At 28.3% G+C, this 72089-nt stretch overlaps 2 protein-coding genes across 3 annotated transcripts; both read right to left on the reverse strand.

The window, feature by feature from the left end:
* Positions 1–919: 919 nt before the first annotated feature.
* Positions 920–41911, reverse strand: LOC100206716 (kinesin-associated protein 3). Of its 2 annotated transcripts, none has more exons than XM_065791846.1 (13): positions 41662–41911; positions 40476–40515; positions 34288–34419; positions 34015–34208; positions 33670–33852; positions 31077–31864; positions 22478–22699; positions 21644–21809; positions 18030–18155; positions 17825–17923; positions 17481–17566; positions 9322–9636; positions 920–1232 (listed from the first exon to the last, which is right to left on the reverse strand). In XM_065791846.1, exons 2-13 carry the CDS (start codon positions 40505–40507, stop codon positions 960–962), a joined length of 2616 nt encoding a protein of 871 aa, XP_065647918.1. In that variant the 5' UTR covers positions 40508–40515; positions 41662–41911; the 3' UTR covers positions 920–959. The 2 variants fall into 2 exon arrangements, with proteins under 2 accessions (XP_065647918.1, XP_065647919.1); XM_065791847.1 differs by having other exon boundaries at positions 31521–31864; positions 41662–41897.
* A 17200-nt stretch (positions 41912–59111) lies between these two features.
* On the reverse strand, positions 59112–69193 carry LOC100211597 (prostaglandin E synthase 2). The gene is made up of 5 exons (XM_065791848.1): positions 68695–69193; positions 68092–68285; positions 64971–65171; positions 59841–59955; positions 59112–59363 (listed from the first exon to the last, which is right to left on the reverse strand). The coding sequence occupies exons 1-5, from the start codon at positions 69046–69048 to the stop codon at positions 59211–59213; spliced, it is 1017 nt and encodes a 338-aa protein (XP_065647920.1). The 5' UTR covers positions 69049–69193; the 3' UTR covers positions 59112–59210.
* Positions 69194–72089: the final 2896 nt, after the last annotated feature.

Consider the following 72089-nt stretch of genomic DNA (forward strand, 5'->3'; position numbering starts at 1 on the left):
GATCGCTTAAAAGTAAATTTTAGCGTTAAAAATTATTTCGCATTTATATAATTTATATTTCCGAATATTAATACTAAATCAACCAAGACATCTTTAGTCTTATTTATTTTTACGCCTCGTTTTTGTTTCGCTACTCTTTTCTGAATTTTTTGCACCCAAATTGCACTGCTTGCAGTTATATGTAAAGTACGTTTTGTCTAAAATATTTTCATTTGTAGTTATTTTGGATTATTTTTTATTATCCTATTCCTTGGCACAGCGCAGGCAGACATTAAATTGCAGTTTGGTGCTGGGAATCTTTCAAATGGGGGCCCTAGACTTCAGCCTACTTATCCTAATAGGAGATCCGCTACTGTTTGGAACTGTCACAATTCACAGATCATAGCTCACGCGTCACAGTAACATGTCCCAGTTTTTTAAATTAATCAGTTATAAAATTTTCAGAAATTTCTTGTTATTGCATGATTTATTCAATTTTCTAAAAGTAATTACAAAATTTAACTTACACACTTGAAATATCAAAACACAAAAAAAAATAAACTTTTTATAAAATAAGGATTTTTACTGTTTGTAAATTCATAAACTGAATATTTTTCAATGCTTAATTAATTATTAATGAAAATGTGAGAAGATAGAAATTAAGAGATATTTTGATATTATTATATTACTACTATATACAATATATATATATTTTTACTATACACGATAAATATATATATATATATATATATATATATACATATACATATATACATATATATATATATATATATATATATATATATATATATATATATATATATATATATATATACATATATATATACATATATATATATATATATATATATATATATATATATATATATATATATATATATATATATATATATATATATATATATATATATATATGTGCAATATTATATTTTATCATCTTCAATTCTATAACAATAAATTTATAAAGATCCTTGTGAATATCCTAGTGAAGAAGCTGGCCTTTTCAAAATTTCTTTATTATCTCGAAAGAGATCATTGCGCCCATTATTCGGAATCGGATAGTCTATATCAACCTCGTCGTACCCGTCATCACTAATATAGTCTTCGAACTGTTGTCCATATTGAGAGTCGTATAATTGCTGAATGTTGTACTGAGGTATGCCACCATACATAGATTGAGCATTACTTCCCAGTTGCCGATTTCCAGATGTAATTGAACGAGTATCAAAATTCTATAAGCAATAAATCTGAAATATATACTTATTTTACAAATATTACGGGAAAATAATAAATCAGAATGCTAACTCAATTTATTAATCTATTAATAATTATTGGAACGTATAACCTTTATACAAATTGTTAAGGCCCTCAATTCTCAATTTGTTTCTGATCCAAGTCAGCGCTCAGTTTCTCCACAATCACCCTTATGTGCTTCTGATAACAATTTGATCTCTCTAAAACTATTATCTCATTCTTCTTCATCATCAGAATCCCCCTTTCATTCTAAATCCTACAACTACCTGAAAGCTGACTGAGAACTTTTCCGTGATTTACTTACTGATGGCCCTCGGGTAGAAATCTTTCTTTGTCCTGCTGAAAAACTTGTCTCGTATTTAACTTCTTGGAGTTAGGCTTGCATAGAATTTTTTTAAATTCCACTCGCCTATTATAAGTCAAATCTCACTCTTTTCCGTGGTTTTTCTCTCATTGTGTTACTGCAAATTCCAATCGTAACTATTACTTTTATATGTAAGGCCAATACAATTCTTCAGAAAACAGACGTCTGTTTACTCTTGCTTGCAACCATTGTAAAAAGATTTTGTTTAATGCCGAAGCCAACTATTTTTAGGTCACAAAATATCGTATTTTATCTCAAAAATTAGGCTCTTGAGACGTCTGAAGAACCTTGAACAGTGTTTATAGTAAGAACAAATATGTTATTCCACCTCTTTTGCATGGTTCAGATTTTGTTACCTCACATAAAGACAAAGCTGAATTATTTGCTAAGAACTAATTACATCCTACCTGAAATAGTTGACAGACAGGTTGATCCAGTATCAATCCAGCTTTTGTATTTAATGTTATATTCTCTTGAGACTTCTCTACAACTTGAGGTCCGGACAACAAACTTGTTATAGTCTTGCAAAAGTCCGGAGCCGTCGTCTATGCTTTTAAATTTTAACAAGTACTTATCAGAGCCTTGTTATCTAGCCTGCTGGAGTGTGGCATCTGCTATCCCAATTCTAAAAAATTTTTAAGAGCGCTCTGACTCATTTAACTACTTTCCCATTAGTCTTCTTACTATCATAAGCAAGGTCGAGTCTTCAATTAACAAATAATTTATCTCTCATTTTGAATCTAATTACTAATATGGGCATTTGAAAAAGATCTTACTTCTGTTACAGCATAAGGTTCTCAGTGGATAGTGAACTTTAACTCAGATAAAACTCAAAAACTTTAACTAAAAGATAAATTTTTTTTAAGACATAAGATAAATTTTGTTTAGCTAATCGTCATCACAAAATCTAGATCTTTCTAAGTTTATGAACAGTAATTTACTCATTGAGTATCATTTCTTTTAGATCCTTTGTATTTAGAATTTACTTTTACTACTGATCTTTCTTGGAAACCATATATCAAATCGTATGCAAAATCAGCATATGCTAAAGTTACATCTCTTTATCGTGCTTACCACTTTTTAACTCAGGATTCTATTCTTACCTCTATAAATCTCAAATCTGTCCTTCTATGGAATACTGTTGCCTGGGGCAGATCTTCGAATAATGCCCTTTCTCTATCAGAAAAGGTACAAAAACGCATACTCTTGTAGCCAACTTCAACCATTGCCACATCATTGTAATGTTGCTTTTCTATTTTCTAATTTACTCTGATGGGCGCTGCATTAAAGAGCTAGCATCTCTTGTGCCATCTACTAAAATAATTCTTGTGTTACTTGTCATTCAATTAAGTCTCATCCCTTTTCTGTTACTGTTCCTATGTGAAAAAAATTATCTTTTGTCTATTTTTCTTTTTGTTTTTTGGAGCTTGCTACCTGCATCTTGTTTTCCTGATTCATATAATTTGTAATTTTAAAGTCATCTTTTAACAGTTATCTTGTTTTATAAACATAATCTTTTTTCTTCCAGTAACTTCCAACTCTAATAGTGGTTACTTTCAGCCTTATTTTAAAATTCCAGTTTGCGAGAGAAAAGATGACTTAAAAGATTTAAAAAGTTGCAAATTATATGAATCAGGAAAACAAGAAAGTAGAGAATTCCAAAAAACTGATTTTTCTGAAAATAATTTAGACACATAAAATTTTTTGGAGCACTTAGGAGCAGTCACAGTAACTTTATTTTTGTGAGTGTTTTATATAGTTAGAGATGCCTTAGATACTGTTTTAGCTAACATGTAATTTACTTCATATGTATGTTTGTGTTCTGTCTAAACATCCAGTGGGGTGTTGACTTACCAATATATTGCTATCTGCATGTTTGTGTTCTTGTCTGAACCTCTTTTGTGTTCTTGTCCAAACCTCTGGCACGTTGTTCATTTACCTGTAAGTTACTTTATGTATGCTTGTGTTCTATTTAAATCTTTGATGCAGTGTGAGCCCATTAACTAACTAGTTAATCAATCTATAAAACCTATGCTCACCTTAATCTCTTGTATTTTGTTAGACGTAGTGTTTTCCAAATACATTTCCAAAATATCATGCCTGATGTTTTAAGGTACTGTTTGCAGAAAGTAACTTCTTTTAACTACTCCAGGTCAAGTCAAGCTTAGAATCATCACAATCACCATGTTACTGGAATCATGTATATTAACCAAGTAATACCTGCACCATGCTCTACTGTCCTGTAGAGTGTGCTTTTTTATGCAAAGACTAGGAGAAACAAACTCTAACTTTAAAATCCCATGCCTTGAGGCTCTTGGTTTAGTAAAGTTTAGAGATAGTGTCTCAATAATAATACAAATCTTGGGAAGATCTTAACTGCATCCAGCTAAAATTCTTCAATCAAAGACTCCAATAGCCACATGCTTGGCTTGGGGTATACATAAGCATCAATTCACCTATTTGTTGTGAAATCAAGTTCGCATCCTTTGACCATTTTTTTATGTGCTTCCGCTTAACACCTATTCACTCTATCACCTTTCTCTTTTACTTCTCTGCCAATATTGTTGTTATTGGTGACTTTAATGCTTATCTCACTGAATAATTTGGCTCTAACGCCACTGATCCTGCTGGCACTAAAATCATTAACTTCAGCATTTCTTAATCTCTTACTAAGATTAACATGAGTTAACTTTGTGATTTGTTTTCCTGACAACCCTTATCATTTACCTTCACTTCTTGATTTATGTCTAGTCTCTAATCCTAGCTTGTTTTTAGTTTCTCCTTTTTCTCCCTTAGGTTCCGATCATGAAATGATCTCTTTAAATCTTTTATCTCATACTTCCTTTTCAGACTCTCATCGCACTACTTACTAATACCCTAAAACTAACTGGGCTAATGCCTTTTCTCTCTCAGCTACTAAACGGGTACCCTATGAAACTTTTATTCCTTCTAATCAAACCAAAAAAGTCTCATTCTACCCCATGGTTACCACCTTTTTATGCAGATGCTGTTTATAATCATAATCATTTTTACACAAGAACTAACTCTCTCAAACAGCTATTTATTATTGCAAGAAATTGATGTAAAAAGGTGCTGTCTGATGTTAAGCTTCATTTTTCTTAGTTCACTAAATCTTTTATCTTACCTTATAAGTTAGGCTCTAGAGATTTTTGCAAAATCTTTAACAGCGTCATCAACAAGAGTAGGTTTAACATTCCATCTCTTATTTATGGGACTGATTTTATTACCTCTTCAAAAGATAAGGCAGAGCTATTTGCAAGAACTATTTTCTGATTCGACTTTTGAATCGTAGCCATTTATTCATATTCATTCATAACCATTCTTTTCTTTCTTTTGCAATTAAACAAGTTAACTCATTGTTAAACAAATCACTCCAGCTTCCAATGCTAAAGACATACCTCAATTAAACTCTTCTACAGCTTGTGGTCAAGACAACATTCCTGTTGGTCTGAAAACATCTCCTCTTTTCAATACTCTCTAAACTATTTAATAAGTGCTTGACTGAGCCATGTTTTTCTGCCTGCTGGAAAATGACATTTGTTGTTCTAATTTTTAAAAACTTCGGCGAACATTCTGACTCCTTCAATTATTGTCCGATCAGTTTCTTTCTGTTATTAGCAAGGTCTTTGAGTATTTGATCAACAAATTTCTCACATCCCATCTTGAGTCAAACAACTTACTGTCAGACAATCAACACATTTCTCCACCTAATGCACAATCAAAGTTTTATTGTGCATTAGATGGAGACGGAGAAACTGGAGCTATTGCTCTTGACATATCTAAAGCTTTTGAAAAAGTTTGGCATGCTAACCTTCTTCAAAGGCTTGCTTCATATGATGTATCTAGGAATGTATTCGAATATGAAAGTTTCTTTCATGACCTTTGATGAAAACCATATAAACAATTGATTAGTTACTTCTCTTTAGCGTGCTTGCCAATTTCTTACTCCTGATTCAATTCTCAACCTCTGCAAATCTCTTGTTTGTCCCTTTATGGAATACTGTTGTAATATTTGGGCTGATTCTTCTAATGATATTTTTTCTCTTCTAGACAGTCAAAAACCGTATTGTAAACTCAGCTGGGTCTGCTCTGCTAAGCTTGAGCCTCTTTCCCATCATCAGAAAGTTGCATTTTTTTCCCTCCATGTTTTCTTGACTCATACAACATATGGCTTTTCCTTTTGTCACCTATTTCCTTGCTCCAAAACTCTAATCTTTTTTTTCTAGTAACTCCCAACTTAATAGTGGTTGTTTGCAGTTTTGTTGGAGTGAATCAGAATGAAAAAAAAAAGTATAGGACCTAATCGAATGACGTAAGAATGAATTTTAGTAGATGGCACAAAAGACAGTAGCTCTTTAGAGCAGAACCAATTATAGTATTTATAGAAATTAAAAGAGAAGCAACATTATGAAAATGTGACAATGGTTGAAGGTTGGCTGCAAGTACAGGTCCAACAATGTTTATAATGCATTTTTGCACCTTGTCTAAAAGAGAAAGGGAGTCATTCAAAGACCTGCTATAGATATAGCAACCCTATTCCATAAAAAGGCAGATTCGAGATTCATAGAGATAAACAATAGAATTTAGAGTAAGAAAGTGGTGCGCAAAATAAAGAGATGCAACCGTAGGAGAAGCTAACTTTGAAATGGATTTGATAAATGATTTCCAAGAAAGATTGGAAGAGTTATTCCTAGAGGTTTTATCTGAGTTAAAGTCCACCAGCCACTAAGAGATCCATGTTGTTGCAGAAGTGAAATACTTTCAATGTCAATGCCTCCAAGCAACCAGAGAATGTTGGTTTCTTATTAAGACAAGAATAAATGGTAAAATCGTTAGCAAACAATGCCGTTTTAAATGTGGGAACATCTGGGAGATTATTAATGTAAATTGAAAAAAGTATAGGGCCAAAGATAGAACCTTAAGGAACCTCTGAAGTTACAGGAAATGAAGAAGAGTGCTGTCCATTGAGGACAACTTTAATACAACAATTGATAAGGAAAAATTCAATAATCTTAAAGATGTTACATGATACACCATTAGAGGAGAGCATATGGAGAAGACCAGCATGTCAAACCTTATCAAAGGCAATAGAAATGTCGAAAATAACAGCCTTATTATCTCCACATCTATCGAATACACAATTAAACCTATCTGTTATTACCATTAAGAAATCAGCAGTAGAATGAAAAGATTGGAATCCATAATAATGATCAGAAAGTAAGTTATTAAATTCAAGATAAAAGATTGTTAATTAAAGACTCAAAAGCCTTGCTTATGATAGTAAAAAGACTAATGAATGAGAAAAATAAAAAATGAGATGGTAGATGGTAGTACAAGGTGCAAAAACGCATTGTAAACATAGTTGGACTTACTCTTGCAGCCAACCTCCAACCATTATTACATCTTCGTAATGTTGCTTCTCTTTCTCTTTTCTAAAAATACTATAATGGGCACTGCTCTAAAGAGCTAGCATCTCTTGTGCTATCTACTAAAATTCATTCTCATGTTACTCGTCATTCAATTAAGTCTCACTTTTTTTTTATAACTGTTCCTAAGTGCTCCAAAATCTCTTATTCCTCGAGTTTTTTTCCTCAAACATCAGTTCATTGGAATTCGCTTCCTTCATCTTGCTTTCCTGATTCATATAATTTGCAATCTTTTAAGTCATCTGTAAATCGTTATCTTGCTCTACAATCTTCATCTTTTCTCTTCCAGTAAATTCCAACTCTAAATAGTGGTTGCTTGCAGCCTTGTTGGAAGTGGTTGCTTGCAGCCTTGTTGGAAGTGGTTGCTTGCAGCTTTGTTGGAAGTGGTTGCTTGCAGCCTTGTTGGAAGTGGTTGCTTGCAGCCTTGTTGGAAGAGAAGAGTTAAGAAAAAAAAAAAAGTAAAAATAAAGATGTTTAAAAAAATTTTTTTTTTGAAAGTGGGGATGTAGGAAACTGATGCAGGCCGGAAAACAAGACTTTGATAAGCACTTGTTAAATAGTTTAGAAAGTTTAGATGACAGCTCCTGAGAAAAATTCTTTAAGACTTTAACAGGTATGTTTTCTGGACCACAAGCTCAAGAAGAGTCTAAGCATCCTTAAGATACAGAAGCTGGAATGATATAAATGTCAAGCAAACCTGTTTGTTGGGTATATCAGGTAGGATGTGATTAGTAGAATCAAGAGATTCCACTAATCACATCCTACCTGATATACCCAACAAACAGGTTTGCTTGACATTTTAAGAACTTTTCATCAAATAAGATTGATGAAAAGTTCTTAGCAAACAATTCAGCTTTGTCTTTAGGTGAGGTAACAAAATCTAAACCATGCAAAAGAGGTTGAATAACATATTTGCGCTCATTATAGACACTGTTTAAGATTATCCAGAAGTCTCTGGAGCCTAATTTCTGAGATGAAATACAAGATTGGGTGACCTGAGAATAGTGGGCTTCGGTGTTAGATAGTACCTTTTCACAATGGTCTCTAGCAATAGTAAATAAAAGTCTGTTTTCTAAAAAATTGTTTTGGTAATAGATAAATAATGGAAGTAATGGTTGTGATTGGAAATCGCAGCAGAGCAATTAGAGGAAAACCACCGAGAAGAAGACTTTACTTGAAATTGTTGAAAGGGAATAAAAGATTAAATTCCAGCCTAATTCCCAGAAGTTATATAAGAAGCACTTATGTAAGCAGGAAGACAAAATATTAGCAAAATGTAAGCAGGAAGCCATCACAAAGAAAATCATGGAAAGAGCTCCAGTCAGTGTAAGGTAGTTGTATAGGGTACAATAATAGAGGGATTTTGATGATGAAGAAGAACAAGATAACAGAGAGAGCATACCTTGATCAGAACCTTGGAAAAATGTGCATAAAATGATCAGAGCTTGGATCAGAAACAAGATATAAGTCAAGTAGTAAAGGTAAATGACTTGGATTGTCTGAAAAGCAAGTTTGAAAATAGACTATTTTTATTAGAGATTGAGAAGGGCAAATGTTGCGGGCCTTAAAATCTGCAGTTACAAGCACTATTACCAAGCCATTCAGAGTGATGAGCATTGAAGTCACCAACAACAACAATATTGGGAGAAAAATAAAGAGAAAAGACTTGATCAATTTAGTCAGAAATAACGCCAAAAAGGGTGCTTTTAGGATTAAGGAGAGCGATATAGAACAAAGGTGATAGAGTAAAGTGGTGCTAACCAAAATCATATATAAAAAAAGAGATAAAAAATATAAATACTTAAATAAATATATTAATAATGAGCTTTAACATGTTTTTAAACCGGTAATGCTTATACAATGCTTCCTTGTGGAACAGCTTGAACATTAGAAAATATGATGCCATTAATACAGCTATAACCAATGAGCAGTGATGTTTTTTGGATATGAAAAGTATTGCAGTTTAACTCGAATGTTTTAAGAACTAAGGCTTCCAACCTTTGACACTATTATATAACTGCAGGATCAGTTTAAAGAAAAAGCTTGTCATTTCAAAAGAAATTCTGAAAGGATTAACAGAATACTAAGATTATATGAATAATAATCTGTTATAAATGGTTATTTTTTTAGTTGCTTTTTTTAAATTTAATTGTATCAAATTGCTTCTTTTTTTAGTGTTTTTTTATTGCACATGTTGTTTCAAATAAATACATTAACAACAACAATAATAATAATATATAGACACTATTTATATACCATTTGTTGATATTGTTCTTTATCATAACCATTAGATGACATCTTGTATGCATCTTGAACCATTTTATATGAGTTTTTACCTCCTAAAACATCACTAGAAATGTTGTCAGAATTTCTTTTGTAATCTTCACTATTTCGATAATTAAAATCTGAATCATCTATCACAACTTGGTGATAATCATCATCAATTTCATAGTAGGGATTCTGATTATATCGTCCTTCACTATTTTGTGATTCAATCATTTGTAACCATTGAGAATTGTGCCAACGAAACTTTTCAACTTGAATTCGTACTTTCCACTCTGGATCACACTCCTATGTAAAAAAAAACACTCAAAACTTCTATATACAACATAAAAGGACAAAAACTTTGATAAAAAAAAATATTTTAACTTGATCTTTTTAATTTTTAATTTATAATTTATGTTTATCTGTATCACCATTTTATCATTAAAAAATATCAAAAAAATTTTAAAAAGAATTTCAAAATTTTTATTGATACAACAAACATTGAAAATCTATAAATTTTAAAAGAATCTGACTAATGCAAAATCTAATAAGATTTAAAATCCTAGATATCAACATAGTTTTTCATTTAATTTACAATCCTCTACATTTCTCGCAAAAAATATGGGTAGGCAGTATCTAATGATCGAAAAAAGAAAAGAAAGTTTTATGAAATGTGAAAAAAGCCTAAAAAGAAAAAAAGCAGACATTTTTTTACTCTGGGTTCAAACTTTTAGTACTCTACAAAAGAAACTAAAAAAGAAAAAACTTTGTAACTGGCAATTTAAATATGGATTGTTTAAGATATAGTAAAATTACAAAATCTACGATTAAAAAAGTAAGATGCTTTTAATAATATTTTTACTATACAAATTTGCGATTAAAAAAGTAAGATGTTTCTAATAATATTTTTACAACTTTACGATAAGTAAACCAGATTTTAATCAAAACAAAGCAAGTTATTCAGTGCTTATAGTTATAAGACTCATGGACTCACTGATAATTCATGAAAACCAGATTCTCTTCTCTTTTCAATAAATACTATCATGGTCGTTGCTCAAAGGAGAATCATCTCTAGTTCCTTTAACTAAAACTCATTCTTGCTTGAATTTTCATTCAGCAAAGTCTCATTCTTTTACTGTATCTGCCCCTGCATGATCTATAAAACTTTTATTTGTCTAACTTTTTTCTCTGCACTTCAACCCTATGGAACTCTCTCCCATCTTCATGTTTACCTGATTCATACAACCTTCAACTTTTTAACTCTTCTGTCAACCATTTCCTTGCTCTATAACTTTTTTTTTTTTTCCAACTTGATGCAGCAGATTTGTACTTCAATACAGCAGATTTGTACTTCGATGCAACAGATTTGTACTTCAAGCGTTTCGGAGTTGAGGGTTGAGAGAGTAAAAAAGATTTAAAAAATAAAAAGTAAAAAATAAAATAAGTAGCTCACTTTAGTGACCATTGTGGTCTTAAGGATGTACTTAAAAATAACAATAATAATCGAATTGATTACAAAGCATTTCACATTTAGTAAGCTGTACTAAAGTTAAGTAAGCAAATGAGTTACCATTTGTTAAGTTGCCTCTTTTTATCATTTTTGTCATTTTCTTACTCTATTCTCTAGCCATGTAAATTTTTTATTTGTCCTTAAATGGAATAATGTTTCATACTTGAGCTAGTTCTTTTAATGATGTCTTTTCATTTTTAGATAAGATATTTTTTTTGTATATATAAGATTTTTTAACCTTATTTTTCACCGAACAAAATAATATCTCATCATTTTACCTCATCATTTAGCAACAGTGCATCTATTTACTCAACCACTACTTCATTCTCAAAAAAAACTTTATTTATCTAGGGTTTTTTTTTCAAACATCAATGCTTTGAAGGGTAGGAAGGGTAGAACCACTTTTTTAATCCTCTTTTTTTACTTTCTAGTAATGCTCAACTTAAATGGTGGTTGCTTGCAGCTTTTTTCAAAAAAAATTTGTCATATGGAATGTGACACATTATATACTAGATTTGATATACAGAGTGTGACGAGGCAAATTTAGCGAATTTTGCAATGGATTTGATTTAAGGTTCACAGAAGGAGATCAATAGTAAACAATAAAGTAGAAGATTCAGTTTTCATAAGTTGAAAATTCAGTTTTTATTAACAAGACTATTGTGATTTGACTCAAATAATTTGACTACAAGATAATGTATGAAAAAATACTTAACAATTTTTTTATTTTTTAAGACCTTATAAAATATTATGACTTTTTTTTTCAGGAAGTAGCATATTAAATTCTAAAAACAAAATTTGCTCTTCTGCAAAGATATTACTACAAAAACTTTTAAATTAATTTTACATTAATTTAGTCAACTAAAGCATAACTAAGTCAAATTTAGCAGGTAAGCCAGCATGGAAAATAACGGGTGGTCAACGGTCACTGACCGCCCAAAATGACTGAAATTGTTATTTTGACCTCTCAAAACGAATACTTCCTGGTCAAGGTTGACCGGTTGAAAAAAAAAAGAGTTATATAACGTTTGACAAATTATCAGGATGTCTTTGAAAATGCATCACCAAAATTTCATAAAATGTAAATCTTTGAAAAAAGTTTCTAAAATAATTTTATAGTTTGTACAATACTTTAAAATCGCTTTGTTAGTGAGTATTATAAATGATGTAAACTATTAATTTTTTTTGCTTCACTTATCATGACTAATTTCATTTTACTGGTGGTGAAATCCATAACTGCTTTTTTCATAAATGATTGAAGTTCTTATTTTATTATTGTTTTAATAATATTAACTAAGAACATTTTTTTTATTCCTACATTTTATTTATATTTTCTTTGTATCATTTTATTTATTTTTCTAATAACCTTTGGCTTCCAATTGCAATGAAAAAATGCCTTTATTTTTTATTTTTAGTTTAATTTATCCGTAGTCAATAAAACTTACAAATTATCAACTAAGAACCACACACCAAGCCCCTCTGTGATGAAAATAATTTTTTTAGATTTCAATTAGTTAAGACTCTGGAAAAAAGTAAGTTCGTATTTGATATTGTCGAGGTTCTTTGCGTTCATGTCATTTTGGGTCAAAACATTCTGTGGGTTGACAACACGGTCGGTGAGGAAATTGTTTCTTTATGAGGAGTTTTGAACAAGTTGTCTACTTTAAAGACTCTTTGTTCGGTTGATGCTGAGTGACTGAGAAGTTAACTTTAATATTTAGATAAATTAAAAATTACCAAATGCGCAATTGCTTTCTTTTTCTACTATTGAAATCTTAAAAATATATATATTGTAATATAAAGTTTCGTTTTAAGTAACATAAATAATTTCGATAGTATTTCATAAAACGATTTTCATGATTTTATTAAATATTAGTTCCGCATCTGCTGGCGAGAGGCATTAACATTATTATCAATTAATTAACATTAGCAGTTTATAAAATGATTTTAAATGAAAATGAATAAAAGATATAAAATGATACAAACGAGATATAAAATGCGCAATCATTTTTCTTTTTCAACGTCGGTAACAATTGAAGTTCTTATTTAATTACCATTTAAAATTAATTTTTCTCGTAACCTTTTCCTGCAATTTCTAAAGTCATAGCAACGAATGAGTTATTTTTAAATAAATTTCAAATTAACAATTGAGAATTAGCACATTTTTTATATTATTAAATTGTAAGAGAATCGTCAAACATCAACACTTCAAAATGGAGGCAACTAATAAGAGACAAACAACACTTTCATTTTTAACACAAGCAGGATCGGAATTAAAACCACCTGTTAAAAAGAAGAAAAAACTCAATAGTAGAAAATTACAGCTTACAACAGCTCAAAAATGGACAAACACTACTCTTGCAAAATATAATGCTAATGATTAGCTAGAGATATTAAATAATGGAAATTATGTTACACCATTAAAATTTACTGTATGTTGTCAGTATGCTAAACAAATTGATATTTATAAAGGGTATACGCTGGAATGGGGAAGCGATGAAGGTAGTTGTAGGATACAGCACAGTGCTGCAGTTGATCGTGCAAATGGTTTGCAACATCAAAGAGCCTACGAATTAGCAATGAAAAGTAAAGGAATGGATCTAAGCGAACGAAATGATAAATTAAGCAACCTGCAGAAAGAAATGCGGCAAACTGATTTTTTATCGGGCCTGAAAACCGTGACCACGAAAGATCTAAATTTAACAAGAAAAAAATTTGAGGTAGCATACTTTATTGCCAAAGAAGAGCTTCCGCTTAGCGTATACCCTAAAATATTATGTTTGGAAGGAAATCATGGTGTAGAGTTTGGCCAAACGTATAGAAATAAAATAACTTGTGAAACTTTTATTGATTACCTTGGATTGAGTTTGTCAAATATTCTCAGAAATAAATTAAATTCACGAAACTACTTCAGTATTTTAATTGATGCATCAACAGATGTATCTGTAATTGAAAAAAAAAGCTATATTTATTATCAGTTTCGATCCTACTCAATAGGAAAGACCGAGATGAGTGTTGAGTGTTCTTTATTATCTATTTCTGATCTTTAATATGGAATATCTGAAGGAGTTTTCAATATAATCAGTCATTTCCTTGAATCAGAAGGTATCAAAAATTTTTGAAACTAAATTAGTTGGTTTTGGTGATGATGGCGCAGCTGTAAATAGAGAAAGTAGGACAAGTGTAAATGTATTACTTCAGAAAGAAATTCCATGGATAACTTTTGATTGGTGTGTTGCACATTGCCTTAAGTTAGCGATAAAAGATAAATTTGCAGAAATAAAAGCGTTTAATGATGTCAATAACATCATTTTGAAAATGTATAACGTTTATAAAAAATCCCCCAAAAAGTTACGACAATTAGAAAAGCTTGTTGCTACCCTTGAAGAGGGTAATTCAATTGAAATTGCAGGTATTCGCCCCAAAAATCAATTATATTGGGACTTTTTTTTCAATTTTGTCTATAAAAAATACTTTATAAAATAATATACTTTATTACATGCTCGTTTTTTTATACAACAAAAGTTCTTTATAAAACAGTGTTTTATACAACAAAAGTTCTTTATAAAACAGTGTTTTATACAACAAAAGTTCTTTATAAAACAGTGTTTTATACAACAAAAGTTCTTTATAAAACAGTGTTTTATAAAGAACTTTTGTTGTATAGCAATAAAAACTTTTTACAAAAGAAAATACTTGTGCAATAATAAATAACACGATGGATTGCACATAAAACTCAAGCACTTGATATGATCTTAGACAAATATGGAGTATATATGAAATATCTCAAAAACATGACTGCAGATTTCAGTTTTACTCAAGCAGAAAAAGCAAAGTTGAAAGGGTATCATCAGAAGTGGAATCATGGACGAATACCTCTTTATTTAGCATTACTCATAGAAGTTTTATCGCCAGCAAAGTTGTTATCTTTATCTTTTCAAAACAACGAAATTGATTCCGTAGCATCATCTGGATTTATTGAACAAACTAAAAAACAGTTAAGTTGCTTGAAGAAAAAAGAATTTAATGATTTACCAACAGTCAAAAGTAACAAACAACACTGGAAAGTATTTATTCCAGGATGTTGAGCTACATGACTTTACAAACGCACTAACTTTAGTTAAGAATTCAAAATCAATGATTGTAGCGTTAATTGCCGAATCCACAAAAGAGCGTTTGGAAGCACAAAATACAGTTCATGATATGTATGGAATGTTAATCCTAAACACTGGTGGCTGGTTTCAAAATAACACCAATAATTCATTTGCTGATAACATCAAAAAATTGTATGACTTTTATAATATGCCGTTACGTTATGCTGGCTTCACTGGGAGTGTAAATAATATGTTAGATGCTTGGCATAACTTAGTTGATTACACTGTCAAATATTTGGCACCAGATAAAACTGAGTACCGTTAAGTATGGTAACAAATTTTTTCGAATTCTATGAAAAAAGATTTTTTGTCCAGTTCTACTTCTTGTTGAACTGTTGTTCGTATTGCCTGTTTGGAATGGAAAGGTTGAGCGTCTTTTTTCTCTTATGGATAGAATTAAAACTGACACAGGTAATTGCTTAACTGAAAATGGCTAAATAATTTAATTCGGGTGTGCACTGATGAAACAAAAAGTGAAGAATTTAATGTGAATCCTGCCATTGAATTATAGGTCGAAGATACATTGCAAAGGCCTACACAAGAAAGTCTAAAAATTTATTCAAAAAAAGCAACAAAAAAAACTATAAAAACATTAATTGATTAATTGATTAATTGAATCGTCATCAAACGAGTCTTTAGATTTAAAATCGTCTTTCGATGAAACTTTGGATAATGAATTAGATGAAACGTATCTTTAAAAAAACATTTTTAAGTTACATAAAACTTTGTTTTTTGTAACTTGCGCAATTATTTTTGTAACTTGCGCAATTATTAGTATTCAGTTTAAATTATTTAGATATAATATAAAAACGTAAATTTTTTATTTTTACAAAAAATAGAATACAAATAAGGAATACGAGTTCGTTCAATTTAAAGTATCAAGTTATTTTTTTATTTACAAATTTTCGTCATGCAGAATAATTACAATGATGAAAATTTAAACCAAAAAAAAAAGTTAAAACTTTGATTGCCTAAAAAAAACAATTGACCGTCAATTTTATGTATTAGCCGGTCAGTTTGACCGCTCGACTTTGATTTCTTATTTTCCATGCTGGGTAAGCACTCACAAGTGGGCCATTGTTTGAAATGCTTAGGTTCCATTCATCTGGATAGAGATCTTGTGTTTGCAAACAAGATAGAACTTGTGTTTGCAAAATCATCTGAACCACTTAGCCACCAATCTTTTGCAGAGGTTTTTTTGATTAAAAAAAAAAATGTATGGCTTAGTCTATTACTAGTAGCATTAATGCAATTTCTATTTGTATAATTTCTATTTAATAATTGATTTTTTGATTGTTGCCAACCAATTTTAATGGTTATTTAGCAGCAAGTCAGCAAGTCAGCAAGTCAGTAAGTCAGCAAGTCAAGTCTTAAATATTTTGTTGCTTACTTTGATCACCAAAGCAAATGATCATCAAAATTTATCATCAAAATTATCATCAAAATTTTACAAATGACATGAAGCATTTTGTTGATACCTGCTTCCTTTGCAGCATGTTGAAATGCTTTTTTACTACTTCTTCTATGCAAGAAGCAGCTCTGAGTGATAAAATATTGCCTATGGCTTTGATACTCATCTTGATTCAATGGGATTAATGCTCAAATTATGACTCCACCTGTTGATAAAAAGCATGTAGTAATTTTCTTGGTTATTTACCATTTGGAAAGAGATAAAATTGCTCTTGATAATGCAAATATTTGGTAACTGTGATGATATCATTTGTTCTACCAATGTCCCATTCAAATAACTTGATGAGTGTATCTAACAGACTAACTCAAGAGCTGATTCAAGTTATTGTTGTCTTATGTAAGCCACTGCTAATTGTTTCACTTGTGTCATTTACAGACCTGTAAAGTCTTGCTACTGGTATGCTAAATGGTTGAGCAGCTTTGTTGAGTAAAAATTTGCCACCTCATACTTTTGCCACTTGCAAGTACTACTTGCTCTTCATTGCAAAGTTTTTTTTTTTCAAATTTAAAATTTATACAAAAAATTTGTAGAAATTCATTGATAAAAGCCATATTTAACAAGTAAGCAAGCCTATTTCATTTAAACTCATCATTAACCATTTCTGTTTTTAACTCATAACTTTTTTTTTTAACTGTTTTCAGCTCATAAACTTTTGCTGTCAACAAGTTAACAACTTATCAGAAAAACTAGTTTTTATTCACTAATACAACAACATTATAAAAAAATATTTGAAAAATATTTATTCAATAAATAGTTTTTTTTTTTTTTTTTTTTTTTTATAAGTTAAGAAAAAAAAAAAAAAAAAAAAAAAAATTGTAACTATTTTGCTACAAGCCTTATTTGATTAATTCTTGTTTTACTCTCAGAAAAATATTTGGGCTATAAAACTACGCATAGTAAACAATGATTTAGATAATGACAAGTTTTTTTTAAATTTCCCTAAATGCTAAATAAAAAATGGTTAAAAACAGAACTTTACTTTGATTTTAATTATATAAATAAAAAAAACACTTACTGCGATGATGTCAAGTGTGTTATCACATACTTTTCGAACTTCTTCATTTTTGTCATGCATCAGGTCTATCAAATAAGCAGGAGCTTCTTTTAAAAAAATCAAGTTAAAAAAAATCATGTTAAAATAGAAAAACATTAAAACGAAAACATAAAACAAAAAGAAATGAAATATTGGTTATGTTATCAAACTTAAAATTTGTAAAAACTGTTCTCAAGATCAATAAAGAAACCATCATTCAAATTATTGTTATTATATATTATTTAATCAGTGTTATTAAATTTCAATTTTAAGAAAAGAAAAGCAAATTGTAACAAATCTAAAGATTGAAATTCATGAAAAGATACGAGTTTCTTTGATAATGACATTTCTAGTTGCTTGGTGGAATGCCAGCTGATAAAACACATATACAATTTGCAAGACTACCTCATCATCTTCTTGCTTGGCTAAAAAAAAATTGTTTTGAAAAAAAAAAAAAAAAACTAAATGTATAAGCCTATATGTGCAGAAACAAAAAGCAAATTTTATTTCAAATATAAAAGGCTTTCCTACCTCTGAGTAGTTCAATGAGGCTATGAATTATTCCAGAAGTGGCAAGCATCGTTGCACACCCTTCATCACTTGCAATAGTTCCAGTCAATATAATTACTTCTAATACTAAATCATCCTCTGCATTTCCTATTAACAATGCATTTTTATTAAACAATGGTAAACAATTATTTTTTATAAAAACAATGGAAAATATTATCTTTTATAAAAAATTTATTGTGATCAGTGTTGTTGAGATAAAAAATTTAAAACATAGTTTTAAATTTTTCATCTCAACAACACTGATAAAACATTAGTAAACATATATTATTATTATAACCTATATTAATTATATTAACAGTTGTCTATAAACACTTGATACTGATTGCAATAGATCAACAAACTATTGAAAACATATAAAATCGCCCTAGTATATTTGGACAGATATTTGTATTAAAAAATTATTAGTTTTAGTTAACAAGCATTAGTGATATCAATTTTTTCTTAATTAAATTTATTTAGAACCGCTTATAATAATGTTGAACAGTTCCCAAAAAAGAAGAAAGAAACAGGTAAATATTATTTAAATTTTTTTTTTTTTTTAAATATCTTTGCTTCCAACAAGGCTGCAAGCAACCACTTGGAAAGAGTTGGAAGTTACTGGAAGTAGAAGAAGATTGTAGGGCAAGATAACGATTGACAGGCGACTCAAAAGATTGCAAGTTATATAAATCAGGAAAGCAAGATAAAGGAAACGAATTCCAAAGAATTGATGTTCGAGGAAAAAAACTTGAGGAATAAGAGTTTTTGGAGCATTTAGGAACAGTAACAGAAAAATGATGAGACTTAATTAAATGACGAGTAACACAAGAATGAATATTATTAGATGGCACAAGAGATGCTAGCTCTTTAGAGCAGTGCCCATTATAGTATTTAAAGAAAAGAGAAAGAGAAGCAACATTACAACGATGTGATAATGGTTAGTCTACTGTACTGTCTGTAAGTTAGTCTACTATCTGTAGGTTAGTCTACTACTGTCTTTTGGTGCGTATTAAATGTACTATTTCCTTTATCTTAATTTTCATAGCCTCATACTAGACATGCACTTAAACCCACCAACATTTTGTTAAGTATTTAAACTAAACTAGTATTACTCTTACCTTTTATATTTATATATATTTCAACCCTCGGAATTAGAGTCGGCATTCGGCAATGCCGACCTAACTGCCGACCTGAAAGTATTTGAGATCGGCAAAAAATTGCCGACCTCGTTTCTATGTTTTATGGTTAGACCTTTGTATCAAATAATTTTTGCCGACCTAATGTCGACCTCAAAAAGATTGAGGTCGGCAAATTATTGCCGAACTCATTTTTCCTAATTCCGAGGGTTGATATTTTATTGAATAATATTTTTATAAAAATTTTTATTTTTATCCAATTTATTTGATTAAGGTCTTCATAACTTGACGAGGTAATCATAACTTGATTGGTATGTTTTAAAAAAAACGTATTGGTTTATTTTAACAAACAAGTTGGTATATTTTAACAAATTTTTAAGCTTCAATAAAATTATTTCATAAATTAAAAACTTTTTAATAAGAAAAATTATCATAATCAGCTGTTGATTATGGTTTTTCAACTGTTATTAAAAACTTATTTTTAACATAAAGTGGTGGCCAAATTATTAGACTAAATGCAATTTTTGATGCATTTGTGAAATTTGTTCATAAATAATGCAACATTTTTACTTCAAAACATTACAAAAAATTAGAAAAGTTAAGAAGCACAATATTATATTGTAAAAAAGCACAAAATTGAACCGTTTAAGTATAAAAACATTTAAATACAATGCAAAATTAGGACTTGATATTCAAATGCCAAGAAGACTTAAAATTTGCATTAATAAGACTAAGTTAAAATTACAATAAAAATGCAAAAAGTAACGATAGAAAATGAAATAAATTACAATGGCAATGAAAGTTCGAATAGTTGAAACATGTCAGTTAATATTTTGTATGGTTTCCCTTATTTTTAAGCAGTGTCTGGACCCTTGAAGGCATCCCATGAATAAGTTTCGGGCAAAGCTTATGGATTTCATTGTCATGATGCCAGACATTGACCAAAGCCCCGGTCAGTTCCACCATTTTTTTTTTTTTTGGTTTCATCCCTCCTACTCTTCTTTTGACAATCTCCCACAGGTTCTCAATGGGGTTCATGTCAGGTGAATTACCTGGACACTGCAGAAGCTTAATGTGGTTGTCTGCTAAGTATTTCTTGACTGTCTTCGCAGTGTGACAAGGTGCTCCATCTTGCATAAAAGTGAACAGTCTCCGTCGACACCATTCGCCAAGTCAAGGCAGCAGTTGTGTCTCAAGCACCTTCTTGTATTGAACTTGATTCATGGTGCCTTCAACAATATACAGTCTTCCAGACCCATGAATAGAGATAACTGACCAGACCATGACATGTTTTGGGTGCTTTACTGTCTCTGCAAAACAGTCAGGATGAAATTCTTCACCGGGTCTCCTACGTACATAGGCTGCTTTCTCATCCATGATGTAAAAGGATGATTCATCACTGAAACACACCTGACTCCAATCATTTTCAGTGAAATTCTTGTGTTGCTTTTGCCATGCCAAACGTTTCTTGATCATTGCCGGAGTCAGCTTTGGTTTTCTGCGTGGCTGTCAAGCTCGAAAACCATTCATAGCTAATTGTCTTCTGACTGTTCTGGTACTCACATGTACATTACTTTTTTGTAATTCTTTCTGCAACATCTTGCTTTTTGCTTTACGGTTTCTTATACAGCATTTCATGAGGTACCTGTTGTCTAACACAGATATTGATTTTTTACTGCCACAATTGCCAACACGGTTGCCTTGTAATTTTTCACCATTCTGCATCTTCTTCTTCATTCTCGATACCGATTTCTGACTTATTCCCATATTTTTAGCAATCTCCTTATGCGTGAGTGATGTCTCTTGTAGATAAACCTCAACTCTGGCCAATTTTGTGGGTGACAAGTCAGCAGCTTTTCCCATCTATTAAAATGCTTTATTAATTAAACATGTTTCTTCATTTTTAATGTAGAAAATAAAAATAAATAAAAGATTGATCTTAATGTGATGTCAACCAACTCTTATTAATGTACATTTTCCTATAATTTCTGCTCATAAACATCAAACAAATAAGAAAATACTGACCTCTAACAGATAGCAGGTGACCAAATTTTAATATTCAATTAACAGTTAAAATTTTCAAAAAAATGGATCTTGAGCGAAAATAAAAATAAATTGCACTTATTACCACTTAAGCAACATTGGGCTATACATGCATTAACTATATATACATTTATTTAATAACTAATTTGTGCCGAGGTAGGTACATTTGAAAATAATCTCGATTTTGTAGCCTAGTCTAATAATTTGACCACCACTGTAAACTGAAAAAGTTTTACATGCAAATCAGCCATTTTATTGTTGTAAATACAAACATGTGTCTAAAAATACTGAGTGGCAACTGTAATATAAAACCAAAAGTTTCCCTATTTATTATATTTGATTAAATATTAATTTTAAAGAATTTAAATAAAATTTTTTAACTTTTAAGAATGTACTATAAGTTATTGATGTAAATACCAGGAGAGAGTTTAGAAAGAATGTAATTTAGCAGGTCATATTCTTTAAGCATCATAGAATACTGCATCTCAGGCATATTTAAATTTCCAAGAATCCCAACACACTCTACAACAAAAGCTTCATTGTTGACATTTTTTATCATATTAGCAAGGTCTGAAATGTAATTCTAAATGACAAAATAAAAAAAAATTAAAGTTGAAGTTATCTTTAATAATCTAATCAGTTATCTGTATAATAAAATCTGTAATTCTAATTGTAATTTTAACGTTTAATTTTTAATTTTGTAATATATGGCTGATGATTGCCGCTAGGCATGAAACTTAAAGTTCCATAATAAAAGTTTTTTCTTTATTGTTTTTAATTATAATTATATATATATATATATATATATATATATATATATATATATATATATATATATATATATATATATATATATATATATATATATATATATGTGAGGTAGAGCTGTATAGATGTCAGTGTTATATAAAGTATACAGATTTTATTATACAGATAACTGATTACATATGTCACACATTTATATATAAATATAAGTATATACACACACACACACACACACACATATATATATATATACATATATATATATATATATATATATATATATATATATATATATATATATATATATATATATATATATATATATATATATATATATATATATATATATATATATATATATATATATATATATATATATACATATACATATAAATCTTGATTTCACCACTGATTAGCTTACTTTGTGTACTTTATAAAAAGCATAAAATAAACAAATAAAACTTAAATATACAAATTAAAACTTGCTATAAACTCCTTCTTTGTGACACCATCATGCTGAGATATATTCCTTATCATTTTCATTAAAAGGGTATCCTTAAATTTCATTGCCCGTCTTAACAACAAACGAAGCCCATTTCCATCACATATTAATTGTGCATTTCTTTTGTTTGCAGCAAGGTTAATAGCAAGTGCAACAAGTTCTGGTTCAATTTGATCTTTTTGTGCTTCAAGAATCATTTTCATCATCTAAAGTAAAAGAAGTCTTTTACTGATAGTTTAGATTGAGAAAAAATGCCAATCATGACATCATACTGAGTAGGGTTAAGCTTTATAAATGGATAACTTGATTTATTTTACTTAATAAGTAAAAAGGTAAATGGGTAACTTGATATATTTTACTTGATGTAATTAACCAGTAAATTATTGCTGTAACAACCAATCAATGATCAAGCTTGCAGATATGGTCAATAATATGGGTGATTGCAATAATAATTTACCAAAAAATTCAAAGGTATGTAATTACCTTTAAGTTATACTATTAATCAATTTTACCAATTTTACTGAGCTCAACCTACTGAGATACATACTGAGATGGGTTTAAATGAAAATAATTGTACATAAATCAAACATAGAATTTAAAAGAAAACTAAATAGTATATGGTGAAATTTATTTACATATTAGTAGAATGTGTCAAACCTGGGTTTATGCTAAGTCCCAAGTCTAAATTAATCATGAGTATTTAAAGAACACTAGGCAGTTCTGTCATAAACCTTTGCAATTTCTAAATATAGTTTCAAAGTTGATTTTAAAATATATTTTCAAAGTTAATTTTAAGTTATAGTTTATAAATTAATATTGAAATATAGTTTTAAAGTTAATACTGAAATATAGTTTCAAAGTTAATTTTGAAACTATATTTTAAAATTATTTTTGAAATATAGTTTCAAAGTTAATTTTGAAATACAGTTCTGTAGTTAAATTTGATATTTTTGGAGAAATAAAAGCAATGTTTATGATGTTAATGCAAAACTTAAAAAGTTTTGGCTAATCTTAGTAGCTTATATTAATAATGACCATTTTGCTTTTTTTAAGAATGCAATAAGGTAACTACTGCTAATGACAGTTTTATATAACTCATTATGGTAGCTGGTGTTTGAGAAAGATAACTTTAATAATTAACATACAACACAGCAAGCACAAGACATCTTTAAGATTGCCTTATTCAGTTCTTTAACTGGTCTTATATTCAAATGATGTCTTTAAGACATTTAATAGACAATAAAACAACCTTTTTTTTCTGCTTATCTAAGACCTCTTGAATGCATCTAAAAGATGTTTTCAAATAGACTGTATAATCATGAAAACTATTTACACCTTTGTAAGATGTCACAATAATGTATATTTTTTCTTGATATTAACTTTTGTAATACCCTCTTAAAGATGTATTTAAAAAGATGGCATGAAAAAAAAATTGCATTTTCATAAGCTGCGAATTTTTTTCATTATAAGTCAAGGATATTCAAAGTGGTGGGGATCAAACTTAAAGCTTCTTGCTTACAAAGAAAGCACTATACCACACACAACTACAGCAATTGGTCTTTAAGCACTTGAGGCACTCTGTTCAAGTGCTTAAAGATATTTCTAAGATGTCTTGAATGCGTCTTTCTGACAGATAATAGCAACCATTATAAGACATTTTATTTGTTGTAAAGATGTTAGTAGTTTTATAGATACAATATGGTGGCAAGGTTAGTTAGTTCAACTGTTTTGCAAAATATAAAGTTTTTTTCTTTTACCAGTAAACCACTAATTAGGACATTATCAGCTCTCATTCACTTTAACCATACAGCTTTGTTGACTTGATAATTGTATTAACTTTCACCTATTAGCCAACTTTTCTAGACAAAAAGTGTCAAAGATTTTATCTTTATTCATTTTCCAAGTTAAAAGTGAATTTGGTGGAATATCAAGAAATTTCATAACCAGTTTGTTTGTTCTTTTTCTCCACTTTGTATTGTTTTCTTTATGCAGTCTGATACCATGATTTTTTTAAACATAGGAAATTAAATGCCCCATATATATATATATATATATATATATATATATATATATATATATATATATATATATATATATATATATATATATATATATATATACATATATATATATATATATATATATATATATATATATATATACATATGTATATATATATACATATATATATACATATATATATATATACATATATATATATATACATATATATATATATATACACGCATATATATATATATATACATAAGTATATATATATATATATATATATATATATATATATATATATATATATATATATATATATATATATATATATATATATATATATATATATATATATATAAATATATTAGGGCCTTGCGAATCAGAATTTTTAGAATGTATATATTTACATATATATGTGTATATATATGTATATATATATAACTATGAATGCAAGTTTAGATAATAACTCTGATGCTACACTGAAATAGCCTGCTGCTTGGATCTTCAGTACATACATTGACGATCTTTTAGCCTAATGCCTTGAAGGAGTGCCACTAACTGAGGATTTAGCATGGGTTATACCTTTATTTATTCTTTGTTTTTCTCTCCTTTTTCTATAAACACTGTATGCTATAAATGTAGGAAAAACTGGTAACAATTTTTTATCTATCAGGGTGGCCACACTTTTTTTGTATGAAAAAATTAGGATAATTAAGTATAATTTAGGAGATTTTTAAAGGTTTTTAAGGAGATTTATCGGGAAATTTGAAAAAAAAGGATAAAAATCTTAGGAGATTTTAGGAGGATTTCAAAAATAAAGTGGCACTAAAAATTTTTTATCTTATTTAAAAACTGTAAGAATGCCTAGCTAAGATAATTAAGATAAAATTAGGGGCACTAACACTGTTATTTAAAATAATCTAACATCTCTACACGTACAAAAATATTAACTTGAAACAAACTGATTTCATACTTGCATTATAAACTTATCAAACTTAACATTGTACTAAATAGATTACTTAATGACTAAGTAACAAAAAATAAATAATCAAAAATCATTAAAATACACAGCCAATTTCAAAAACTAAACTTTATATTTTATGTTATACTTTATATTTATATTATATTTTATATATATAAAGAAATAATCAAATCAGGAAAACAAAACAATTGAAAAAGTTAAACATCCAAATCTAAATCTCAGCCTTCTTGTCAATAAGTACTTTTATTGCTGCTGTAATTTTTTCAAGTAATTCCTGCTTTTCAGAGGCAACTCTCTTTAGCGCATTAGATTTTAAAATTGTTGACTTAATTTCTATCAATGACTTCTGCTTTTCCGCTTGCAATGCATACTTATCTGCATCATTTCTGAACTGAAGTATGGTACCTTCAAGGGTGTGAATTTGTTCATTATAACTAGCAATCTTTTTATTAAAACTTTTCAGTTTAGTATTATGGTCAGTTTTTAGGGCCTTCAGGGACTTCTCTTTTTGACTGCTAAAGTATAGTTTTTGTGCATCCTTAACATGTCCTATAAGTTTAGTTGTCATAGCTAATTGGGACGATTTTATACTTTCACTGCACATGTGGTCATGTACAATTCTCTGCGCAACAAGAGTATCAGTTAGCATATTATTATCTAGTAGTTGGTCATTTATACTGAATCCATGCTCTACTTGTGCTTGGCCATAAGACAATATTAGTAACAATTGGTTAATTTTCATTAAGTCCTTGAATCTTGAAGCATCTGTATATTGAACCAAAAAAGAATCCAATCTATCACTTTCTTTTTTGAACCCAAGAAATTTCTCCTTGTTCACTTTCACAACAGTAGCTAAAAATTGTGAATACTGCAATTTGGCTTGATCAGAAGCTGAAGGTGATACCTTTTTATAAGCAACTAATTTCAGCAACAACTTGTCAAAATAAAGTTCACACATCTCATGAGATTCCACCATGTACAAAGGTGATAAACATAATAAGTATCTGGCAAAACATGAGTTTAATGCACTTTTTCCAACCATATGTTTGCAAATTGTAACTAAAAACTGTTGAACTTCTGTTTTAAAATTATAGATTTGTGCATCAGTAACTTTTTTTTTAAATTTTAGTTGCTGCAACTCATATTTTATTCCAAACCCAAGATCAATATTTGCGACCAATACTTGATTTTTGACATCACTGATATCAACTTTTAACAATTTATAAGCTGTAGATGCTTTAGACAAAACTTCTTTTTTGATAAATTTTGATAAAAATAGCCTCAGTAAATTCTCAAGTTTTTCACAAGAAAAGGTGTCATAGGATTGTCGGTTTGGAAAACTAACAAGAAAGAATTTAACAATTTTGCAGTTTCCTTAAAAAATTGTAACTTTATTGGGACTAACACATCTTTATAGCATGAAGAAAGGTATTCATAACAAGTGTTTTGCCCAGGCTTACATTGACCAGGCTGCTTGCTTTTCGGTAAATTTTTCCAAGATTATTGACTTTCGGTAAAGTCAATAATCACAATAATCTTGGGCCATATTTCCATTGCTCTCTTTGCTACCTTCTCATTTTCAATCCAACGATGGCTACAGAACTGTAGTTCAAGCATAGTCTGAAGACTAAGCTTGAGTAAGATTTTCGAAATCAGCACAACGGGAAGGGTTCTCATGGAATATATTATACAATGAAGACAGTAATTTGTTCAATTTCCATCCTGAAGCATTTGCACCATTCTTGAATGAACAGTGCATTGTGTGAAGGCCCCATGATCCAATTGATACTAACTGACTGAGTTCACATTCACTTCTCTTAACATTTAAATTAGAGAGGAAAGACATGTTAACATTTGGACCATCCATGGAAACTTGGAGCATTTTATCTTCTTCTAAACCACTCATACATTTACGGAAATTTATCATAATATCAACAGAAGCAGCTTTTCCCAAGAACTCAGAGTTAAAATACCTTGTTTTTACCATCTCTAATGAGGAGTCCCAATATCTAACATGCAAATCCATCTGACTCTTCTTGAAAACTTGGTTGTAAGATTCATCAAATTGGCAAACAAACTGATCAAGCTCTGATAATGCCTTACACAAAATTTTCTTAAAATATGGTGCAATTCCAAAGCACACCAGATAAGTGCACTTTGTTTTCCCACAAGAAAATTGTTTAGCTATTTGACTATCACTAAACATTGCAGTAAATAATTCAGATTTGTTTGCACTTGATCGAAAAGAATGTTTTGAAAGCACATTATCAACTGACCACATTATCTCTGCTTTCTTTGCTAATTGTGACTCTGCAACAAATACAATAGAAGTTTGCTGTGGACATAGTGCCACTTTTGGGCTAGCTGGGGGTTCTATAACAGTTTTTAATGCATATTTATCACAGACAGGCATACGTTGTTTATGTTTGTTACCATTAGCATGTTTTTCCAATGCCTTTGTACCCAGACCTGCAACAGATATAACTTTCAAACATTTTACATTTTACAGAATACAAATTGTTGGGACATTTTTGTACCCATTGTTTATAATTATTGTCATTTAACCAATGATCTTGGAATTTAGTTTTATATTTGAATAATAATAATTTATAAAAAATATAATTTTCTGTTCTAAAAATACAAAAATATAAAGGTTAACTTAATAAAATAAAAATATGAATAAAAATAACTTTAATTCCCAGAACTGCCACTGACAGAAATAAGAAAAAAGTAGAGCTAGAAACTAGAATAAAAAAAGAATCCTTTGAAAATATAAAAACTTATGTACCCTGTATTAAACACTTGCATTTTTGGCACATTATGGCAGTGTAAAGTTAGAAAAAATAACAGAACACAATATTTTATAATAAACAGATAAAAAAATTTAATAACATTTTTTCATAGTATATTAAATTTATTCATACATAGATAAATAAATAAAATGAATGTGTGAAAAAACTAAATTCTGTGAATAGCAAAAGCATGTTATAGAAATTTTTCAAACAAATGCTGTTAAATATTACCCATGTTACCATGTTAAATTTATACCATTAAACAAATATAACTTAAGTGTACACAGTGTACACCTTTGGTGCAACTGGTGGCTCAATGACCGCTTGTATTTCTTTTATCAATCACAGGTATACATCGTTTATATTTTCATTCATTAACATGTATTTTCAATGTTTTTGTATCTAGATCTGCAACAGACATAAACTTCAAGCATATATAACATTCAAAAATACATATTTTTTTCATTAACATGTATTTTCAATGTGTTTGTATCCAGATCTGCAACAGTTAAAACCTTTAAACATACAGCAATCATCTAGGTCATATTTAAAAAATTCAGAATATAATTTGCAAAAAATATTGTTAAACAATGCAGAATAATTTATTTTATAAATTTAGAATTCATCTGGTGGCTTTCTCAATTTTATGATTTACAATTTTATGTATTACAAAATTATATTTTAGAAAAAAACTTTCGGCAAAAAGGATAGTTAAAAGAAAGATATCCGGAAATAAAAATCAACAAACATACCTATAAAACAACATAATACTTAATTAAATAATTTTTTTTTATAATTAAAGTCTTTTAAACACTCTTAAAATTTAGCTTTATATTTGACTGACATTTTCTATTCTAAAAGGAAAAATTATTTTAGGTCAACTTAATTAAAATAAAATTTTAATAAAAATAATTTTGATGTTCAGAACTTAGACAGAAATAAGAATATAAAACTTAAATTTTAATAGAATAAAATTTTTATAAAATTTTATTCTATTAAAATTAAATTATAACAACAATATTGAATATACATTTGAGTAACTTAATTTCTCTCAGTATACAATAGTACTAACTCCAAGTCTGAACCATTTCATTAACTTTATTATTGATTGGTTGATAATAGTTTATGCATTATACTCAGGAAAAATAAATTAGGAGAATTTAGGAGTATTTGAGAAAATCATCTATACATTAGGAGAAATTAGGTCTTTTTAGGATGTTTTTCAAATATTAGGACATTTTAGGATTTTTTAGGAAGCGTGGCCACCCTGTCTATATACACTGTAGAAGATATAGAATACATATATATATATATATATATATATATATATATATATATATATATATATATATATACATATATATATATATATATATAAATATGTATATATGCATATATGTATATATATATGTATATATAATATATATATGTATACATATATGTTAATATATTATATATATATATGTAAATATACATATATGTATATATATATATGTAAATATACATATATGTATATATATATATATGTATATATAATATATATATGTATACAAATATATTATTATATATATACATATATATATATATATATATATATATATATATATATATGTAAATATACATATATGTATATATATATATGTATATATAATATATATATATGTATACAAATATATTATTATATCATATATATATATATATATATATACATATATATATATATATATATATATATTATATATATATATATGTATATATATATATAGGTATATATATACATAAATATGTATATATGTATGTATATATATATATATATATATATATATATATATATATATATGTATACATATATATATATACATATATATATATATATATATTAATATATATATATATACATATATATATATATATATATATATATATATATATATATATATATATATATATATATATATATATATATATATATATTAATATACAGTGCTCGAAGTGAGGTGGGATGTGGTGGGATGTGGTGGGATGTGGTGGGATGCCATCCTGCCACATTTTTGCAAATCTCTATATAGAACAATGATAAGGCGGGATGGTATTTTTAATTTACCGAATACTATCCCGTTACTTTTTTTCTCCACTTCAAGCACTATTAATATATATATATATAAAAAAATATATATATATATTTATATATATATATATATATATATATATATATATATATATGTATATATATATATATATATACATATATATCTGTATAAATATCTGTATAAATATATATATATATATATATATATATATATATATATATATATATATATATATATATATATATATATATGTATATATATATATTAGGGCCTTGTGAATCAGCATTTTTAATTTCGAATCAAAGCAGATCTTGATTTACGAACCGAATCAGCAATATGAGGATATAAAAAAACTTAAACATTTTTTTTCAAAAAAAAAATTCTTAAAAATTTTTTTTTGCGAAGAATACATTTTTAGCAGTTGTTTGGAAGCAGTGTTACAATTACTTTTGATTACAATTACTTTACTTTGGCAAAGATAAATAATAATATTTTTATAGCACCAAATAGTTTTGTTTTGAATTGAATATTGAATCAAAGCAGCACTTAAATCGCGAATCGAATTGAATCAAATCGATTCACACACACAAACATATATATATTAAATCAAATTAATGCAATATATATTACATATATACATAAAACTTAATTTCATACATAAAACTATGTTGCTTGTTTAAAGAAAAAAAATTGGAAAATACAAACATACAATCGGGATGCAGTCAGTGTAACTGAAGTATGATTTGTAACGATCATCAATGCTTATATGATACATCAAACAAATAACTACCAATGTGTGTTTTGTATTCTTTAAAAGATCAACTAACTTAGGTACCAATCCACTCTTAACAGCTTTTTCACGAAGCTCTGTATCAAAACTTAAATTGAGAAGTAGTCGTAGTAAAAGATTTAAAAGATCATCGTTTTTGTTTGGAATAAGTGAGGCAATTTTATCTGTAATATCTGTTTTTGACATTTCATTAATGTTCTCCTTATAGATACTTAATTTTTTTAAAAAAGATACAACAAGTACAAGCAGTTCATCATTATTTCTTGATAACAACTTCACAAGAATTCCTATAAAATTTTTATTTCTAATTTTATTTTCAACTTTAACATCTTCAGCTATATTTAGCAAAAAATAAACACTAACTCGTAGCAGATGCTCCTGTTTTGTTACAAGACTTTGGAACTTTTTATAACTTTTTTCATATTCCTTTTTTAAATCAGCATTATTCAGAACAGCATTACCAGCAGGAGAGTTACCTGCAGCAATACTTTGTTTTTTTGAAAGTTCATCAAGCCATAAATCATGTTTTCTTATCTCTTGCTCCACTATTTGTAAACATAGTGCACCAATTTTATGGTGCAGAATTATGTTATGGAAATCAGTAAAACTTGAAAAGCAAAAAAACGTATAAATAATATTTGTTGTCAACTCTGTGCTATTCTTCCATTCTTCACGCAAAACTCGGGCCAATGCACTTAAAAGCATTTCTAAAAAAATTTAATAAAATAAAAGTAAAAAATAGAAATTCTAAATAACAAATCAATTAATTATTACAAATCAATTCAATAATAAAATATACAGAAATAGGCAAAATAACCAAATGAAGTGACAAGGCGATTGCATGTATTCGCTTTTACCACAATTAAAACTATCATTTTTTCGGTAAACAAAAAATATGTTTGCAATAGCATAATCTTATGTATCCTTGTACCCAAATGTAAGCTTGTACCAAAATTTTAAAATATTCTTAAAAACAAAGTTAATATTTTAGTAATTATTTCTTATTAACTAAAAACATTTACTAAAACAGTTATTTTGAACTAAAAAACAACAGCAAAATTTTAATAAAATTAATAAAATTAAATATACACTAATTACCAAAACAACATACATAAAATTGAAACTATAGAAAAAAAAGTCAATGAAATAAATTGTCATAAAAATCAAGTTCAGTAAATTCTTCAAATAACATTAACTTGGTTTTCTCCTTTTAGTGCAACTGCCATTTTTAATTGTAATTTTTTTTTCATATTTTTTACAATAACAATTTTCCTGAGAATCAACATCTTTATATCATTGCAAGAAATCATTGTAAACTTCTTCTTTGGTGATCAAGATAAAATTACTCTCAGCCTTACAAATGTGTATTGTACAACTCTCATCAATACTTATTAAATTATTTAAAAAGTTCTTAGCTAAAAAAAGTTCTTCTTGTTTTCTCGCCTCCTAGAAAATGACGTCTGTGGCTTCAATTTTGAAAAAATGATCTGACCCCACTTCCTATAACATTAGTTTTTTAAGTCTTTAATTAATAATTAAAGACCTAAAAAAATTATTTAGCAGTCAATCAAGACTGCTTTTGACTGACCGCTCTGGACAAAAATTTGTCATTTAAAATACTGCTTTTGACTTACTGTTCTTGATTGACTGCTCTTGAATGACTGCTCTTGACATATTTAAGGGTTTCAAAAAAATCCGGTATTTTGGTCATCTTAATAAGCTCTCTTCATATAGTGTATTTGGAAAGATGATTAAAAAACTATTCATTCCTTTTTAACTTAAGTATTTATGTATACTAGTATTATTGTCTGTAACGGACAATCTTACCTTGGCATGTGGTTACCGCAATGTTCTTTGCTAAAGACACAACCATACACTCCAGTTTTGATAATAAATCATTTTTTGATCACTTTTTGTTGTTGCTGTTGTTGTTGTTATTAAGGTGGTTCCAGAAGCCCTTACGGTCTTATAAAAGAGCACCACAAAAGAACATTTAGCCAGAAAGGTCATGCCTCCTTCCTTACCAATGTTGCTTATTGGGGTAGAGGCAGCATTAAAGCTCGAACTTTTTTTCTATATTGAGTTTTTTCTATACTATTTTCTAAAAGATTTTGTATATAATATAGAAAAACCTAAAAATAGAAAAATGGTTTAATAAATAAAATGCAAGAAACTTTTACCACAATGTAACTGACAATACTTGTTTTCAATTTTTCCTCCTTTTTTTGATAAAAGATTTAAAAAGTGCTTTTGAAATGTTGATCATGCTTAATGTAGTTAACAAACCTTATCAGTGTGCTGCTTTTAAAAATTTGTCATTTACAATAATGCTTAATGTCAGTCAAAAGCATGCTAACATTAAACAGTAATTCATATATTTTAACTTAAAAAACTTTAAAATCATTTGCTTTTTGATATTATGAGAGAAAATCAGCTTTATTATCACAATAAGGCAGTGACCATTTGGTAAGTGATTCATTCTTATCAGATTAAACAAAGAAAATAATGGTACCGTTTTCAGCCAATTCAGTCAAGTTATCAGGATTCCTTGCAACTTGTAAAATTAAACCAGTCCCTTTGATTTTTGAAACTGTATCTTCATAAAGGTATTCAACATATTCTTCAATGTTATTTAAATTTGCTGAATCATCAAACTCGTTACTGTCAAAAGGATCAACTTCTTTTTTCTTTTTGGCTAAAAAAAACATCTTTTTATGCAATTATCATTAAAACCATTTTTATTCATAAAACCATTCAAAATTTGTTTTATAACACCTTTATTTAATTATTTATTAAAATCATTTCTGATGTATAAAATCATGACGTAAGTAAAGTAAATTTTAAAAATAAAGCATACATGTTTTTTTGTCACTTACTCCAGCACTGCCACCTGGGATAACTTTACCTGCACCACTTTTACGCTGCTGTAAGTAATAAAGTAGTTGTTCAACTTCTGGCAAACGAGACGGATGAATCAATTTACATTTGCTCACAATTTCTTTTGCTAATATTTGAATATTGGTGTTACCATCTAAAGACTTAAGACGGATTCTAAAATAAAATTCAAACTTGAATGGTCTATTGAGTAAACTTTAAAAAAGTATGAATGAAATGCTTAATTTAACCTTACACTTTTTGACATTCTTTTCTCTCGCCCATCATTGGATCACCCAACTCACCAAGAATGACAGCCTCAAGTTCATAATTGACAATAATAGCATTTTCAGTAGGATGAACATCAATTGTACCACCCTTTACTTTTCTTTAAAAAATAGAGTTATTCAAATTAATGAAAGCAAAATTATACATAAGAAATTTAAATCGCACATTTATTTTTGCAAAGTGCATATACTATATAGAGTTTGGATTGTAAGGTGACATAATTTATGTTCTAAACATTTTTTGTAAAAAAAATTTAGTGCATAAATTATAAAATATTTATAGTTTTTATACTTTAACATGAAAAAAACTATACTAAAAAAAAAAAATACGACAAAGTACTAACAAAACTATACTAACAAGTACTATACTAACAAAAAAAATATAAAGACAAAGTAAAAAGGTAATGAGTAGGCTTTGTAACATTAAAAATATTTTTTTTCTGGCCAATTATGGACCAAAGGTGTAATAATACTGTAAATTTCCATTTTAGTATTAACTTTAAAATTTTGATCTAATGCTTGGTTTCCAATAGTTGTAGAAATGTCATACAACAGTTGTACAACAATGTTTGAATCATCAAGTCATTATATGCGTTCTCTTAGTACTTGGATTATTCATAAAACTGTGAACCAGTTTTCTAAGTAGTTTTATATCTTGAAAAACCTCCTTTCCTCCATTACCAGATTTGCATTTGATTGATTTTGTTTAGGAAAAACGTTAGGCAACATGACTAACAATGTAGAAATGTATTTGCAACTTTTTTGCTACTGAATTCTAGCTAAATTCAGATTTTAAATAAAATTTGTGCAAAACATTTATTTTAACGTCTTCTTCTTTTGTCATTTTCAGAACTTATTTTAAGTTAAATGGGAAAACTAAAATCTTTCAAAATCATTATGTGCTGTTTGCCAACAAAATATAAACAATGAAAAATGTATTAATACAACTACTGAAATAAAATTGCGTACTTACTATTTCACATTTATTTTGTGTACACGCTTTAATAGTTTACAAATCTCATACATAAATTGAAAAAGAAAGACAAACAGATACTAGAAGTTTTTTTAAAACCGTTTTAAACTTTTTTTTTGTTAGATGATTTTTCTTACTAGATGTCATATTTACCATATAGAATTCCAAAAAAATATATATACTTTGCCTTTGAAATTATTTTTTGTTTAACTTTTAAATGTTGTTTAACTTTTTAATGATCACAACTGCGCTTGTTGCATCGCCAAATATGTTTATTATTCGCAAACAAATATAAAAACTTTTTGATTATTTTTTAACATTTTTTAAAAAAGGTTTTCCATTGTTTTTCTAATTAAGTTTTAGACATTTTACTCTAAACTTCAACAGTAGTAATCAACAATAGTTGATTACTACTGTTGAAATTTTAAAAAAATTTTAATTACTGTTTAATACCAGGTTAAGATATTTGTAAAGAAATTTTTTTAGATATTATTAGGATCTATTAAATATTCAAGGGTCACTTGGTAGTCCAAAAAGTATTTTTTTTATTCCAGTGCTATTTTATTATATAGAACAAATCAAGGAGTTTGATAGGACAAATTACTGCTTAAAAATAAAGGTTTGTTCAAGCTGCCACAGAGGATTGTAACCACAACTCGGTACTTTTATGAATATGGAGCATTCTATTTTGTAGAATACATTTGAAGTTATTTGTGTATATATGCATACATATATATATGTGTGTATATACATATATGTATATATATATATATATTTATATATATATATACATATATATATATATATATATTTATATATATATATATATATATATATATATATGTATATATATATATATATACATATATATATATATATATATATATATATATATATATATATATATATATATATATATATATATATATATATATATATATATATATATATATATATATATGTATATATATATATATATATATATGCAGCGCTGTGCAATAGTTTGCTGCTGGTGATATTTTAAACTCTATTTTATTTTTTAAAAAAAAGTAATGATTTTTAAGGATTATTAAATATTAGTATGAGATGCATTGAAATAACTAATTCTCTGGCATTGTTTTTTCAGCATATGATAATAAATTGTTATCTAAAATGTCTTTTTTAATGGAAGCGTTTATATCTTGACCAATTGACTAACTCTTTGTGCAGAAAAAATTCTCTATACCATCATATTTTTTATTACCATATTTTACAGTTGGAATTTGGTACTGAATTTCTTGTACCAATATGTTGTTGCACATGATGTCTACCATTGCTTCCAAAAAGAAGAAATTTAAATTTATATGAGATTCTATTTCCCTTTGATTGTTTATCTTCAGCAAATTGTAATCAGGTCTTCTTAATCTAATTACTAACCAATATTTTTTAAAAGCTATTTAAAAAAAAACCTATATTGTTTTAAAAAAATATAGCCCCTAATATATAGCCCATGAGTCACAGTACTATAATTAACATCAGCTAGATTTTCTGTGACTTGCGTGCAAGAAGGGCAGTAGTTTTTTTTTGACTGATCTATCCACACTTGATTTTTGTTTAATGATGCAATCTAGTTTTTCAGATATTTTTCTTAGTCTTTCACTATGCAGGCAATTTTTAAAATCCACAACTGTATTTTTCATCTTGTGTATAAAGTATGTATAAAAAGATTTTGCAATAAGATATAAAAGATAAAAAATGTCAGGTTTACACTGCACAATAAAAATAGTTTATTTTCTTTTGAGATCAAATTAATTTCAAACAGAATTCTAAAAAGTGTAACAGTCATAGTTATTATTGACATTTATTGTATCATATCTTTTTACAACAATTAAAAAAAAATGGTACAATAAATGTTTTAATACTGATTATTAAAGTTGTCCTTTGTGGACAACTTTTTTCCATTTCCAATAATCTTTGAAATACTGCATGGTTCTATCCTTTGTCCCATGTTTCTTTTTATCTATATTTAATGATTTTCCTTGAAATTTTTAAGTGAATCTATTTGCTGGTGACACAACTATATATTTGAGCCTGCAAAAATTATAAGTATGGCCGCAGGCATATTTATTATTGTTAACCTCAAAAAACAAACTTTTATCTATACAGACCAAATTATGCATAACTTTGATTTGAAGTTCATATTTCGTAGTTTAAAGTTAAGAGAAAATAAGCTAAAAAATAAATATCCTTCTTGATTGCAATGTTCTCAGAAGTTATGGGGAGATGAATTTGATTTTAAAAACTTTTTTTGTTGCATATTTTTGGGAACATTTTTCATGCACTATATTAATGATGGTTGTTTTTTATTAAATTTCTAATATAATTTGGGAACATTTTTTATGTTGCACTATATTGTTGGTTGTTTTTTATTAAATTTCTAATATAATTTGGGAACATTTTTTATCGTGCACTATATTATTGGTTGTTTTTTATTAAATTTCTAATATAATTTAGGAACATTTTTTATTGTGCACTATATTGTTGGTTGTTTTTTATTAAATTTCTAATATAATTTGGGAACATTTTTTATTGTGCACTATATTGTTGGTTGTTTTTTATTAAATTTCTAATATAATTTGGTGCTAAGAGAGTTAAAAAGTTTTTGTTTATGAAAGTTTGATTGAACTAAGGAAAAAACACAGGAAAAAAAAGGAAAAAGGAGGATTGAATAAGATTATGTGATATTCCTTTTCTTTGAGTTTAACTCTAAATGTGAACATTTATTAACTTTTAGACAAAAGACAAATAAATTTAAAACAAATTTTGTTTATATCTTAAACTTGGTTTCTGATCGTCGAAAAAACAATGTACAACAGTTGTGCAATATGTTGTACAACATTTGTTGCAGAAATTGATTTGCTTCTATTAAGGCACTAAGGGAACGCACAAAAACATGAGAATTTTCTCATTGTTTTATTGTAAAAGTTTGGTGCAAAATACGTTTTTCAAACTTTTAAATCACAAAAAGATTTCTGAATTATTGAAGACGATGAAACTTATATGAAGTATGATCATCAGCAAACTCCTGGTACTGTCTATTATAATTCCAAATATAGAGGAAAGCAAATAAGAAACTTTAATACACAAAAAATGATATGTTTCCTAAAAAAGCTATTTTTTTAAAAATTAATGCAAAATACTGGGTAATTATTAGACAAGAAATAAATAAATAAAAAACTATGCAGAAACATTGAAGATTTAAAAATGTCATTTAAAAAACATCAAATAGTTTTGATTGTTGTTCTTTGTGCAAGCCTATGTGTACCACCAAAACAAAAGTTCAAAATTTTATTAGATACCGACAGGAATAAATTAATTTCTTTGAAATGTTTTATCATTTTATAATAATGTATTGAAATAATACATCTAAATAATTATCTGCTTATATTAATGTATTAAATAATACTTAGTTCCCAATAAAAATCAATGAGTACCTTTTTTAGTTGTTTTCTCTACTTCCACACTTATTTTGTGTATACACTTTATTATATCATATAAAGTTTACTTGAACTCAGTAACCTAAAAATGTGACGATGGTATAAAAAAAGTCAGAGTTTTGGAAAGTGAATAAATTTTTTTTTTTAATAACTTGATTTAAAGAAAATGAATAAACATACTCATTACTCATTTTAATAATCACATGTATAAACAGAGTAGTGCTGTAACTGTTTGGGGCCCTGTTGTAACTTTTTAATGCCCTTAAACTTTTTTTTCTTACACTTTATTTAGTTTTTATTTTATAAATTTAAGTTTTTTTTTTATAAATTTAATTAGTTTTTATAAAGTTTTATTTAAAAAAATCATACAAAGATATTATGAATCAATTTTCCTAACTCTTTTGCTAACTTTTTGCATCAATTATACCATAGTAATCAGTTGTTCTGGCGGTTGCATTTTCTATCCACAATATTGCTTATCCTGAATGATTTTCCTGTGACAAGTAAATTCTAGTTATTGATAATTTGAAAGGCTTATTCATATTTTCTTCTAAATATTTGTTTTTAAGTTGAGATAAATCACTTTATATTAAACACTACCTTAAATAAATTACATAATTTAATTAAGTTAGTGTTTAAAATGAACAAACTTTTGTCTGGTTTAAAACATTTATGTAATGATCCAGGAAGGCTTTTTTATTTTGCTACTTTCTGGATCTGTTTTGCTCTTTTTGTGCACTTTCATAACATTTAAGGTAATTAAATGTTGTATATAAATGTAAAATAAACAACAAGTGAGTTTTAAAATGTTACCAAAAAATAATTACAAAGTAACTAGTATTTAATGCTTCGTTTTAATTTTGGATTTTGTTGATGTTGTTGCTGACGAAAAATTAGGAAATATTCCTCGAACTCTCAATAAAATAGTTTCGAATCAAAAATTATTTTTAAAAATCTTAGTACTGAAATTTTCCTAAGATTTTGGGTTCTAGTGCTGGTTTCTTATAAACAAGTTTCATATTAATAGGCTTTTAATATTTGGGGCCCCATAAATATAGAGGGCCAGTGTGATTGCACTTATTGTACTTCCGATAGTACAGCTCTGTGTATAAACCCTCTTTTTTGATACATTCAGTAATGTCATGTATTTTTTTAAATGATTTTTATTTGCAAGCTTTTTGCTAAAAATTATTTAAAAATTATTTAATATCTAAAAAGTTGATATATTTTTGATTAGTAATATGAAAATAAAATGATATGGCTAAACTTAAAAATCCTATATGACAATAACCAGTTAGCAATAACAAACAGAGAATCAATGCTATTGATAATAATGGTGATAATTATGATGATTATGATGATGATGATGATGATGATGATGATGATGATGATGATGATGATGATGATGATGATGATGATGATGATGATGATGATGATGATGATGATGATGATGATGATGATGATGATGATGATGATGATGATGATGATGATGATGATAATGATGATGATCAAAGCTATTGTTATAGATTGTGTATTGTGGGGTTATTATATTATTGAAGTTTAGAGATTGTGATTTATGTATTTAATAAAAATTTGATAAATCTTTTTTAATAAATAAGTTTTAAATTTAATTAATATATATATATATATATATATATATATATATATATATATATATATATATATATATATAATATTATAAAAATACCTTTTTAAAAAACGAGCATCTTCTTCTTGCATAATGACAACTAAATGATAACAGCATTTATTTTATATTTTTAACACAAGGCAAAAGAATTATAACATTATTTGAAAAAGCATAAAAATAGAAAAACTATAAAAATACTGTTGCTAAAACAATAAAATTTTTTGTAAAAAGTAAAACAAAATTTTTATTAGCCCTCAATAAAAAAAATTGATAATAATAGTAGAGCTTCGCAAAGTTTTTGAGCTAAAAATTAAAGAAAAATATAAAACTAAGATTATTTAATTTTTTCTTTTCAATTATAAATGTTTGTCTTTTCTAATTCAAAAATTAGATGAAAAAACTTATGAAACTATTTTTACTCTTTTTTCAAACTATAAAGAAAAAAGAAAATTTGATACAGTGTGAATTACACCTAAAGGTAAAGAGACCATTGGTAGCATAATCAACTACCCAGAGCTAAAAAATAAATAGATATTGAAGCTCAACTAGTCTGCTAAACTTAGAAAACAGAATTTATAAAAAATAAAAATAAAAACTTAATCAGATTCTTCAGATTATTTGACAAATTATTAATTTTAATTTAATTAGTTTTACATTAAAATAAATTAAAAGTTTGAAAATTTTCTTTATAAAAATGTATTCTGCATTGAAAGTGTAGAGTTTGCTCTATAAACTTTCTCAAAGCTAAAGTAGCATAAAACTCAACATAATTTGTCATTACATGCCATTGTAGAAGTCTTTCATTATCATAAAACAACTTTGTGTGCAGATAATATTGTAACAACTTCCAGCTCAAGTATATTATTACTTTTTTGCTTTACACAGGTTGGACATTTTACTGTAAAGCTATTTCATTAATATTCACAATTATGTATTGTGCAATTATGTGCTCTCTTCTTATCTCTATTTCTTTTAGATCTACCTTTTTTATCTTTACTTTTAATGCTTTAGTACTAAACATCAACTTGGTTGTTATTTTCTCTTCTCTTTTTATATCATACCTATCACTCATGTGAATGATTGGCATGTGAATGATTGAAAGTGATCGCCTTCACCATTTTGTAGATTTACTACAAAATATACACAGAACACACATGCTCTGTAACTTTTCTTCAAATAATACAGATGCTACTCATCCTAATATAGATTTAATTTTAAAAACTTAAAAATATGCATATACTTTTACCTGTAATAAACCAAACTCGAGAATTCAAGATTCTTTTCCTTCTAAATTTCTAAGTTTTTAAATGCGTATATGAATCAATACGGTAGTATTATTAAGGATTTTATATTGGTTGTCAATAAGCCATTTTTATCAAAGAAGAAATTTAACTAATTAAATTCTGATAATGAACTTAAAAGTTTAAGATTTATTTAACCACAAAAAATCAAACGCCAAAATATTCTCTGATTTGTTGTTATGGTTTTAAATAAGTAAGCCTCGATGTACCAATTGTTTTAAATAATTCATTTTTCGCGGATAAAATAAACTCGAAAATAAAAAATAAAATAAAACAAATGACAATTATAAGTGCCCGGTGTTTAAAATATAAAAAAGCACATTTCTTTTTTTTTTTCTTTTTTTTTAGTTTTACTTATATTTTATTAATAAAAAATTCAAAGAAAGAGTTTGTATTTGCTGAACCAAAAGTAATTTAAAGGCAAATAAACGCAACGCAACATTAACGCAAATCTAAATAAGTGCAAACAATCGTTAGTGGACAGGACAATTTTACAAATTATATATATTAAACAAACTATAGTATTGGCTATATATATTAAAACAAACTATTGTATTGGCTGTCATAATTATTGCCATTACAATAGTTTGCTTGATACAGAACTTTTGAGGATTAGTTTTTTCAAAGTTACTTAAAATTTTTTGGTAACATTATTTTTAAGTTTTGAGCTGCTTTTATAGTTATTTTAGCGTTGATTTATTATTTGTAGAACATTCCTGCACTTTGCAGAATTCTTTTAATATAAGCATTCTTTCGAATGCTTAAATAGCTATCTTTTTTTATTTTTTTGGTTCCATATCATACATTTTTTAAGAAAATGACTTAAAGTCGTCGTAAATATCCATTTTTTTAAAAATTTGTATATGTATTAATGACGAGATTATTAGGTTGAGACAAATTTTTTTAAGGATTTCGAAGTATTACTGCATGAACTTAGATGAACTCTAATAAAAATTAAAATACTCTTGCTATGTAAAATTTATGTTGCAAGAACGTGTTCATCTACATGTATTACATAGAGAGACAGCAATAAACTTTTACCAGTTATGAAAGTTTTTTTTCAAAAGATTTTTTATCGTTTCTTTCATTTTTTTTTTTTTTTATTAGAGTACCTTACATAAGCTTTTAAACAACAGTGTTTGTATAATTTCGTGATTCTACACCACAAAATCAACGAAATTGATTGATGCTTGTCACAATTTTTCCCTTTTTAAGCAGCTTGCGTTTCGTATTTTACGTTTCATATTTTACAACGAAGCCGCGGTGCAGTGGTTAGAGATCCAAGGTTCGACGCCGGCTCTAGCCAAATAAGTTACATTGGTAAGGAGCGTAAAATTCTTAGTTAAATGCTTTTCTGCGGTGCTCTGTGAAAAACCATAAGTACTTCAAGGAACAAATTAATAACCACACACTAAAAAATTATTTGCCTAAAATTTACAAATTGGACGAAGTTGTGGCACGTTTGCTGGATTTGTGTTTTTTTGGGTCAAAATTAACGCTATTTTGTTGATGCAATTTAATTACACTTTTTGAGTAATGGCAAGCTGCAAGATCAGACTAGAAGATGGGTGGATTATCATGGATCATTTCAAAAAAAAATTTTCAGTTTACATCATACTGATCTTGTCGCCGAAACCATAAAATAATTGAAATATAAATATAATATAATTGAAATATAAATATAAAATAATTGAAATATAAATATAATATAATTGAAATATAAATATAAAATAATTGAAATATAACTATAATATAATACAAATAGTTAATATCAAAATAATATTCTTTAACTTATTTTTAAAAACTGGAAAAGAGATCGACTAATTAATATTGTGCTTAACAACTTTAATCCAAAGATAAGGTGCTCAAGAAGTTATACAAAATTGATAAAACTTTGTTTGAAAAAAGGGTTAGTTAAAATAGCTATTATTTCGCGAACTTATTCTTAGCTTTAAGGGTGCATATATCTTTAAAAACATTTAATAATAGGTTATTCATACAAAAAAACGTAAAGCATAAGGTACTATAAACGTTAAGTTCATAAACGTAGGCAAAAGTCGCTTTTTCAAACATTCTTTCACTCAAACATTGCAGTTTATATATCTGTTCGTACAAAAAGGCGGAATTTTGAAAAAACACAAACAGATGGCTTGCCATACCAATACAAGGCTTTTTTAGAAAATACTTTGGTTTTAATTGTTTTTAGCAAAATACCAAGTTTGGTTCCTTTCGGAATTGTATAAAATTGCTGGCTTGGAAGCGTCAAATAATTAAGTTTGCAGTAGGTTTTATCATCCATAATAATGCACTTTAATTTCCTTGAAATTTTTCTCATAACGATTTTTGACCACGTTTTCGACCTTTGCTAAATTGCTGCTGAAATTTTCCAGGGAACTTGTGCTTTTTGTATGTCTTGTAGCAATATCACTTTTTGACTTCATAAATTGTAGACCTGGAAACACCCGTTTTCAAAATTTTTCAGGCCACTTGTCTAAAATGAACTTTCTTACTTCTTCATGCAAATACATTTTCTTTTTACAAAAAGTTTTTTAAAACTATAATTTTATTATTTGAAAATTTTATTATTGGAGTTAAGTTTGCTTTAAAATAAAAGTCATGAAATTTAATGGAGTGGTTCTTGAAATATTTCAAAAATCCCATGGTTCATTATCATTTCTGACAGACTTTATCGTGTAACAGAAAATCCTTAGCATTTTAAAGCCAATTTTGGAATATAAAAGATAATAAAATAATAAAAAAATAATTAAAATAGACAGGGGCTCAAAGAAGTTGAGTTTATCTATACGTCATTGCAATCTTTTTAAAGAGCCCCTTTAACCAAACTTTAAAATATCCTAATACATTATATTTTACGTAATAAGTTTCAATAAAATATTGTAATAAAATGCAAAAAAAGGAACTTTAAAAATTTCCTTTTTTGTTGTCAAGTTGAATGAACTTAACGAGTTTACCACACCCTTGAATTCTTTTTGAAAGTTATTCCATACTATCCGAGGCAGTGCTCATCATATTTACTCTTAGATGATAATTTTCACTTTTATTTATTTCAAACTTGTTATTAAAGCTTGCAGGAGAGTATTGTAAACAATTATCGTTATTATCGTTATTATCGTTATTGTAACGTGATTGTAACATGTAACATAAAAGTTAGATATGCACTCATTCACACACATTACATCATTTACATACATTCATCATTTTCATATCTTTCATTTAGGTTTTAGCGTGTTTACGTCTATCTTTAGAGTAAATGATTCTGCAAGCATGTTTTTGTAAACTATAAAGTTTCTTAAGCTCTGATGTTTGAGTACTTGCCCATCAAATGTTTGCATAGCTAATGAGGCTATGAATTAGCCCAGAGAAGAATAACTTAAGACATTGTGTATTAATGTAAGAGCAAAATCGGTACATCAAACAAATGAAAATATATAAAAAACCATTTTTAATGAAGTAATTATAGATTCTATCATAAACTACACGTTCAAAGATTTTTGAAAATACAGAAGTTATTGACATTGGTCTGTAGTTCGAAATGTTAGAATGGTCATTACATTTGTATAAGGAGTTGCTTTTGCTAATTTATGTACATTGGGAAAAATCCCAGAATTTAATGAGAGTTTAAGTACATGAATCAGTGGTCTATTAAGACTGTGTTTGTTTGCAATAACTATATCACTAAATATCTCATAAAATCCTAGTGCATTTTATTTTTAAAGAGGAAAAAATCTCCTATTAAAAAGCAATTATACATCTTCATGCATAATAGCTTTTTTCGTTAATTTAATAAGATAAATTAAAGAAAGTTAAGAGTTTGATGTTAGACCTACAGTTGTATGCAGAAAAATTTAACGCCATATTTTTGTACTTTTAAATTTATTGCGCGTTTAGTCATTGTGGTACTAACTTAGTTATTAGGCACGAGGTGCGTATAGATGATGATCTACTTATAAATTGGTTTAAAACCTTATAGAGATAGTTTGTGGCAACTGCGATACTGGCTGTTTACTGTTAGAATTTTAAAGTACCATTTCAGTTCCTGAGGTTTCACGAAAATTTCAAAAAAATTTAACAACAGTATCATGGTCCCAATATTAAATTATGAGATAATGTTATTTCAATTATTTTTTGTTACTTTGAATGGGAGGTTATGTTTTTTTGCCTAGTGTGACGTATATTTCATTTTTCATGTATTTAGAGGCAAAATAAGTGTGGAAGTAGAGAAAACAACTCAAGGTACTCATTGACTTCTATTGTGAACTAAGTATTAATTTAATACATTAATTTCTATCTGTTGACCAGCCTTGCACCCCTTCTATCTGTTGACCAGCATTGACCAGATTCTATCAGCCTTGACCAGATTCTATCTGTTGACCAGCCTTGCACCCCTTCTTCATCTATTAGGCTGGCGCAGATGTATTTTTAATACACTGTTTCCAGTTTAGGATGTTGAATGCTGGATCTTCTTGACTCAATGCATGGGTTTGCTTGTGTCACTGTTTTTATGACTAGGCATCTCATTCTATTATCTCCTTATGAGGGTACAGCTCTAAAACTCAGTTTTATGGTTCTGAGGCCGGCTGGTAGTCAGGTTTCCCGAACTCTGTGGTAGCTCTCAGAGAGGCTGATTCCATCAACAGCTGAAAAATATCAAAGTATTAACAGTGCCATGTTGCGTATGGATAATGTCCCTGTTTGTACTTTTGGTGTGCATTGCGGAGGCCACATTTGGAGCCCTTTGTTACGGCTTAGGGTTTATTAGTAGTAATGAGGCAATTGCTTGGGCTATTAAACGGTGTTCTGAGTACTATCTATGCTTTGAGTCAAGTTCTTCAATCTAATTTAAAAATGAATAAAGTACCACAAACTATAAAACACAAAAAACCATCATCATCACCAAGTTCTCTAAACCTATCATTCACTAATATTCGTGGTCTTCGAAGTAACTTTTCTTCTGTTGAGTCTTATCTCTTGCAAAGTTCACCAGAACTACTTGCTCTTTGTGAGACTAATTTGAGTTCAGCTGTCTCATCTTGTGATCTTAGTGTTGATGGTTATCTTCCTCTGATTCGTAAAGACTCCAATAGTCACATGCTTGGCCTGGGCATTTACATTCGTAAGAATTCACCTGTTTGTTGTGAAACTAGGTTTGAATCCACAGACTATTCTTTCATGTGCTTTCGTTTAGCACCACTTCACTCTATTGCCTTTCTCTTTGTTCTATATCGCTCTCTTTCATCTCAAGACTGCGCTCTTTTTGATGTTATTTCTGATCATATTGACCAAGCTCTCTCTCTTTATCCATCAGCTAATATAGTTGTTGTCGGTGACTTTAATGCTCACCACTCTGAATGGCTTGGCTCTAGTGTCAGTGACTCTGTAGGCATTAAAGCCCACAACTTTTGCCTTTCTCAATCCCTAACTCAAATAGTCAACTTTCCAACTCGCTTTCCTAACAACCCTAATCATTTACCTTCTCTACTCGACTTATGTCTTGTTTCTGATCCTAGTCAGTGCTCAGTTTCTCCACATTCACCCTTAGGTGCTTCTGATCACAGTTTGATCTCTTTAAAACTAATATCTCATTCTTCTTCATCACCTGAATACCCCTATTATCGAACCTCTTACAACTACAGTAAAGCTGACTGGGATTCTTTCCGTGATTATCTTCGTGATGGCCCTTGGGTAGAAATCTTTCAACTTCCTGTCGACAAATGTGCTTCTTACATAACTTCGTGGATTCAGGCTGGCATGGAATCTTTTATTCCCTCTCGACGATTCCAGGTCAAGCCTCACTCTCCTCCATGGTTTTCCTCACACTGTGCTGCTGCAATTGCCAATCGAAACCGTTACTTCCATATTTATCAGCAATACAATTCTCCAGAAAACAGACGTCTGTTTATTACTGCTAGAAACCATTGTAAAATGGTTTTGTCTAAAGCCAAAGCCCGCTATTCTCAGGTCATTAAATCTCGTATCTCATCTCAAAAATTAGGCTCTCGTGACTTCTGGAGAATCTTTAATAATATCAATAATAAGGGGAAATCTATAATTCCACCTCTCTTGTATGGTTCAGACTTTGTCACCTCACCTAAAGACAAAGCCGAACTGTTTGCTAAAAACTTTTCATCAATATCATCTCTTGATTCCACTAATTGCGTTCTACCTGATATTGCCAACAAACAGGTTGATCCATTGCTTGACATTCATATCACTCCAGCATCTGTATCTAAAGTGATCTCCTGCCTAGACTCTTCTACAGCTTGTGGCCCAGACAACATACCTGTTATTGTCTTGCAGAAGTGTTCTCCGGAGGTGTCGTCTATACTCTCAAAACTATTCAACAAGTGCTTATCAGAGTCTTGTTTTCCAGCCGGCTGGAAAGCCTCATCTGTTATCCCTATCTTCAAAAATTCTGGGGAGCGATCTGACTCGTCTAACTACCGTCCCATAAGTCTTCTTCCTATCATAAGCAAGGTTTTTGAATCTTTAATTAACAAACACTTAATTTCTCATCTTGAATCTAATAACTTACTTTCTGACCATCAATATGGATTTCGATCTTCCCGTTCTACAGCTGATTTGCTAACAGTAATAACTGACAGGTTTTATTGTGCATTAGATGAAGGTGGAAAGGTTAAGGCCATCGCTCTTAACATTTCAAAAGCGTTTGATAAAGTTTGGCATGCTGGTCTTCTCCATAAGCTTTCTACTTATGGTGTATCCGGCAACATCTTCAAGATCATTGAATCCTTCCTTTCCAATCGTAGCATAAAAGTTGTCCTCGATGGACAACACTCTTCTTCTTATTCTGTAACTTCAGGGGTTCCTCAAGGTTCTATCCTTGGCCCTATACTCTTTTTAATTTACATTAACGATCTTCCTGATATTCTCAATCTAAGGTGGCATTGTTTGCTGATGATACTACCATTTATTGTTGTCGTGATAAGAAACCAACACCCTGTGATTGCTTGGAGGGGGCATTTGAGCTTGAAAAGGATCTCACTTCTGCTACAGCATGGGGCTCACAGTGGCTGGTGAACTTTAATACAGATAAAACTCAAATTTTTTCAGCCAATCGTTATCGAAATAATTTAGATCATCCTATAATTATGAACGGTGATGTACTCGATGAGTCACCTACTCTTCATCTTCTAGGATTAACTCTTACTTCCAATCTTTCTTGGAAACCATATATCAAATCGGTTGCAAAATTAGCATCTGCTAAGGTTGCATCTCTTTATCGAGCTCGCCACTTTCTTACTCAGGATTCTATTCTCTATCTCTATAAATCTCAAATCCGGCCTTGTATGGAATACTGTTGCCATATCTGGGGCAGATCTTCTAATGATGCCCTTTCTCTTTTAGACAAGGTGCAAAAACGCATTGTAAACATAGTTGGACCTGCTCTTGCAGCCAACCTTCAACCATTATCACATCGTCGTAATGTTGCTTCTCTTTCTCTTTTCTACAAATACTATAATGGGCACTGCTCTAAAGAGCTAGCGTCTCTTGTGCCATCTAATAAAATTCATTCTCGTGTTACTCGTCATTCAATTAAGTGTCATCCTTTTTCTGTGACTGTTCCTAAGTGCTCCAAAAACCCTTATTCCTCTAGTTTTTTTCCTCGAACATCAGTTCTTTGGAATTCGCTTCCTTCATCTTGCTTTCCTGATTCATATAATTTGCAATCTTTTAAATCGTCCGTCAATCGTTATCTTGCTCTACAACCTTCATCTTTTTTCTTACAGTAACTTCCAACTTTAATTAGTGGCTGCTTGCAGCCTTGTTGGAAGCGAAGATGTTTAAAAAAAAAAAAAAAAAAAAAAAAATATAAGCAGATAATTATTTAGATGTATTATTTTAATACATTATTATAAAATGATGAAATATTTCAAAGAAATTAATTTATTCGTGTCGGTATCTAATAAAAAATTTCGACTATAAAGCAAAATTTTATATCTAAACTTAAGTAATTTAAAAAAAATTTAACTTTGTTTGATTTTAGACAAACTAAAGCGCTAGAAATAAAAAAAAAAATTAAAAAAAATAAGTTATTCGGGCTAAAAAATGCAGTGAAACATAACCTTTTTACAAAAACGCAAAATTCGTGTATTTTCCAGTACATGTATTAACGGCGTTGAGTAGCTTCTTTAACTAAACGGTGTTATAAAACTCTTATTAGTAGTTTTAATAAATTTTTTGATTTTGCATAAAATTATAAGGATTAATTAAAATGAAATTTTTTAGTCAAACTAATACTTATTAAGTAAAACTAAATAGTATTAGTAACTAAGTAGTAAGTTTACTATTTAGTTTCGTTTTTACTTAAAATTTTATTTCATGTATTTAATGTGAAAAATTAAATAGGATTGTTATTTGTTAAGGCAGACGTGTATTTCAGACACCCCCTTTAGTAAGTTCGTAAAAAAGTCTTATACGAAACGAATTAAAGGTTGAAAACCATACCCTAACCAAACCCTAACTGTGAACCTTAGGGTTAGGCTCTAAGTTTGGCTTAGGGTTTGGGTAGCGTATGGTTTTCAATAAAATAAACTATATTGTTGGGTTCAGGGTGAGTTTTATTAATAGTAACTGTCTTCGTAATGAAAGAGATAGAGCAAGGCCAAATGAAGTTAATCGTCGTCAAAATATAAGAAACGTTGCTCGGCGAAATGAAATTAGATTGAACCCTAATTAAGAAAATGTGGTTAGGCAAGTTTATAATAATTGTTGTCGAAATGAAATAAATGGAGCTAGGTGGGAAGAAATTAACCATCTACAAAATGTAGGAAATGCTGCTCGGCTAGCTAAAATTAATTTGAACCCTAATGAGGGTAATGTGGTTGGCGAGTTAATAATAACCGTCGTCGAAATGAAAGAAACTAGGTGAGATGAATCAGATCTGTCCGCATTGTAGTGCTAAAAAGTTTCCTGATGAAACAAATTTTCTATGTTGCCTTAATAGAAAAGTAGTTTTGCCACTTTTACCGCTTCAACAAGCTTTACAAGATTTGTTTACAGCGAGTTATAGAGATCATAATTCCAAATATTTTAAAATATATTAGAAATTATAATGGGTGTCTTTTCTTTGCTTCATTTACAGCTAATGTGATTCAATCTAGGAATCATGGGTTACATGTTTGAGAATATGCGGTCAAGTTTTTTATCATGTAGATAGTCTTAGGTCAGATTAAGATATTCCCCCAACATATTGCCAACTGCATATCTATGATTGCAGTTGGCAATAAGTTGTAGCAGTAAATTTTAGGATGCAACAACGTGGCAATGATCTTTGCATACGCGATTCCAAATTTGGATTCTTATTGAATCTAAATTTGCCCTACTTGAAAGTTGGAGTATACAGCTAAAAAAATCTTAGGCTGTTATACTAGCCGGCTATTTTTTTTATAACTAAAGTTCTATTTAAAAAATATAAAATGGTTTAGAGCAAAATTACCCTTGCCAGCCTAGCGGTGTACTTAGCAGAGGTGTGACAGCAAGTGGATAGTGATTATAGCTAGTTTTATTAATCTATCTAACTACCAAGACAATATTTAGTATTACTATAATCCAATAGTTTAAGTTTCAAATTCTTTTTTATTTTATTTCATAGTGTCATTAATAACTTTGTTTTTAAATGTGATATTATAGTTAGTTTTTCATTAAAGAAATTGATTTCAAAATTGATCTCAAAATGGATTAATGTTTTTTTAAGTCTATTTTATTTCAGATGCTTTCACTTTTTTTTATAAATAATGATTTTTTGTTCCATAATACTATTCCGATTTGATTTTATTGCTAATTATGATGAGAAAAAAATCAAATATCTTTAATAAAATGTTAATTTAGAAAATAAAAAATTATTTGAAAATTTTAAGGGCCACGAAGACGGGAGTACCAAGGGGGTCTATTTCCCCCCTCTAGATTTTTGCAAAAAGATTTTTTTTTTTTTACAACTTGCGTTTTTTGCGGTATTTTATTTATTAGTATAGTTTTTTCTGGTGTTTTAGCCCTTTTTTTTTAGTGTATAACAATTGTGTGTATATGCTATACCGAAGCCTTCGGCCTTTTGTATGTGCATATACACACAATTGCGTAGTTATGTACCAGAATAACCCAAATCTAGGATATTTATCTATCTTATATTTGTATATCTCTTATCTACACATGCTTATGTATGATAATATAATTAAGTTAATTATAAATACAGATTGTTTATTCGTGTAAAAGTTTGAAGGGCTTTCTTAGAACACTTAATATGAAAAATAGAGAAATTGGTTAGATTTCTTGTCCACAATGCCAAAGGTTACTGATTGATTAGTACACACATTGAATTTTTCAATAGTCTTCTTAAGTAAGCCTTTTTTTAGTTTTCCGTTAATGCTTTGAGATAATAGTTTATTTAAATATCTCTACGTTGCTCGTTTCTACGTTCACGCATATCTCTTTTATTCATTTTAAAATGTTCGAAACACATTTGAAATCTTTTGAACCAAAATGTTGTCTGTTTCTAAGTTTAATGTTATTGCAATAAAAGAAATAGGAGCGCTAGCAATTAAACTCCTGACTTTATTTGTTACAAAAACAATAAAGTCATCTATTAAGCATGAAGTGTTTAAACTAAATGGTTTTTACCACTATTAAATAATTTAATATAAAATAAGAATTTTTCAAAAGCTACTACTATATATAATTTTTTTTCCACTAAAAATGTTACAATGTTATTAAATTTTTAAGTTTATGATTCATTTTTAACAAATCGAAACTGTATTTAGGAACATAATATTTCATAAAAAAAAACATTCTTTTTAGAAATTAAAGGTGTGGTGGTAAAAGATAAAATAATTGCCATGTAATGTAAGATAAAATAATTGCCATATTGTTCATAATAATATAGAAAAAAATTTTATATAAAAAATGCTTTCAATTTAAGACATAATTTAATTTCAATAATTCTTTACATTAAGGTGGTTCCTACGTAATCAAAAAAAGTTTATTTTATTCATGAACCATTAATTTTTTCAAAAGTAGGTACAGAATGTGTAAAAAAATATATATTTTCGAACTCCTAAAATATATTGATGATCACATATAGGCCTATAAGAGTCAAAATAACCCCAAAAATAGAGTTTACTAGAAACACAATTACTCATGAGTAAAAGCTTATTTTACTTTCAAACTTGGTATACTTGTGCGTGCTACCTGTATCTAGTGCGTGAGTTTTTTTTATTAAAAGATCTTGTTTCCACTAAAAGTTATGCTTCAAAACAACTGTATTTTCGAAAAATCTGCTACTTGGCCTCCAATAGTTTTCTAACCACAACTTACAAAAAATAAATTTATTTGAAAAAAACTCAGTATTCATCCAGTGCACTAGCAGTACACTGGATGAATAAGCCCTGAAAATTTCAAGTAGTTATCATTATTAATTTAAAAGTTATGATGTTTTTCGTGAGACAATTTTCTTGAAAAACGATATGGTAGAAAATCAAAAAACAAGAAAAAAAATTTGTTTTTAAAACTAAAATCCTCCTTTTAAATAAGTTTCGCCTGCCTCTTTATGTAAGTCTTTATCCAATAAACCCTTCTTGATGGCTTTTAGTTTTTTTCTTTTTGCTTTAGTCTTATCTGATGTTTTAATAAGTAAATTTTGGATGCTGCGCCATTTCATTTTTTCAGATATATTATTAAAACAGACACCGGTCTGTATTCCAAGTTTTTCATACACTTTAACAAGTCCAAATTGACCTTCGTTAAATTGAAGAATAGCACTGTATACACCTAACTGTAGAATTGATCTTTCTACAAAGACTTGCTTGGGACATTTCATCCAGATAATATTATTCAGGGACTTGTTAGCATTTTGAGTTTCCCCATGGATGCACTTGCGGAGAAGGTCATCATTTGAAAGGTCTTGGAAAATCTTTGACAAAATTTATTTAACAGGTGTAATACCAAACTGTGCTTTGTAGGGTTTGGAGTTAACAACTTCTTTGTAAGAAGCTGTGTCTCCATCTCCAAGATACTCATTATAAACTAGACTTACAGATTGCTAAAATATATCAATTGCTCCTGATGACTTTCGATGGTTAATTTTACAATTATGTGCAACTTTCCAATTTGTGTATTCTGTTGTCCCTTTTTTTCCACCCCATATTATACACTGTCTACAATGTTTTGATAAAACAATAACATCCAAACACTTTCCTTTGCTTACTGCTGTCACTACACCGTTCAACGAGGAGTGTCCTCTTTTTTGCCAAGTTCCATCAATCGATACACGACAAGAATGTATACCTGGGACAATTTCTTCCATTTTTGCTTCATTTGCAGCATTTTGCATACTTTCTAGTGCAGAATTTTCATATGCAGAAAATAACTTATTATTAATATTTCTAAAGGCAGTATTAGATATTGAGTGCATATTCATACATCGTGCAAATATTTTAATCGATTCGTGCCCTTTACCAATTTCTCGAAAAGCCATAACCAATCGAACATTAATTTCACTTTGCTTACAACCATACATTTTTTCAGAAGCACTAAAAGGTTAAGTATACTTGTGACTTTTATTTTTACATTTTCCACAAAAGTAAACAATTTTATGAGAAAATCCCCGTCTATCATCCAAACTATTAGATATTGTGACATTAGCTTCCCCACATTCTTGACACTTGTTTCCTACTGCTATCATTTCCATAAGTATTTTAAAATTTATAAATAAAAAATAATCATCACTACTTCCAGAATGTTCAGCTGGTTTAATGGTAAAATTTTTTTTAGTGATATTTTCAATATTTACATTTTTTTTATTTCCATTGATACCACATTTATTATTTACAATATCTACAGGTTTTTTACAACCACGATCACCAACACCCTTTCTTGATGACTTTCTTTTGTTATTTCGAAGGTTTCCCGTATTAAATCTTTATTATTTTACTACAATCTAAGTAAAATGATAAATAATTTCAACAAGCACATTAGAAAACAGTAAAAAGTTAAAAAATTATTATAAAAAAGCCTGTCTGCTGTTTGCACTTTGCAACAGCATAACTTATAAACATTAAATATTTAACAACTTGGACGTACAAGGCAACATTAGAATAGCAAAAGAGATGTACAAGTTTGAGTTTTAAGGTACATTTAAGATAATAACTGAAAAAACAAAACGGTTGCTATAGCCGTTGCTAGGCACTAAAACTATACCTACCTGTATAAAATAGTAAATATTGTAAAAAGCATAAACAAACTTTTAAAAAATATATACCACGAGAAAGAACGTTAAATTTTACATTTGAATATCTAATTTGCCAAAATATCAATTTTTGAAAAAATTTTGACTTTTGATTATGTAGGAACCACCTTAAATGCAAATCGAAACAGTCGTTTATATATTTTATCATTATATCATTTATATATTTTATCATTGTATCATCTATATAATTTAAATAAATTTGTTTTAAAGATATATAAATTTAAGACTTTCTGTTTTTAATGGATTTGTTAAAAGGTTTTTTGAAAAAACAAGTTTAAATAAATATTTTTTGAGATATATTTGTTTCCTAAACTTTTCAGCCCAATACCTATTAAAAAGTTAAGGAAAATTTCGATTAAAACTAATGATTTTAACACAAAATTAAAGCGATAGTAAAATATGACTCGGATAAATGCTGAAATAAAAATATGATTTCATACGTTACAGCTCTAAATTATGTCAACATATTCGCTTACTGTTTTTTTTTTTTTTTTAATTTCTGCCGCATTATAAAATAATATAAAAGAAAAAAATAGAGCAGTTTCAAAGCTTATATTTAATATATATATTTTTATATATATCACATTTGTTATGCTATATGCATAAAATGCTTAAATAACACAAAAGGAAACGTTATACTAGACCTCTAACGAAGCTAAGATGATTAATTTCTACCATTTTCTGTAGCCTTTTGAAAACAAGTGAAAAATAAGTGGGAGGTGTAAATCAGACCTATCATGACCCATTTTACGGGTCCGGATTTTCTAGTATGTATGATGCTTAAAAAGAACCCGTAATATTTTTGAGCCAATAATATTGGTAAGAGTTGCTATTGGTCTATTTACCAGTACTGCAACTGGTTGTATTTGAGTTAACTACAAAAACCTGATCTACACAATCATAGTATTGAAGAATGTTTAAAATGTCCTTCTCCTTTTGAGTTTTCAACCGTGTGAACACTTAAAAGAATGACTTTTAAATCTGGAGCATCTGGAGTGGATACACTTAATGCCAGTCTATCATTTGTAACAGAGGTGTTTTTTTTCCAAAAATTTGCTTCACAAGTTTAGTGTCAATATGCAACATTATTCTTTTGCTTTTTAACTTATCAATTATTTGATTTCTAATAAGTTCACCTTGCTTCTCAGTGCTTATATATCGGTTTCTATAAAGATTTGAAAGAATGATATTAACATTTTTAATATCAAAGTTAGCAGCATTAAAAACACTAGTTTAAATATGACTTATATTGTATTTTGTAGCACAAGAAGATGTTGCTTCAATAAGTTTTTAAGCTCTATGAGAATTTTGTAATTCTTATTCTGTTTACAAGAAATATAATTATACTCTGAGACATCTGAATCATATTCAGAAACCAAATACTCAAATAACTTGCTCTTTCCTTCTCTTTTTCTTTCTGCCTTTCTATCTTACCAGTTTTACTTCAATCTACTCAAAAAAATTAAAACAACAGCAAAATTACTATAAACCTATTCTACATGCAAAAAAACACTTATAAATAGTTCTTGTCTTCCTCTGAAACCATCATCTTTCTCTATCTTCTCTGATCCTCCTGGAAGATTAAGTCTTTCTTGAACGGTTTCATAATCACTATCCTGGCTTTTCCATGCTTAAAATCTGATTTGAGTATATCAAAAAGCAAATAAAATTCTTTAAAACAAACTTTGATTCAATTTTGCTTTTTTCTTTGATCGAACTTCTGACACTCGAAACAGATTTATGTATTTCTTCTGCATCTTGTAAAGTTTTATAATAAAATAAAAAAAAAAAGAGAACTGCTTTTCAAGGGTTCAAACTATATAATAGTTAAACATAAAATGTTTAAATGATGAATATTACTTAGAAACAAAAAAGAAAAAAAAATCTTAATGACTGAACCAGTCAGAATTGCGCCACCAATTCAAGCCCTTTTCCAAACTCTCTGAACTTCTTTCGCCGCACAATTGTTTCCGTTTTCCCTGATATATTTGATGTCTCGGCTAACAAGTTTAAAACCACTGTTTTTCAGAGGACGACCCATATTTTTCTTGCAAGGCTTGAATTTATAGCTTTTGTCTGATTGTATATATTTATTTAAATAGTAAATTTTATTCAAAAAAAAGTACAAAGAAACACTTTTTATAATAAAAAATAAAAATATATCTTGTTTATCATAAAACTTATAAAAAAAAACAGCGTCAACGTAATCCTATTTGACTTGTCCCACAGTTCTAAAACATTAAATGCAGTTTTTTTTGGCTCAAATGACTAAGATTGCAGAGTATAGTGTTTGTTTTTTTACACCGACTTATACAAAGTAGACATAAAACTTCATTTTCTATAAAATAAAAAAATGTTTACTAAATTTTCAACATTACAACAGTTATTTAAAGGTGCAGTTCTGAGCATCAAAATTACAGATTTTCAGTATTGCGTGATCATGTAAAGCCTAAATGAATTTGAACCTAATGAACACATTTGAACATAATGAACACATTTGAACATAATGAACTCAAATTCTTGTACTTTTGCAAATTAAATTGTAAAAGTCCAAAAATGAGCACCGTTTATCAAATACTTTTTGAAATAAAACCAAAATGAAATTCGAGTGCAGTATATTCTTAATACTAAAAAAAGATGGCACAGGTACCACTGTCAATGGTATTATATTCCAAAAAGTCTATAGCATAATGTTCCTAGACTTTTTTCCGAGTACAAAAAATTGATCAACTCGAATAAAATACAATATCCGTTTCTTTCTTGAGTTCTGAACACATTCGACAACAGCCTACACTGTCCCAGCTCACCCCAATATTTGATATTTTTTCTTCCTAATTTGAAATAAATCAAAATATATTAGGTAATATATAAAGGTATAACCTCTCTATTTTCTCACAGTTTCATCAAATTACTTATGGAACAATTTGGTAAAATTTTACAGTTCCACTTTCAATGCTTTTGCCTGACAATAAAAGTTTTTTTACATGGTTCATTGCAATTTGTCATGTCACAGCATAATAATCATTTTACCAACAATATGGGCCTGAGTCATACTTGATTGGAAAAAAACTTTCACTGGTTTATTAGCTGTCACTTGTAAATATCCATACAAACTTATCTGGTTTCTGCCCATATTTACTATTCCCCCATTTTATAGTACTTAATATATGTAATTATTTTTTATGGTGGTAATCCTTAAAAAAAAATGCAGATTTTTGACCAAATTTTAAAAATAGTTACTTTTGCGACGCAACATTTTTAACTAGCTCGTTAGTTTGTTTACCATAGCAACGCCGTAACAACTACAAACCAAGGCCTTGCTTTTTTTTTTAAGTATTTGATTTAGGTGCCCCAAGAAGACATACCGGCCTTGTCACAGAGCACCGTGGAAGAGCATTTAACTAGAAAGTTCATGCCTTCTTCTTTACCGATGACGTAAAATATGTCTAGAGCTCGTTTCGAACCCTGGATTTCTTGTTACTAAAACATGTTTTACGACAAATTTTAGCCATATTATATTCCTAAATTTTTTAAGATTTCTTTTCAATATATTAAAGATTTGTCTTGACGTGTAGTACCCCTAAAAATATTTTAAAAATTCGTTGAAACTATAGTAAAACTTAATTTTTTAAACATAAAAATGTCATCCAAATTTAAAAAAAATATATTTTCTTACTTAAAATTTGTTTGCCCCGATCACCCAAATAAAAACTAAAAATAAGCAAACTTCTCTGAAATGATTTTAAAAAATTTACCAGCCATTTTAACGTGAAACTTGTAACATTAGAAACATAATTTCAAAATTCATTTGAGAGAAAATAAATGAAAATAAAAGAATATTTTAGAAATGGTGCATAAAAACTAACTCTATTTTGTTGAACAGGTGTTCATAATAGAGTTTGATTAATAACCGAAATAATACTGTACCTATGTTGATTTAGGATATTTATATAAAGCAAAATTTATTAATAAAGGTGAAATAAAAGCAGATACTGATATACCAAATAAAAAAAAGAAATTATTTTTATTAAAAACCGTTTGATTTTTTTATTTCGCTCAAGATAAGAGTTAACTTGTTGCATTTTTTAAAAATTAAACTCAAGTATAAGAGCTAACTTGTTGCATATTCTTTTATTAAACTCAAGTATAAGAGCTAACTTGTTGCATAATTTTTCAATAAGCTTAATTACTATCAAATTATTGATTCTTGTTTTGTTATTTGTCTTGTTGATTTTTTATCAAATTAGCTCCAGCATGAGATTTAACTTGTTGTTTCATTCGATTATACCAGGGCTGAATCTTAGTATTAGCCATTAGATCATGAAATGCATCCAATCCTTCGATTGCTGATATAACACCATACATGTTCTGCAAAAAATAAATGTTTAACATATAACTAATAAAACTTATATATGAATTAAAACATGATTTATTAATTATTTTTAATAATAATACTATCTTTATTTATTTAAATTATTATTTATTAATATTATCATTTTTATCTATTATTGTATTATTTAACAAGTTGATGAAAAATTAGGAAGAATCTAGTGTAAAATTAAGAAATTAAAAATTTTTCAAACAATATATAAAAATGGAATATATAAATACAGAAGATGTCATCCTTTAAATCAATAAATATTTAGATTATAATTATTGAAATATATTTATATATATATTTTAATATTTTCGAATGATGTTATAGATAAATATATTTTGATTTGTGACTATTCTTAACCATTCACCTTCTCATCAGACTAATTTAGCTGCAGCAAAAAAATCTAGAAAAAATTTAAAAGTCTACCTAAAACTATTTTGAAATTTTTTTTTATAAAGTTTACTTACTAAATCTGCAAGATTTGGCTGAGTACCACCGAGATATTTATTTTCTCCGACAGCTTTTGTCCAGTTATGTGCTTCTTCGTACATACTAGCACGTACATCATCTTTTAAATGGTATCTAGAAAAAAAAGGGAGGAGATTAGAGGTTATTAGCAACGACGTGTTTTTTTTAAATAGATTGTTAAATGAGGCAAACTAGGATTGTAGAGATTTAATTACATCAAGGTGTCCAGTCATCTGCCATAAATTATTTTTTCGAACTTTGGAAGTTTAGTCAAAGCTTGGAAGTATTTATTGGAATTAAAAGTAAACATTCATGATAATCAAATATTAAAGACTCAGGATTAAAGACTCAGGATTAAAAAAAATGCATTCAAGACTTAAGAAAGTGTGAAGATAAAACCCACAAGTCAAGTAAAAAAAATCAAAAGTGAAAACCAAAATGTATTTTGATTACTCAAAAATTAGACAAAAGAAGTTAGTTAACATTTATGAAAAATTAATAAATTTAAAAAAACTAAAAATAATTAAAAATTACTAAAAAAAGAATAAAAAATAAATTAATTTGATACTTTTGAACAAGATAATTTAAAGATAAAGTTATTATTCTAAAATCCATTATTATTTTCAAATCCAATGAATGGCAAAATATATTACAAAGTGTTTATTAGGATTTAGCATTTTCAATATTAAGATAAATTATGGCTAAATTGTTATGACAACTTAAATTTTTTACAAACTATAGACTTTTAAAATAATTGGCTGCAAAATAAACAGTTTTTGTGCTCTAATTTTAATTTAATTAGTATAGATATAATATTAAAAAGATATAAGATATATAAGTGAGGAAAAAGATTAGAGCATGTAAGAAATTTACCAAAGTCATAAAAAAGCTGCAAATTATACAAACCCAGAAAACACGAGAGGATTTCAAATTAGTGACATTAACAATTTCAAATTAGTGACATTAACATTAATTATTTTGCTATTTGTAAATATAAAAATATAAAGACATCTGTGATAATAATAGGCTCTAATTAAGACTTCGAGTCAAGATAATTCAAGACGATGATTGAAGATGATTCTAAATAATATTTTTTTTGACTCAACTTAAAATTGAAAAGTAGGAATAAAAGCTTCCTTTCAGAAGGAATAAAACCTTGATGCACTTTATGCATACATTTTATGGATATAAACAAACATGTTTGCTATTTATTTAGATGCTGGCATACAAAATTCTTTCATTTTTATATAAACTTTAGTATTTATATGGTGTAGTATTTGCCAAAGGAGGAGATGATCAGATGATGATGATAATGATGATTATAATGATGTTTATATATGCATATATTATTTATGTATATATATTAATAATAGAAATATATATACATATATATAAATATATATATATATACACACACACACATATATATATATATATATATATATATATATATATATATATATATATATATATATATATATATATATATATATATATATATATATATATATATATACACACAAAATATAACATGAATTTTAAAAAAAAGTACTCTTTAGGATGTATAAATGTTTATGTAGCCCTGGTCATAATCCCGGCCCTGGCTATATTTTTTCAAACCTGGCCTCATTCAAATATCAAACCTAGTCGCTTACTACCCAGCTACTCTTTTTTTAACTTTTTGTTACAACCCTCTCTCAACCTTTCCATTCTAAATAATGAGCCTTGATGAACAAGGTCACTGCACAGAGAATCAAGTGAACTTAGTATTACTAAGTTCACTTGTTTAACTTAGTTATCATAACCAAGTCTAGAATATAAAGAGGCATCACCTGCAATAGTAAGATTGTCAAAAAGAATGTTTAGGTAAATAAGAAAAAAACATTTATCTTAACCATAAAATCAGCATGCTAAACTTTATAAGAAGACTTGGAGATTTTACAAAAAAGATTCTAAAAGTTAATTCTAAAAAGAATATGATTCTAAAAAAACATTTATAACAACAATTTAACAGTTATCTAAAAGAACAAAAATGTATTTATCATACTTTAGGCTGAAATAATTATTTTTGTTTTTCTTGTATTAATGTATTTTCTAACAGTAGCTAGATATTATTTTTATATTTTTTATTTTATAAATCTTTATTTAAAATTGATTAGCATTACAAGTAATGAAGTGTACAATTTTATCTGTCCTTTAATATTAATAGTTTGCTAAGAATACAGGAGAGGAACATATTATTTATGCAAAAAAAAAGCTTCCAATGTTGCTTGGGAGGTAGAGGTCACTGACACCATCATAAAGGATACAGAGGTATTTTTGAATAAAAGTTTTTTGGTAAGTAGTAGTTTTTGCGATGTTAAAAGCATACGGGAATCTATTAGGGTTTCTGCTGTTGGTTCACGTTAATTTACTTGTTATAGGATGGTATGGGTCTGCAAGGATCTTTTCGAGTATATTAATACAGATCCTGTCAAGTAACTCTTTAATGTCAAAAATAATATTGAAGCTGCTTGAATTGGTTACATCAATTCCAATACTTTGCAGGGCATTTTTATGAAAATGTTGAATCTCTCTTTTTGCAGCAGCACTGCACGAAGTGAGAATAGGAGCACTATATATCAAGTGGCTGATAGCGTAAGATCGATAGACCTGTAAAAGGTTTGACTGAGTGTGTCCAATTTGCTTAAGACGTTTGAGCAGATATGGTACCGATTTTATATTGTTGTGAACTTTTGTCCATTGTTCATCCCAATCAATATTCTTATTGAGCATGATTCCAAGGTATTTGTGGCTGCTGACTATTTCAAGTTCAGTATTATTGAGTACAATGGATGGTAAAGCTTGAATTTCGGAGCATCTGGGAATAATTACATTTTGTTACATTTCGGGCCATTAAGTTTCATTCCGTTTACCTTAGACTAAAGAGCGACGCCATCAACAATAGATTGAGGTAGGTTGGTAGGAACTTTATCATTAGGTCAGTATGTCATCAGCATATTTTTCGAGGATGGTTTCAGGTGGAAGATAGACGTTAATATCGGAAATAAATAGAATGAACAGGATTGGACCTAAAACACTACCCTGAAGTATACCTGCTTTGATACATTTCCAGTCAGTGGTGTGATCATTTGTTTTAATTCTTTTTGTTGACGGTTAGATAAGTAAGCTGCGATCCAAGAGGTGAGCCAGCTAGGTAGAATGTTCACTAACTTCAACAGTAACTTGTCATGACTGACAAGATCAAAAGCTTTTTCGAAATCAAAGAATATTGCATAAATTGATTTGTTGTTATCTTTCTCATGACTCCAGTCCTCTATAATTTGAATAATAGCGCCCATCGTACTTCGGCCTGGAAGGAAACTGAACTGTTTGTTTGAGACCCATAAGTGCTTGTTGTGATGGATAATGAATATGGTAATAATACGTTCAAAAACTTTACATAATGCGGATGTAATGGCGATTGGTCGATAGTTATTAGACGAGTGTGGGTTAGAAATTTTTGGAATCGGTGTTATATTTGCTGATATCCATTGGTCAAGTAGGTAACTGTTTTCTATGAGGCGGTTGAATAGGATGCAGAGTGATGAGGCGATTTCAAAGCGAGCAGATTTGAGTAAAAACGGAGAGAGATCATCTGGTCCTGAGGAACCTGGTTTGAGTTTGCTGAGTTGGTTGACAATGTTATTAAGGGTAAAAATGGGGGTAGTAGGCAGGTTTGCCTCTGGGTTAATGAAACATGAGAGGCTGGGTTGTTTCTTGCCAGTCCAAACACTTTGAAAATGATCATTTAATTGGTTTGCTAGTGTCTCAGAGATAGGGGTTGTGATTTGACCTTTATCAGCAAGACTGATTTCATGCTAAAAATCTGTTTTTCCAGTAGTGAAACGCCTGTTATAGATTCTCTTTCTTTTGGTAATTAGTTTACTAATTCAATTTGCAAGTGCTTTCTACTCTTTGTAGTACCCGGAGAAAAAGAGTTGTTGACACTCTTTTATAAGGCCTTAAATAAGTGGTGTCATCCAAGGCTTAGGGTTAACAAGCGTTGTTGATTTTAGAGGTTGGCAGATGTCTTGGGCAGAGAGTATAGAATGATAAAAGTTGTTGCAAGCAACTTGTATTTCATACGGAGAATCAACTAAGATTTCAATATTGGTAGATCGTATCAGTGCAACAGTGTCAGCAATTCTACCTGGCCGGTAAGCAACCTTGTGGGGAACCAGGCAAGTAGATTTATAGAGATTTAGAGGAGGTGGACTAACTACAACAAGGTGGTCTGAATTAGCAAAACTAGGAAGGGTATTCAACACATACCATTTAGGGGCGTTACTCGATGATGAAATTTTTATACTTGCTATACTTGCTATAATTTTCATACGACTATACTTGATGATGAAATTTTTTATTAAAAATAATTAGAAATGATAATTTCTTATTTACAACACTCATATGCAATTTATTCCAATATATACAAAAACATGAACTAGACATACTTACAACTTCTGTTTGAGGCTTATTTATTTTCAGTGTATAATCTGGATTTAGATAATTGCTATGAATCTAAGGCAAAGTGCAATCTAATAGTGCAATCAAGTTAGTTTCTAATATACTTTACCAATATATTAAACATTAATTGCATAATAAGACATTCTGGTAAGACTTTCAAATTTTTAGAGAGATTATTTATTTATAAGCTAAAATATCAACTTATTCTTATTATTATAAGTATTTTGACTAAATTCTTCAAAAATTTGAAAAATTTAGTCAAAATTTTCTTAGATTTTAAAAATCTAGAGTTTTTTAGTACATACTCATATGAAATAATAATAAAACCTCCCAATTATATTGTTTAATTAATTGAATATTGAGGCAATCAAATATTTTCTGAGTTATAATACACAAATTTACTTATTTAAAAATAGTAAATTGCATATGGCTCAGCTTCAAATAACTTCTGATGATTAAAATTGGAATAGCAGATATCCTGCACATCTTTTTTATTATCTTCCATACAAAAAAAAAAAAAAAATAATAATAACTCAATTATAATTTTAATTTGAAAAATATTTAGACTAAAAAACGTTGATAAAAAACAAAGATATTTTAAAAAATATAATAGATTTAAAAACCTTTTTTTAATGCGTTTCCCAATAATATACATTGCAACAGCACCAGAATAATAAGCTATGGTTCGTTCAATTGGCCCAAAATTTCCAACATGAGTAATGTAGTCTAGGGATTGGAAGGATTCCTTCATTGTTCGGTATATGTTTGGAGATAAAGTGTGAATAAATACATCGTCTACCCATTTGCGCCATTTTACTTCATTTCTAAATTATATATATATACTATATATATATATATATATATATATATATATATATATATATATATATATATATATATATATATATATATATATATATATATACATATATATAAATATATATATATATATATATATATATATATATATACATATATATAAATATATATATATATATTTATATATATATATTTATATATATATATCCTCGCATGTTTATCTATTTGTTAGTAAATGCAGCAGCACTCCTCGTATGTTCTATTTCCATAAACGGAAAATTTAGATGTCAAACTATAGGAATATATATGCATATATATATATATATATATATATATATATATATATATATATATATATATATATATATATATATATATATATATTTGTAATTCACCTCCCCAAGGCCGAGAAGGCCACTACAGATGAGGAGGCTACTTGTGGTTATAACCCTCTCTCAACTCTATAACTCCGAAACAAGAACAAGGCCGCTGCGCAGAGAAACAAGTTGAGCGCGGTACTACCAGGGACATGGTGGAAATCGATATATACCGTCAAAGGGGGTTACTTTGGCCAGCATGGGTAACTTTGGCCATACTTCGGTAAAAAGATTATTTAGCCTATAACTCCATTAAATATATATTTTTTCCCACTTTCATACATGCAAATCATAGATTACACTTTAACTTTAATTATTATGTGGGTATTAAATTTTTCAGCTTTTTTTAGGTTGGCACTACTGGCAGTAAAAGTTTTGTTGTTATGGTTACATCAATATTTACCTTCCAAACTTTTCCATGTACACCTAACTAAATACGAATTTACAAAGCAAGTAAGTACTCTAATTACTTATATATATAGTTGTTAGACAATATCTAAATTATTACAATATGTAATCAATTTTTTTTGTTTATTGCTAAGAATGTTATGACATAACCTACTCCAGCCTAATTGGGGTAACTTTGGCCACTTGGAAAGAATCAGAACATGGAAGAAATCTGGCAAATATTCCAAAAGATATATTCCCTAGACTGTTAAAAGAGCTGATTGATGGACTTTATGCAGAAAAAGGAAACAATATTGTTTCGGGATTTAGAAAAACTGGTATTTATCCACTCTGCAAAGAAAATGTTCTTAAAAGACTTCCACAGAAAGAAGTGGACTCCAGCAATGTCAGTGAAACCTTTATTGAACACATTTCTAAGAAAAGAGATGAGTGTAAAGGTAACACAAAAGAGAAGAGGAAGCGAAAGAAATTGAATGCACTACCTGGCAAAAGCATTTGCTATGAAGATTTGTTACTCGAGGAAAACGTCCCTTCAACAAGCAATGGAGGCAAAAGTAAAAAACTGAGAAAGATTATCTGTGAAGAAGAAATTGACAGTCCTGATAGCATTAGTGATGATGACTCAATTATGTCACTCCACGACATGTCAGATAATTTGAACTTTTCAGAAAGTGAAGATAATACTGGACTTGAAAGACAGAATTTTCCTACAATGAGCTTGGACAAAAAGAAGTGTTTGAAGGAAGGCGATTTTGTAGTGGTGTTGTATGACAAAAACTACTATGCAGGACTCATTGACAAGATGGCTGATGTAAATGAAGAAGGGCCAACAATTGATTGTATGGAGAAGAAAAGCAAGTGCTAGATTTGGCCCCAGAAGGAAGACAAGTTAATTTACAGTTGGAAGGATGTCATTTCAAAAATTGAGCCTCCAAAACTATTGAACAAAAGAGGACATTTTAAAGTTCCTGAACTGGATGTTTTTTTTGCCTTTTTAAGTGTTTTAGTTTGCAACTAAAATCTTTTAGTTTAGAATTTACTTGACAGGTTTCAGTTTTACATGTGTAACCAATTTTTTCAATCAAGTTCAATGTCGTGTTTTGCTTCTAATGTTTTATAAATAAATAAGATTTTGAATTTTTAAATTTGTCTATTACTTTCCTTTGGGCCATACATACTCAATGGGTGAAGTATCTTTGTACTAGAATATTTTTACAATGCATTTTATATGAGAAAACAACAAGTGGTCAAAGTAACCCCAACCCCTGGGTAACTTTGGCCAAATTTTTAAAATAACCAAAAATAAATATATTATTTTTAAATATTTAAAAAAGTGGTATGGATGGATAGGGAATCTTTTATTTAATAGTTTAAAAATGTTTTTACTAAATTACTACAATTCATATTAAATATAACATTATTAAAGTGTTAAGGTGCAAGTTTTTTGGCCAAAGTAACCCCCTTTGACGCTATATATATATATATATATATATATATATATATATATATATATATATATATATATATATATATATATATATATATATATATATATATATATATATATATATATATATATATATATATATATATAAAATCTAACTGAATGCATCACCAATATGGAATCCTTATAATAAAAATGATATACATAAATTAGAAATTGTTCAACAACGAGCAACTAAATTAACTTTGCAACACTGCTCTGTTTAGTAGCAGAGTTGCAAAAAAAATTTTCAAGGGAAAATTTTCTGACTAGCAGAGTTGCAGAATGGTGGAATAAACTACTTGGAAGAAATCTTTTCACAAAAAGTGTAAAAATCTTCAAGAAAAAGCTTGATTAACAAATGGATATTATGAAACTATGATCTCTATGAATATTAAAAAACTGTAATTAGCATGGGTTTATAATAGATTCAACTTGGCATTGAATTTCAAGGAGCATAAATATATATATATATATATATATATATATATATATATATATATATATATATATATATATATATATATATATATATATATATATATATATATATATATATATAATATATATGTATATATATATATAAATATATATATAAAAATTAGTAGGAAATCACTTATCAGACTACTCTGTGTAAAGTGAAAACATAAAACTTACATGTAATATTGATACTTTTCTGCATTACTTGTTTCATGATGCATCACATTGTATTTGTTTTGCTGCTCTGTTTCTTTTTTCCCTTTTTCATTGGTAGATTCAATAATTGGATAATATTGAAGAATAACACCAATGTCTTCATTCCTTGTAAATTGTGTAGAAAGAACACTTATAATTAATGAAGAGTCGTTGAGCTAAAAGTAATGATACAATATTTAAAAACAAAATATTATTTAATTTATAACTGAATCACACAATTCTAAAATGTTTCATATTTTATTAAATTTAAAAAAATGAATCTTTAACTTAGCAGTCATTCAAAACTTTTATTTATCATAAACATACTGATAAATCTGGATTTAACATACTTTAAATTTCAGCTTCATGTCAAAAAATTCACTAAAATTCAAGATTTAATTACCTAATGAGAATATTTTTATGGCCATTGTATTTTTTTTTTATTAGTTTTATGTTTTTAAGTATCCTTTATCTTATTATTTTTTATTTGATTTTTTATTATTGTTATTATTAAAATATTAATATTCGAAACAATTTTTTTATCTTATTTTTAAAAATTTAGGAATAAAAATATATAGTTATTACTTGATGATTATCTACTTTAAGAATAGGCACTTTGTCATATTCAGAAAATTTGATTTCTTTTCTTGAAAACGGATTGACTTCAATAATGTCATATTTTAGGTCATAGTAATCAAGAAAAGCACGAACTTTGCAGCAGAAAGGACAAGTTGAATACTGATATAAAATTCTTTTATTTATTAATGGTTGAAACACATCATTTGATAACTCATTTTTGCTGTAAACAACACTAGACGTTATGTATGCAGAAAAAGCAAAACCAGAAACAAATGAAATACTTTTTTCGGCTATTTTTTTAGAAGACAATTTAGAAATAGATTTAAGCATTAGACGGTGTTTGATAATAGATTTCCACATTTTTAGCTATACTTAAGCCTCATATTACATATAATTTTTCATACATATAACGTGGTTCACATTTTATTTCAACCAACATTAAGTCATCAAACTGGTTAATCCAAATCGTCGTTTTGCACATTACGGCGTTATTTATCGACGGCATAAATACTTAAAAAATGCAAGAAACTTAGTTTCACAGTATTCCGGGGGTGGATCTATAAAATTGAGAGAGGTGGTGGGTGAGTGGGTTAGGTCAATGAGAGCGGTTGCCCTCAAATTATTTGAAAGCAGTTTTTTTTTATCGATATATAATTTACACTGCATTTTGTTTTAAAAAGAAAGAAGTAAATTAGGCCTAACAGCCAGTATATTTTAAAATGATATGAAATTTTATTAAAATTGTAATATGCAAATCAAAAAACTCTGAAAATGCATAACTTTTTTGACATTTTATTAACAACAGTATACTTGGTCAAATAAGGTTTTTGATTACAAACTTTTTAAAACGTGCAGTAAACTATGGTTTATTATGAAAACTACGATAAAAGTATTAAAAATAAGTAATTATACTTATAATATAAGTTTAGTTCTTTAGAATCTAAAAACTACCCCAGTAAGCGCACCAACGTTGTAACAGCGTTAAATAAAGTTATTATCTAAGTTGTAATAACGTTGGATTAACGTTGGAAATGAAAAGGATAGATAACGTTAGATTTTCCAACATTTGATTTTCCAACGTTAGTCAATGTTAATCAAAGTTATAATTTTGATGTAAAAGCAACGTGTTTTTTTAAGTAAAAGTCAATATTTATCACGACACGAAGTTTATGAGATTTGTTAAGTTTAGTAAAAATTGCTCAACTAGCCCCCCGCTCTACCCAATATTATGAAAATATATATATTCATGTATATATATATATATATATATATATATATATATATATATATATATATATATATATATATATATATATATATATATTGTTACATTTTTTAATTCCGTTTTTATACATTATATATATATATATATATATATATATATATATATATATATATATATATATATATATATATATATATATATATATATATATATAATGTATAAAAACGGAATTAAAAAATGTAACAATTATTTTAAAAACGATAAAAGAACCGGTAATGTTAAAAGGAGCTAGATTGAAAATGTCATTTTTACATAGTTCATTTGCTTATTAACATTGGATTTTTCCCACTCTATGTACATGCTTTCATTGAGTTTTGATATAAATTTGTTAGAGGCCTAATAATAAATTGAAAAACTAGCATGAATAAAACTATTAAAACAGCTTTTATTTGAATGAATATGTTTATAAATGTGTAAGTTTTTATCTCTTTTTTGATGATCTATTATTCGTGTTTTTAAATGGCGATTAGTTTCGCCATTATATTAAAAAGAAGCTCAAATTTGAGCTTCTTTTTACCAACTTTTGAACGAGGTTTCTTTCTCAAATTATTGTTTTATTATGTTGGTTACGTCTTTAATTAGCCATGGTTTTATAGTCACAGATGATACCTGGTGGGAAATCGGCTTGCGACTAGCAAGCAAATAAAACATTGCCTTATTCTTAACATTTATAACCTAGAATGAATATAGAATAACATAAACAAGATTAAAAAGAAAAGTTAGTTAGAAAAAGCGTTGTACTTTACTTTACGTTGTACTTTGACATATTTGGATTGTTTTGTTTAACAATAAATGGTGATTTTTTAAAATTTATCATACTTAAATACAACGGTTGAATAGGGTGGAGTAAAAATAACATTTTTCAAAAATTTTTTCTCCCTGATTTTTATATCATACTATCTCTTTTAATTTCACTGCAAACAGAGGCAGAAAAAGCTGTCACCATTTTTATACAACTTTTTACTGCTTTCATGTGGCCGGGTAACTTATCCAGAAGATTACTTAGTTGAAAGCAATTCTCTTTTTCTTCTTTCAGTTCCTCATCAGTGAGCATTGTTAGTGGTGGCTCTATCCTCTGTGTATTACTCCAATCAATCAACTCCCATGTATTTTTTGCCATAAAATTGAGAGTCGGAACTTTAAACTGTCGTTCACTAGTTTGATTAGCATTCATACTTCTTTCTTCTCTAGCTCTCTGTATACGCTCAACACTTAATTCTTGGATTTGTGGCTGCTCATCTGATATCATTTCCAGAAAAATATTTTTTTGATGACCAAAATTGTATTTGTTTGAATAACTTTGCCTACTACCTAACATAATGCATGTGGCAGATACCATGATTTGACTATTGTGCTGCATAGATACCTGCTGCCATAAAAAATGGAAGACTCCTTCTTAATAATAAACCACATAGGGGCATAAACGCGCATAATTTATGTTGCTATAGTAACTAAATTTGATGAAGGAGTGGTGATAGAAATGTGTCATCTGAGAACCCTGCTAACAATGGTCAGCCTTAGTCATCTAAAATGAGCCATGTTTCCAGGGCTACGTTTTTCCAGATTATCAGAACAAGTACCATATAGTACAGCTTGGCAGATGTCAAAAAGGTAAAGCTTATCTGTACTGAGCACTTTTCTGTCCACCTCTGGCATTTCTGCATTATGGTTTATAGGTTGAAAATTAATAACATTTAAAATCTCACAAGTTTCAAGGGACTTTCCAATAAAACCTGAACAGTATCTAGGTCCAGATGTTGGTCCATCCAATTCTGAAAACAAATGACGTAGTGGAAGTTCATTTGCATATAACAAACAAGTTACTCATTGTAGAGGCCGTTGGAGTTCTAACTCAATCAATCTAATCACACTACCTTGTTTCCAGTGTTTATATTTGTTCCATTACAACCAAGCACTTGTAAATCATCCAAAATGATATTGTATTTTTTAGAGTACTTTAGAATTTTAGATTTTATAGCTTCAGCTGTTCCGTTAAGAGGAGTGCAGTATCCCAAAAAGCCTCCTCCAAGTTCCTGAATCAAGGATATAAGCTCTTCCATCACTATGGTTTTCTTCTTATTAAAAATTTTAAGGGTTTGGTCTTTTTTGCCATCAA

The sequence above is a fragment of the Hydra vulgaris genome, chromosome 02, assembly GCF_038396675.1.
Source record: "Hydra vulgaris chromosome 02, alternate assembly HydraT2T_AEP".
NCBI lineage: Eukaryota > Metazoa > Cnidaria > Hydrozoa > Anthoathecata > Hydridae > Hydra > Hydra vulgaris.

Excerpts from the sequence above, each read along its gene's own strand:
- LOC100206716 (XM_065791846.1), bottom strand. The coding sequence starts at position 40,507 with ATGCAAGAAGAAGATGCTCGTTTTTTAAAAAG. Across the intron at positions 31,865-33,669 it reads GACTGAATTGGCTGAAAACG|AAATGCTTTTAAGTGCATTG; the intron begins GTACCATTATTT and ends AAATTTTTTTAG. Across the intron at positions 17,567-17,824 it reads TGTCATTATCAAAGAAACTC|AAGCTCCTGCTTATTTGATA; the intron begins GTATCTTTTCAT and ends TTTTTTTAAAAG.
- LOC100211597 (XM_065791848.1), bottom strand. The coding sequence starts at position 69,048 with ATGTGGAAATCTATTATCAAACACCGTCTAATGCTTAAATCTATTTCT. Across the intron at positions 65,172-68,091 it reads GAAAAGTATCAATATTACAT|AAATGAAGTAAAATGGCGCA; the intron begins GTAAGTTTTATG and ends TATATAATTTAG. Across the intron at positions 59,364-59,840 it reads AGCCAAATCTTGCAGATTTA|AACATGTATGGTGTTATATC; the intron begins GTAAGTAAACTT and ends TATTTTTTGCAG.